Here is a 72,089-nt window from a genome sequence, read left to right as displayed (position 1 = left end):
TAAATATAGCAATTATTTTAGCAGCAAAATTTTTAAAGTTTTAAACTTTTCAGTAAGATGCGTAAAGAAAGCGGGTACTCTAGCCTCCAAATATTAGCCTTTAGTATAGAATCCGATTGCATCTCCAACAATTCCATTTGTAAACCTTTATCTTCATTGGAAGCACCGAAAGCGAACGGTGCTTTAAATAATGAAAATTCCTGTTCAAAAGACCAAATATTTCTATGCTGTATTTATATTACTGCATCTCAAGAAATTACAGTTATCTGGTCTTTTCGATTTTCTTATCAAACCAGTTCAAGGTGAGTAATTTTGGTTTCTAAATATTTCGGGACATCTGAGATCATTTTCTTGGAGTGTCCATTGATAATTCGTTTATTTCAATCAAAAAAGATTTTTCTTAATCAGCAATCTCTCTCACAAGAATCCAATTTGGAAAGTCGAAGAAACTTTGAAATGTTGTAAAAGAATTGTATTTATGTTTTACCTTTTTAACGCATCTAGAACTCATTTATGATTAATCTTCCTTGTTTCTAATTGTGTTGCTAAAGATCCAATCATGTATAAATTCATCTGAATAAATAAAATGCAATAAAATATTCAGTGTATTTTTGCGTCCTGAAGAAGTTCAAAGAAAAATCAATAAAATTCAGCCTGTGTACAAAAATGATGACATAATGAAATTGTTACATACGGTTCAGTCAGTTGGTATAAAGACAGACAGTCGTGTTAAAATAAAAGTAGACATGGCGTTGCAAACTGATAGTCAAGTTACAAACAACAAGCCAGATATTTTTGTGTTTAATAAAACACAAAATGAGATCTGGGTTACATCAAGTCGAATTAGAGAAATTCCACAAGTATGATTTACTTACTTTAGAAATGGCATAGATCCACAAGGCAAAAGTCACGATAGTCCCTGTCTTATTGCCATGGGAAGGAGAAGTGACAAAGTTCTAACAAATGTCTCAAATAAGGTGTAAATTTAATCAGTGACAATCAAAAAAACGCTGGAAAGCATTATCGCTGAATATAGACATGTCACAAAGGTTGACAACCACCAAGTTGCGAAGGAAATGAATAGTCATATCGCCAGAGAAGAACTGGGAGTGTCAGTTGACCTTACAGAGGAGTCAGCTTTCTTACTACAATACGAAAACGAGAAGTGTCGTGTTGTGACCGGTCAACGGAATAGCTGTTTAAAAGGAGGAAAAGCTAAATTAACGATAATTATAATCCTTTTATGTGATCTATAACAAATTTTCGAAATATTTGATAATGATTTTATTAGTTTTCATAAATTGTTAGTTTATTTCTTTGCGGCCTTTTTCCCTTTTTTCTTTCCGACATTTGCAAGCCCGTGTCTTGCGATTACTCCTCTGAACCAAGCTTGAATCTATGAAAGTGACACACAAATTTTCCAACAGTTTCTGCAGCATCATTAAGATTCATTTCAGTATTTCTCTCGTATTCAGCCTTTTCTGTTTCGTAATTGTGGGAAGCAATGATATGTCGATAATCATAGCACTATTTTATTCATAAATAAATTTAAACGAGGATCTTGAGCCGTTCAAGTTGCTTTCGATTGGCCGCTTTGAGGTTTTTGAGATCTTCGAGTTCTCGCTGTTTGTCTTCAATGTCCACGTCGTAATTTTGATTCCATTCATCGATTTTTAGATTAAGTTTCTGTTTTATGGTAAATAAAAGCTACATCGATTTGTCTTTGAATGAAATTTATCATTTCTGAACTGCTCCTCTCTTCACTTTCATTCTGATTTGAAATTTGCTAAATAATAAGTACTAATTCCAAAATAAGAACTATGATTTCGTCTTTTAGATTTTTTTCGCTTGTTAAACTTTTCGCACGTTCTTTACCAACTTCTACATTACTGAGCTTATCAATATATTTCTGTTCCATTGAAGTTTTGGCTTTAAGCTCTTGTATTTTGTCTTTTAAATGAGCAATAATTTCATTTTTCTTCTGAACTTCCATTTCTCTTTCTTTTTTGAACTCGCAAATAATTTTTGTCAGCCTCTTTATCTCAGATTTATTAATTGATTGTCTAATACTAAAATAAACCATTTTACTCGTCTAAGGTGTCTCTGATTTTTTGTTTTTCATGAATTTCTTTATCCACAACAGCCTGTAAAGCTGAAAACGTCTGAGAAGTAGTCAACTCATTTTTTAGATTTGTCAAAAGAGTTTCAACCGAAATTCTAATTCAGATATAAATCAAACAAAACCGGTCTTGATTTGCTTTTCTGAGATTTTCTACTGCCTCAATGCAATAGCGAAGTTCGAATTCAAAGTTGTTCAAATGAACTTTAACTTTGCCTTAGCATAATTTACTCATTTTCACTTTTATTTTCTTGAATTATGTCTTTATATTTGTCAAATAAATCTTGATGGTTTGTTAATATATTGTTTATGTCGTTACTAATTTGCTGTAATTAATTTTTTTATTTTTCACCTTTGATAAATATTTGTTTGTATTTAGTTTAAAGAACTCACTGGCTCCTAATATTTTTAGTTTGTTTATAGCATCCTCAAGTGCTGTACACACATAAATATGGGAGTAATCGTTATCCATCTACTACTATGGAAACAAATACTTTTATTTTGTATACGTTATTTAATCAAATTATCAATTTTATAAATTACAATTATTTAGCGGAATGGATAGCACAACAAACAAAATAATTGCATTTCATTAAAAAGATATCAAAATAACAAACAATTAATAATATTTCTTAGCAGCAAATAATATCAAAGTGACCATAATAATGCACTGAATAAAAACTATGTATACTTTTTATTTAAAAACATAATTTATTTACAATAAAATTAACTCTTGCGACAACGTGATCTCCTGATATATGAAGATAAGGAAACAATTCAAGAATTTTGTCCAAAAAGGGTCTCTGCAGTTGACGAATTAGATACTTTTTCTTAAAATTTCCAGGTTCATTGCACCAAAATTCCAAAACCCGATCAAATAAAATTCTACTTTCTTTCCGTTTAAGTATTTTTGGCTTTGATTGAGAAGTACTTTCGGTTCCAGTGTATGGCATAAATGCAGAGATTAATCCTATTCTATAATTAGCAATATTTGTATCGTTATTCAGAAATACATCCTGTACTTCACGATTCAAATCTTTGGCCCATGAGTCAGACTCAAAAAACACCTCATCTAAAAAAAATTTTCACATAAATTATAAACCAAAAAAGTTCGACATTGGCAAAAAACTTAGTCCGACAAAAATTATCGCCAAAGCCCTTAGTTCATAACAAGGTGATCGGAATATGTCAGGTTCTCCGACATGTGGACACAAATTTCTCAATAAACTGTTCATGTCCCCTGGCAATCCCAACTTCCGGACAAACAACGGACACAACCATGACATTGAAATTGGTACCAAATTCACAAGACGACAAATATTTGCCACAGTGGTTATTTTTTTACAGAAAAACGAATAAGATATTCCGAGAGAGTTTGGAACATGTGAAGGTGATTTATAAAATTTTTGACACTTACGAGACATTTTTATGAGCTCATCCTTTTTATTACTTTCCACAAGCCTTAGAATAGCCGTTGGAGTTAAATTAGACTTTGTTATGAGAGACCCAAGATAGCAGAGGCACAAAATATGTATCATTTCAATATTTTTCTTTTTTATAGGTTCGGAGGATTCAGGGACTTCTATATTGGAGAGATATCTGACACTTAGATTGTATACGACATTCTAAAAATATTAAAACGGACAAACTCTTAGTTTATGTGAACAACCAATTTTTATTAAATCATTAGTGATTAATTTTAATAAAAAATTAAATTCTTGAATCAATTCTTGAAAAACTGTCACTTGTGGTGTTTCTGGAACATATTTTAAAGAAAATGTTTTTATAATGTTCCCCCTTTGAGTTTCGTTTCCTTCATGACAAGATTCATTCAAGCGGACTTTCTTGTTTATAAAATAAACTCATATACCTGTGACTGCGAATTACAGTTGCTACAATATAAAAGTCCATCCAGATCCTGAAACTCTGCAGAACCACAAACTGTACATTCCATATCAAATTTTATTTTTATTTAAAATATTCTATTAAATAATTTATTTAAGTATAGTCATAAGCTGTTTATAAATTCAAAATAATAAAAAATAAACATATCAGACTATCCTCGGACTTACCTTTGACCAAACTGTGTCCTTCAACAAACATGTCTCGAACATTTTTGCCAGAAACCACTCTTCAGACAAGTCTAAAAAATACATCCGCCCCGTACTATATTATGCGAGTCCTACCTGGACTCCCTGCCTATCTACATGCTCCACTGTGGAACTTCAATCGGTACAAAACAAGACTATTTAGTAAATTTTTACCAGATGTTTACTCCGAAATTTTTTTTGACTGTTCCGCTCAGATTAGTTTTGCTCGTTTCCGATCTGGCTATCATCATTCACTAAATCACTACGCTCACAAAATGGACGATTTCTCCTTTTTATAATCTTTGCTGTGTTGACGACCATTCAACTGATCACCTCTCCCGCAGAGATTCTGTGGGAGCAACCCTAGAAGCCGCTGTTATCTCTACTAGCTGCTGGTCTCATATCCTGATGTGTGACTGGGTTTATGCAATAACAAATGTTAGTGTTAGGTTATAGAGAAAATTATAGAGAAGTATCATAAACAGATTTCTATATTATAACATTGGACTTACCTCAACTTTTGCTCTAAATCTTGATACCATTATTACTATTGTGAGTAAACTTGAGATAAATATTGCATTAAATATTGCAAAAAATATTACAATCTGATTCAGTCTACTTTTCTAATAAATCCTTTTAAAATAAATCATACAACTGTAATGTTTCTTTTTTTCTTAGTTGTAAGGTTTATTTTTTTAATAATTTTGCTAAAATTTACTGTTTTGCGTGCTGTAGAAGTGTTTGTATTTTGCTTTATAATATATATTGTGGACTCTGTTGAATTATGTTCATTGCTAAAATTCGTAGTTTCAATTTGATCTAAAATGTTAACAAACATCACAAGCCTTTTTTACATATCAAAAAATATTTATCAAATACACTAATTGAAACCCATTTTCCGTCACATGAAGAAATTTTCGCATATCTTTTAAACAATTCGTCCGAAGGTTCACCTTCAGACCAATTTGAATAGTTCTGAGTACAATGTAAGGGTTCAAATACTAAATACCATATTGTTTTTCGCTTCAAACGACATAGGACTAATTATATAATTTATTAATAGTTATACACTTTAATCACTGTGTCGTGGTATATGTTCTCTACCAAAATTTAAGTTGATAATTACTTTACCAAAAATAACGTTGTTTTCATCTTCGGTGGTTATTTCCGTGGGATATGCACCGAGCCTAGCACATGTGTTCTCCATATTATTGCTCTGAATATATTTATTGATTAAAATATATTCATGGCCTTTGTAATTGAATTTATAGTTATCTCCTTCTTTTGTATGAGAAAGTCGATTTTTTGGTTTAGTTTTTTTTGAAATTTCATAAGTCGGCATGCTGTTATCAATTTCATCTAAATGATTGCTCAAAGTAATACTTTTTTCGCAAACAATTTTGTTCTTCTCAAAAAATCCTATATCAAACCATTTTCTGGAGCAATGGTCTAATTTTGCCATTCTAGGATTGTTGGAGATAAATTTTGTAAACATCCAATTTGTATAAGTCTAAATATGTTATATATTATGCAATAAAAACAAACCAAATTAGTTTCATCATGGATATTGTGAACTGTCAAGTCAAATAAACTTATTTCTATTCCTAGTAAAATGTCTTCACCGCTAGCATCTAATCCATTTGTTTGCACATAAATATATATACCTGCAAGAAATTCGTTTTCTTCGAGAGAATCCACTATAATAGGATAAGCGCCATAATTCATGCATTTATACTTATAATTAAAAATATCAGCTTTTTCGTTTAAAAAAATGTATGCATGGTTATTAAAATTCATTTGTTTGACTACATTAGTTAGAAGTAAAACTACTGTCGTTTTGCAAGCAATAAACAATGAGACTAAGTAAAGTGACTTTAGACATCATTAAATGCTAAAATTGACAATAAAATCTATATTCCGGCTTCTATATATAGACATTCTATGCCGGTGAATTGAGGTTAATAGCCAAATATTTGGATTTAAAATTCTTGGAAGTATGAATTTAAGAAATCCACGAAATTGAAAACTCATTCTGTTCAATCAGTGGTTGCGAATAACTCCGTGGAGATTCGTGTTGATAAAACAATAAATACGGATCTGGGGGTCGAGAATAAGAAGCCGAACATCTTCGTACTCAACAAAATAAGGAACAAAATCACGCTTATTGAGATTGAAATCACCTCCCTAAAAAACCTAAAACAAGTTGAGGTGGAAAAGCTCCATAAGTACGATTTGTTTGCCAGTGAACTAGGAGTAACCCACAACGTAAAGGATAGTATCACTGGTACTAACGTGGGACGGTGTTGTCAACAAACATCACTGGGACTCAATTGGTCTCAAAGGACCTACACAAGCTTACATAAAGTCTGTAGTCATTCGGAAAACATTGGAGAGCATGCGTACAGAATATAAGCTTGGGGTGTACCCACCAGAAAATCTTCAAATGACCCGGTTTGCAAAGGCAACGACAGAGGAAGCTTCCCCAAGTGAGAGCATAGAATCGGATTCGAGAACAACCACAACCACAAAAGTGACTTGCTCTGTAAAATTGATAAGTGTGCCCGTCGAAGACAGTGGCTTAGATTTGAAAAGGAGGAGAATCGACTGCAAGCAGACGCACTAACTAGTTTTTTGAAAAACCAGACTTTATTTAGAATAGGTAATATTTTTGGTACAAGAATTAGATTTTAAGCGATTCTAACGAAATAATTACTTTTACAGTAAGTCAATTTTTGATATTTCCAAAATAGTTAGCTCATATTTGATGTTTTTTTACATTTGTTCCAAATCCTTTTGGTTAGGTTCCTGGCCGACGGTTTTTACACGCCAAACGTTTTAAAGACCAAATGGACAAGGTTTGTTTATCACCAACATAAGTTGACTTCTTAATTTTATATTTTGCAGGACTTTTAAAAGATGTTCAAGATTCAAAAAGATGAACTGAGGTTAATGATCTTGATATTTATCTTAGTTTTTCTACATTCAGTAAATGGTTCTACAACAAAAATAAGTCAATTAAAACTATTTAGCTACCTTGCAACATAAGGAATTTAATTCCCCATAAAACTATATCAGTTTCGGGTTGATTCTGGGTTCTTATGTTCAACGTGAAGTCTTGATATGAAATCGAGATATTTGTGCGCAATGCGTCCCAGATCAAACATTTTTCTTTTTAGGTTCAAAAATGGCCATTCCATCCGGTACCCTTCCTTTATCACTAAAAATCCCAGCCGGCTTTAACTAACAATGGAAGTCTGTTTGTTGTTTGTAGAGATCGCCAGATGATCTGATTTATGGCTTCGTAATGTGATCAATCATTAGCTCCTGCTAGGCATAATAGAGAATGGTAACCAAATTGATTCGCTAAGGATTTACAAAGACACGGCTGACAGAGGAAATCTAACCCCATATGCGAAATTTAAAATGGTAACCAGCCCAATCTCATCCAGAGACGTAAGGAGAGAAGTCTGTTTTCATGATATATCATCGAATCAGATTTTTTAAAGTTTTCGTGAATGATTTCATAGTATTTTGGAGTCTGTAGAATGTAGTTAGGTTTGGATTTGTCTATTTTCTAGCAAAAAACGACGCAATTTATGGTTAGTGAACTAACATCCGCAAATCTATTTGGGATGACTGGTTCAATACAACATAGAGAAACCAGATTTTGAGTAGATAAACAGCCTAGTAAAGCACATAGGATGTTTTTTTCCATAATTAAAAAAGAATGAAATTAAAATTTACGCATTCCGCGTAGTTCAAAATATATAATTTTTTTCTTTTAAATTAATTTATAGTTTAGATAAATTTAAGAAAGGTTAACATTTTTATATAATAAAGTTTTGAATAAATTATCGGTTAATTAATTTTCGGTAATTGTTTATGCATGACATACTAAATTAATATAAATTATTTACCTGGCTAAACTGGCTTGTGGCTAAACATCAAATAGATCATTAGTAAAATTCCAAAAATGAAGAAAACTGATTCGAAGATAAGAAATAAACATTTTAATCGACAAGTATCTTATTTAGAAGATTCTACCCGGGATTTAAGTTTGAAAAGTTGGTTATCACTTAAAAAATTATAGTCTCTGACTGTATTTCTAAGCTCGAAGCAGGAATAAAAATCTACAAAATTGACGAATCTGGGAAATATGTGTCGCGAATTTTATCTGTGGATCTTAGTAGTTATCAAATTCAGATTTTCTCGAACAGATCACAGTATATTGGATCAAGTAATTATTTTATACCATATATAGTTACGCTGGATTCTATAAAAAAGATCCTGCCATATTTTGTGGAGGACGACACTCATGAAAAATCTTTTCGAATTATCCATGCAGTCTATCCGGCCATTGCAATCTCATATCAAGACTTCACGTTGAACATAAGAACCCAGAATCAAAGCGAAACTGATATAGTTTTATGCGGAATTAAATTCCTTATGTTGCAAGGTAGCTAAATAGGTCTAATTGACCCATTTTTGATGTAGAACCATTTACTGAACGTGGAAAAACTAAGATAAATATCAAAAACCTAAAATACGAACGACCTGATATGTTTTTTTACATGAACAGGTCAATTAAAGTTCTTATTTACTAAAAGGAACTGCTCTAAATTCGGAGAGATATATCTTTCTGAAATTATAAATCTTCTTCCGCGATCTTTAAATGTATTTTGTCGTCAAACTTTTTTTTCAGGTCACATCCTTAATAGAAAAATATCGATCTTCGAAAGATGAAATTGTTTCTTTAACATTTGATGGTTAGAGTTTACTTATGTACGAACAATCAGATTAGAATTCGAGCAAATATCCTCTGATGGTTTTTTACAATTGCAAATGCCTTCTATTATCTCTGAAGACATGTCCCGACACATTAGTAACTACATTGTCTACTCCGCCTCGAATGGGTTTAGTAGTCTAATATTTATGCTTAGTGGAGTTTTTAGACCTGATCTGTGCCCTTTAGACTCTTTCAAAGAACTACTCCTCGACGGATGTAGAGCTCTCGAAAGTTTTATTTTGTGGGAGATTTTCTAGTTATGCTGATAATTCCGACAAAAGATGAGATTTACATTTTAGTAAGCAAGAACGAAGAAGAGACCGAACACCTTAGTTTAAGACAGTTCTTGTTAATGCTTCGGACCATGGCATTCCAGACTTCTGAGTACTACAATGTTTCCTATAGTTGCAGATACTCCTTATTCCTTATGCTCAGATTCTCAATGCCACATAAAAGTGAAGAATATGACTTAATATATTCCATATTTGTCGAGGAATTAAAAACAAAATTGTACATTCCTGTGGAGACCGACTTTGTTTCTCCAATCTTGTTAGCTAACAAATTTGTTTTAGTGGTTAATATTATAATTTGATTTAATTAGGTTGATGAAAAAAGATTTGACTTAATCAATTCACACCTTAACGACATAACTCTTTGCCTTGACGTGCAGAGTAAAAGTATTGGAACTTTGACCTTCTTACACATAGTTAATAATAACGTGTCCTTTCCTATCATCTTGGAGTGGACACATCAGGAAGTTTTCCAAAATAAAAAAATCGAAGATGAAACATGTCTCTTAACCATTTTTCCTAGAATGTCCTCAACGAAAGTATCAAAGAAATCATGTTGGGCTGCATGGAGAAAAGGAGTGCAATTCTGTTAGAAATACTGCTCATATTTCATAGATTTTTGGGATTTTCAAATTATAGGACCTTCCACAGATTTGTATCGAGCATTTTTTAAGCACTCGAAAACTGGTTTCGTGAAGAAATCTCAGGATTCTCGCAATAAACAAAATTTTCCTCTATCTTTTGGCACTACCAAAGAATCATTGAAAATAACTTTGACGGTAAAAATGCATTAACTTACAGACAGATTATCTCAGCCTCGTTTCTTCCAATTCCCGCTACAACTCATTCTTTTTCTAATACAATCGATCCCTATTGTACAATCGAAATAGTGGAACTCAGCAGAGACGTAGTCAGGATGTCTACAAAAGTTCAGGAAAAAACTAGTCGATATTTATTATTTTTTAATAGGAAATCCAACTTTTTTAGAAACATTTTTAATTGAAATTGAAGAACCCAGTAAAGCCCTGTTACGACTTGCCCTATATGATGATGACTACATCGATAAAGCTTTTATTGGGCACTATATACTTCCTGTTAGAGAAATTCAACCAGGTTAGGGATATAAATAGTTTATTTAAATAGGTTTCCAGTGGTATCCGATCTACGAAAGAGAAGGTGTTACATTCGAGCAAGCTAAGATACACGTTGACATTCAAATTCAAGAACCTAAACAAGTTCGTCTTCAATTCCAAGTTTTTTAGAAAACAGGCAAACTCCGATCATTGGTAAATTATTTAATACAAAACAATTCAATGGTAATTTTATCCTAATTGACTATGAAGAATGACGATACATGTTCTGCTAAGTTGCAAAAAACTATCGAATCTTTACAAAAATGTACTAATGCGGTGTCAAACACATTGGCCCTTTGCAATAACTGCATTTCTTCTCTACTGGACAGTCTGGATGATATAATTTCAAATTCTGTGATCATTAGACCGTTTATAATTGACCCAAAATCAGTATTTGATTTATAAACTAGTTTAAAGTACCACCAAACAAAATGTGAACAAATTGGAATATATTTTTCTAAAGTTTTATTTTTTGACTGAATTTAGTTTATATGTGAATTCACTGCTTATACCCAAACCGCCACTTCAAAAAACGTCCCTAATGTAATTTTGTTTAATATTTGAAGGCCAAATTGTCATCATCTATATCAAATCCTTCATTTTTTTATTCAACTACTCGGAGAAAGTCGCTTTCTCTTAAACGCACAAAATCCGTGGTCAATTTAAAAAATGTGTTAGCCCAAGAATTGAAAAACTTGAAATATTCATTACTGACTGCGGAAGAAATTAACGAATGAAAAATAATATTTACTAAAAACAAAAAAATTTTACTTACCTTTTGAACTAAGCATTATAAACTTTGAATTGAAGATAAAACAATTCAAAAACTCATTTATTGTCAACCTTTCATTGAAATGAGCCGAAAAATCTTTTGGATAGGTTTATCGCTAATTAGTTTTCTTGTTCAGAACAAATAGATTGATTATCTTGATGAAGCGTGACGCGAATTTTATAATGAAATATTATCTACATCAGGGGTTTCCATCCTTTTTAGAGCTCGCACCCCTCAATATTTTTTTTACAAACTCTCGAATCCCAAGAACATTTTCTATCTATATTATTACACAATATAGTTTAAATTAACAAAGGTATACAGTAACACAAGAAAGAGAACAAAAGTAAACAATTAATGACTTCTTTGTTCTTTTTTATTTTGAATGATTTCGTCAAATCTTGAAATTTTGTTGCTACTCGCAATACGAATGTCATGTTCAGGATTAAGGCAATTTCTGTATTTAGTTTTAATTGCCAAAAGAGAGGTGAATCCTGAATCGCATAAGTACAAATTGAATTTTATACAAAGTCTTTTGAGATAATTCTGAATACATGTTCACTACTGAAATCCAAAACACCTCTAATTTACAACTGTAAAACTCTGTTTTGGGTCCATTGTTTGTTTGATGATCAATCAGACCTTTTTTAAGTTCAGAATCATCTGACATAATTTTCGGATTATACGAAAATGGACTCCAAATCCATTTAATTTTGTCCATAAGCGACTTAATCAGCTTTGCATTGATGTGGTCTGGTCCAACGGGCTGACAGTTCTTAAGTCTGTTAGCAACTCGGAGACTTCCTCCACTGTGATGGGCTAGTCGAAATGTACGGATGTGTCTGTAAAAGGTGGAATGTCCTTGATGGTTAGCTTGAATTGATTTTCGAAATGATTATCAATTTAATTCGACTTGAATAGTGGGGTCGCGAATAATTTTTCCCATGCCATCGAAGATTTTGAGTTTACTGTGTGTTCTTCTATTAAGTAGTTGCATGGCCTAGAACATTTGTGCGCCGTCCTTGAGTTCTTCGATTTCCCTTACAAAAGACTCCATGGTATACAGACCGTGCTGGCGGTTCAATTTCTTGATGCGTCGTTGTATTCTGACACGTTTGTTCTTTAGTGCAGATTTTTTGCTACGGTCGTACTTATTTTCGATTCTGAGTTTGAGATCTTTTTCTCACCGGAAAGTCCATAGACGTCTTTCCCCCTGGGATTTATTTGTATGCTTTCCGATGTGTTACAAAGAGGACAGAAGGCCGTGTTACAAAGAAATAGAGAGAAGGTCTCGCAGAAATGGGCCAGGAGTGCCGGGATAATTCCTGTACTCGCGACCATATGCACTGATGAACTGTTCGATCCCGGAGCGGATATTTGCTTTGGCGTTCCAGTCTCCTGCGATAATTAATTTGGACGAGTCTTCCAGACTGATGAGTGTCCTAGCTAGTTCATCGTAGAAGAAGTAAAGTTCGTTAGTGTTCTTGGCGATCCTGCCGCTGTGAGGGGCATAGACATTCATGATGGAAAGCGTTCTGACCCGTCGCCTATTTGCTGTACTGATATTCGGTCGGTGACCCTCCAGGATCGGTGAAAACGCAAGGAAAGAGACTTGTGTCACGAATCCTTGCCTGTAGTGTCTGCATTCAGGAGGTAGTAGAATTAGGCGATAATCACCATAGGCTTGGTCAATGTCAAGCGTCACTGAAAAGAAAGAAAGAAAAAAGTAAGCAATTGGGTGGCTAAGGGAATTGTCGAGAGCCTGAGGGTCAGCTCAACGATGCCGCGCTGCGTATTGAGTGGCAGCGTCACTTTGGTTTCTTGCAGACAGCCAACCGAAATTCTGTATCTCATCATGTCATAGCATAATGTTTGCTGTTTCCAGGTCGGTTTGAGGCCTCTTACATTAAAGGACATGATTGGCAGATTATCTGTATGCTCTGCTTGTATTTTAGACATAGTGCAATTGAGATACGTTATTCGAAATATTTAGATCTGTTACAATATATTTCACAAAAGATGTAGGCAATACTTCTAAATGAGACATAATTTCTTTACAAAGAGTAAGATTCATTGAATTGTCGACCACCTTTACTTAGATTAAAAAAGTCGTGAGATTTTATGTTTCTATTCGCCGACGCTGAAGAGATGATTTATTTTTGAATGCAGCCAGTTGAGTATGTTAACATCTGTATCTTGAAAAGATTAACTCAAATTATTCATGTGAATAAAAATGTCGGTCAAATAAGCCAGCATCTGTATAAATTTATGTGATTTCAAATATTGTGAAAATCATGATTATATTCATGAAGAAGTAATTTTACTTCTTTTAATTCAAAGGCTTTACCTCGTGAGAGTCAGCGAATTTCGATATGAAATTGCCAATCAAAAAAGTTTTTCTAAATTTTCTTTCTTGATATGTGGAGAAATTCGAACATCTTTCTAAACAACAAAAAATGTATAGATACGTAAAACTAGCTTAGCCTAAATTAATTCTGATTGGTCAATTTATTAGACGAAACTCAATTTCAAATTAAAAACAAATAAAAAAAGAAATAGTTAAACATTGCAAAAGTAAATGAACAAAAAATATTAGCTAATAAAAGCATCACTCGGAATTAAATTATCGGCCTAAAATAAGGCATCCAAAAACCAACCTTAAGTTGATTAAAATCATACAATGCACGTGTCACATCCCACTTATTCCCAATCAGACAACTACCGATTACTCACAAACTCGTACTCAAGTGCATACCGAACAACCATTCCCGTATTCTTAGAGAAGGTAGTAACCATTTCCAATTCACTTCTCGACAAATTCTGTAAATCTCGAGATACATTGGGTGTCGTGGAAGGCTACTCACTAAAACCACATCACGCCAAACCACGTTCTTCACAACTTTCTTTTGCGGCGCCTTACAAATACTTATCTGCTCGTTTATAATGAAGAATCTGGCACTATCAACACGTCAATCAACCCGTTATTGACCATATTAGGCACAACACAGTACGTCCGAATGAACAGAAATGATACCTCCGAGGCAACTAGAAGTAATAAAAGAGGGACATACTATCATAAACATCACCAGAAACAGTGAAGAGTGCAAACCCAGTCTAATGTTTATGACGGAAGCAATAAACCGATTCCAAGTTCAGGTCAAATGTGACAGCATTGTGCTTAGAAATTGGAAGTTTCTGAAGAAAATTTCCAATTTCAGATCTTCCGACGAACGTGACTTTGTCTTTACGGCCTTAAAGCTCTTAAAATATGACAATACGATCGTCGGCAGAAAAGAATTTCATATTCCGACTATTCGATATATATACATCCGGCATCAAACTAACATAATCACCCAAACCAACAAAACCCATGGCAACGGTAAGAATTGGCAGAAAAAGTAAGTATTGCGTCACTATGATATGCCTCTCTCAACGCTGTGATATTTCCAGCATCAAAAAACGAGAAATATCTAACAAGTTAACAAAATTCGAGCGACTGATTAATGAAATTCCCGACAGACTTCGCCAATTCTGTATTACTACAGCATGTGAACTGGAAATGACTATAATCAGCAAACTCGTGATTCGGGCAAAGGCCTCGTAACTTTGACTTCAAGACTCCTCTCTACGGGCAATTCGGAGTTATCCTAAAATTACATACAACTTAAAAACCAGTATTTTCAATGTTGGAAAAATTCGTCGGAGAACTCTACGATTCGGGAAAAAGTACCAACCCGACGTAGTTGTCTCTGATCAACTCCGAGAGTGGGTTATTCCTCAACAGTAACTCATCCAACTTGAGGAATGACAATCTCCTCACTTGAGACACGTTGTCGATCTAAAATAATTAATTTAATCACAAAAAAGCCCCCAAACCACCCTAATATCAAAATAATTATTTCTCGAGTTTAAATAAGACTATTTTAAAGCAAACGCCTGCATTTCAGGTGTAACTACAAACACAACACGGCATTTCCGTGTCCAAAATGAATTCTTACATTGTTGTCTGCAAGGTTGAGCTTGGTCAAGTTCTTGAATCTTCGTAAAAAATGGGATATTGGGCCAAGATTGTTGATGACATTTCCACTTAGACTTAAGATTGTAGGCTAAATAGAATTTTGGTCATGATTAGTCCATACATCCTTTACGACTTGCATTACTACTTTGAAAATTGCTCCAACGTCGCCCTGTAGTGATATGTTTACTGTCAGTTGGGCATTTGTGAGATCTGACTTCATTCAGAAGAATTAATAACCGGGATCAGATGATAAGTGTGATAAATCCAAATAATTTGAAGTTGGGTTGTATCGTTTGGTTATCAAGTTTGTTACAACTTGCTTCCAGTGGGGATCTTCGAGGCGACGTTTCTCCGCATTTTCGAAGTTTGATCTGAACTCACTGAGTCCAAACGTCGATTCGTTGTTCCGGAATCCTCCTATTTTGAATAAAAAGAATTGACTGAATTACCTCTGCTATTTTTGTTGCTTCTTCCACGTTGATTCCTGTAAGGATGATTGTGAAGGGACTGTTTTTACTTGTTGAATGCATGAGGGAAGGGGTTGTTGGTTGTACGCAGTGTTGATGTTCTCATATCGATATCTCCATTTGCTGCATACAATTAATTCAAAAGTTTACAGTTTGTTCGATTTTTTCGTAATCTTTGCAGAGGATTTGTAAAACTCTGAGGCATCTTGTAGGACAACAAAAAAATGTTTGATAGAATTGATTGAAAAAATATTATTTATAAAAATAAATTATTCTATTATAATAAAAATAAATATTTCTTTTATTCCTTGTAAAAGCTATCAATATTAATATAATATACATATTTTGAATGATATTAATAGAATAGCAATTTGACTTTTAAATGATTATTTTTTGAGATGACTCTATTAGAATTAAGCCAATAAATCGAATTTTTAAGGTCCTCCTCAAGAACATTCTAACTGAACTTGCCTCAGAACCTGCTGATGTCCGCCTCCGCTCCTGGATCTATTGTCACAACCGCGGAATGCAAAAAGATGCGGAAGTACTCCTCACTTACGGAGAAGTTCCAATTCCTTCCATTCGCGGTTGAGACTTCCGGTTCCTTGGGCAGTAAGGCAATCAGCTTCGTTCAGGAGATCGGGTCCCGCATGTCTGCTATCACAGGCGACGCCCGCGAATCGAGATGGTTTTTCGAGCGGATATCCCTTGCGATAGTACGCTCTAATTCTTTCTCGATCGCGTCGGCTTCCCGCCCATGAAGCTTTTAATTAATTAACTTGTAGTTATTATCAAATAGTACAATTATCTAAGATTGAATTCAAGGACATATTGGCGGATCGAACAAATCAGATCGCAATCCGAAATGAGAAATATTGACGTATATTGAGGTGAGATGACAACAGAAAAAGACCATTCGCACAAATAAGTTAAGAATTGGAAAAGTTGGCTTAAAAAAGAAGGCAAAAAACACTCAGCATCTGAATAAAATCTACCTAGGTTTTCAACGTTAATAGGAAGGCAAACATCAATGAATTTTAAAACAATCAAATTATTAAAAATAGTTAAATCTAAAATAATGAACCGAAATGACAATTTTAAATTTATATAAAGATAATTAGAAGGTGACACCTAATTTCTCATTTTAATAATTTTTTGAACATTCTTATCAGAATTCCCTGAATCAATAAAATTCCCAACAAAATCGGGGCAAAAAAATACATAGAGCTCCACACAGTAAGAATATGGTGATATTCAAGTAAACTAAAGGCGACTGACATGAAACTAAATTGGCAAATCCGATTAATCCAAAGTAAACTAAATACAAAAAACAGCACAACAAACCAATAGACCACCCAATTTAACGATTTGGGCACGATTTCCAGAAGCAGAGGGACAGTAAAAATCTCCACCAAAACACATAGTGGGGAATAAAGCATCGACAAATAATAACCAGAATGAACTCCATGCCAAAAACAGCTGACAAGTGCAGTCAAAAAACGCCGTTGACTGGCAATAGAACATTAAAAAATACAATTTAACACGAGAATACACAACATACACCAGCCACCACTGAACTGTCTTATTCCAAACAACCAATGCTTCCTTAACTGTGGAGACTGTCTCACATTTCCAAATATCCAGGCTCTCTATAGTCTCGAAATTGATCGGTCCCTCCGTCTCATCAAACTTAGTGGGACCATGACCATTCCTGGGGACACTCCTCGTCGGATAAGCTCCAAGGCCACACATTACACATGCCAGTTCAGCAATAGTCCATCCTATGTAAAATTGTAATCGAAAACATGTGAAAACTAGGTTTATATACACAAATTTATAAGCAAAAGAAGATTCTAGAAAATTTTGACTGACCATAAACTAAAATTACAATTTTAACGTTTACCTGCTGAGGGAATATGTGGTTTAGAATTATATAAAGTAGTATACTAATACAGACTGTCTTCACTCTGGGATAAAAATGTGTTTTTAAGGATATTTGAGAGTAGTCAACTCGGTGAATCATATGACAGAAACACCGGTAGGTATAAAACGGTCCTTTAATACATAAAGTGATAAAACATACCACTGAATAACCCAATTAGTGAAAATGTGTAGCTCAAAAGTTTCCAAAAATCCAACGAAACAAAATTCTGGCTAAATCTGTTAGGTTCGAGAACATCCAAACAGTCGATTTTCATGTCAGACTTTCGCTGTATTCGCCAATACTGAGATTGCGATTTTTTACCGACAAGTTTAGCCAAGTCAGAAATTTCAAAGGCAGAGGAAATGACCTAGAAAGTAAAGACCATTCTCTACACGAAGAGTAGTCAACAGGAGGGCCACATTCCCAAACTCAGAGTACTCGCACAGACCGAGGGCAATGGCAAATCTAAGCACACCCACCACAGAGAACGACCACAGAAAACTTGCTAATGTTAAATATCTGAATATATATTACTAATAGTACTTTTGTTTGGCTCTCTTTAGAATGAGATAATTACCAATAAACATAGTGCTTATTACAAAGAAATAGATTTGAGATGATGCTATTATTCCAAGCCCTCCTAATATTCCATAAAATGCAAATCTTGGCGTTCCAGCGGGGACAAATCTTCCAAAATAACCGCATAATATGCAGATGCCGAAAATGAGCAAATAATTTGCTTCTTTTATAGTTATCAACGAAAACATTTATGAGACCTAATCGTTATACTTTTATTCATTCCAAAAAATTTTTATAATGCAAATTACTAAAAATATAAATTATTAAAAGTTTATTCATTTTTAGCACGTCATTAAAATGAATATGGAATCTTAATTAACTTTTTGATTCCGCGAGATTGCTTTAATAATTAAAATGAATATAGATACCCTCGCGCACAAAGCTTTATGGGGTAACCAACGATAAAATTGCAAGTTGTAATAAGGACTATAAAATCATTTAAAAGGAATCTTAAAGATGGAGAGAGGATCTCGAAATGTTAACCGACGCGGCTTGGAATCGAACAAAATGGAGCAAAATGTCCAGAGTTCTGACCTATTGTGTTGCACATTCTTTTTCATGACGGCGTAGTGCTAGTAATAATTTTTGACTTTGATTAATATATCATATTGGTTGTGCTGTCACCTTAGTAAGGAATCAGTTTTTTGATATAGGAAATATATTCATCAAAATTTACTCATAATCTATTTGTTTAAACAGTCGTAAAAGTAATCCAAAAAATAATTGTTCTAAAATAGCCTTGTTGGTTTAGTGCCTATAAGTGTATATGATGTTTGCCATCTTTCGCCATATTGACAATATTTGATGATTTAAATGTTCCTGATACACTTATTTTCTTCCCCATCTGCCTCTCACCTATTTACTTTGCTCATTCCCGTGTTTCCGGAAACCCGACTTGTTTTACCTGGATTCTATCATTTAGAAGTCTTTCGAGAAATTACCAATGTTGACTTCTTTCGAAACAAACTTACTCGTGCAATGTTACCTGTACGATTCAATGGTATTGTCCGCTCGTGGATTGACATCTTTCTGCCCCTCTACCTATCTTACCTATCGACATCCAGAAATTTTATTAATTCTGTTTTTTTCTCTCAGAAACATTTCAAACTGACTGAATTTTTTTGCCTTCAAAGTTTGGACTGCATCTGGTCTTGCCATTCACGATCATTTTCAAATTTCAAAAATGTTTGGGTTCCATTCGGTGTAGAGAAATCGTGGAATTTTTGAAAACAAGCTCCGATCAAATTGAAATAAACGCACCCGCCCAACCACACTCAGGGACTTGTTAAATTCCATCCAACTATCCTCTACCGATTTACTCTTGTATAATGAATCAGTTCGACTCGGAACCTGTCCACAACTCGGAATCCCACTTTGCCACTCTACCCTCTTTTCTGCCGGTTGAGCGCTGGACGTACCCCAAGACACTCAGTTTGAACAACGTCGTCAAATGGAGCTTTAATGCTTCGGTTTTGAAGGTCTTGATGGCGGAGATGGCAAGCGTCCGGACGAAATGACAATCTTCCCATTCAGCGAGGGGAAGTTTCTCTTATAAGATGAAATCTGTGCGGACACCTTTGCACCGGTGACCGTTACTCAGTCTGCTTTGCGTCTCGCCGTGCCAAGGAAAACAAACGGAGGAAATACACGTTGGTTCCTGACGCGTACCACTTCGTCCCAATCGCCGTGAAGACGAGGGACGTGATTGGGCCCGAGGAAATGAGGATTCTTTCGTCAATCGGGAAGCTCATTGGAAAGAAGACAAATGACTCCAGGGAAACCAGCTGGCTGTACCAGAGGGTATCGATAGCAATCCTGCGAGGTAACTCGCTTGCTATCCGCGGTGTGACGACTGGCGAATCTTAATTTCCATTTTTTATCAACTAACACGTTTCTTTTGTATACTACAAATTTTATTCCTTATTTTCTTCTATTGATTATTAGTATGAGCACTTGCGCATAGCCGAGGCACGCAAGTGCCTAAACTACGCATGTGTAAGCCACATAGTTAGTAGTTAAGGTTTTTTTCTTTGAAGTTTTCAGTTTTTTAAGTTTACATAACAAAGCGTGAAAGTATGCGGATGGTAGGACTTACTAGACCAGCTGTTTTCAACCGTGATCCCAAAAAATTTTTTAGTGGGTCCTAGGAATTTGGAAAAAATAAAAATATATTAAGATTAAAACTAATTGTGTAATTAAGTATAAACAAAAACATTAAAATTAACCTGATTTGGTTAGTCTGGCTTATCATTCTACTTATGTTTGACAAAATTGTCGTCTTTTGTCGGATTCTTACGTTGAATTTGGATTCACTAAAATCATTGCAATAAATGATGAAATAAAGGCGAAAATTTCATTTCCTAAAAGTAAGAATCTTATATTTTATGAAACTAGGTGATGATGGAAGTTAAGAGAAGCCAATAAAAGATACGTCTTTACACAAGGGCAACATGCTGTACTTTATAGGCGCTATGACCTATCAAAATTTATAATTATGAAAGAACAGAAAAAGTTTTAAAAAATTAGAATTTCCCCATAAGGCGGTTAAAATTCTATTTTGTATGATTAAGATACAAATTTGTTTTCGGAATTCCCAAGCCGAAGAACGGCGACAAATGCGTAGTATACCTAATTTTGTAATGACAATATACATTGGTGAATTTTAAAAAATTTCACAAATTTACTATTTTACGTAAGAAATGAAAGTAGTTACGTTCTCCTATTTTCTATAATTTGATTATTTTTGTATAATATTACACCGTATTTCTATAAATTACTAAATAAATAATTTTCTAAACTAATTCTTGATAAATGACTAAATTTAGAACCAAATTATGTTTTGGTTATTATTTTTACTCATATTGTCTGCAATCAACTTTTCACTAAAAAATTAATGCACTATCCCCCACTGCGCACAAATTTATAGATTTTTATGTTAATTTATTGATTAGAATGAAAAAAGTGCTATTACTTATTTTCTTAATATTGGGACTACTTTGTGCCATAAAGCTGTAATTGTAATTAATTTGTTTTCATTTGGAATAATAAAATACAACTAGGAAAAAAAATTGTAATTATCAGAAAATATTTTTCCAATTGTGTAATTGTCCTGTCGATATAAATACTTAATCAGAAAATGAAGCTATTTCATGTAAGATGTCATAAAATAAATTTTACCAGAATTCCGTTTTACCAGAAATATTTGTAAATTTTCGCAACTTCTAAACTTTAATCAATTTGTACAATTTAAAATGATTTTTTTATACAAAAATTAAATTTTAATGAGATTTTTTTCTGAAAAATAATGAATGATTATTTGAATTTAAACTTACCTTTGTGGTCCTCCACTACATAAAAATGCACGGTTTTAAAAGAAAACTTGAACAAGACTAGTACTAAATTTATTATCATTATTAATACAGTCATAACAACCAAAAACGCCCTGCTTGTTTTGCCAGTCCCGACATATTTCCCATTTCAGAAAAACGGCCTTATAACGGAATAAATCAAAAGTCATTTCTACTTATAATTCTTAGCGGCCATCACAACAAACGAAAGATAAGAGAGACCGCCTCTCAAACAAGGATCAATGAGATCAAAGAAGCACTCCAAAACGGCGGAAGGGTCTTTGTGAGTCCTCAAGTGGAGGAGGCAATCAGCATTACAAACCTACTGCGAACTCCCCCCGTGTACAAATATATATTAGATATGTATAAAGAGAACAATTTATAAACAAAATGAATGTCATTTTCTTTTTAAGTATTGCATGTGAAGATCGTGGAGAAATTTATTTATTTCATAATAAGGACCTTTATTTGGTGCAATATAAGTAATTTCGGGAATAGAAAAGTCTTCGGGAGTAGCGACTCTCTTGGCTGGGCTTTCAAATTTCTCATCACATTGGCGTTTGAGTCTCCCATTCATACTTAGAGTACCTATTGTAAGTTAGGGAAAACAACAACGAAATGTTTTGAATAAATTTATTTGGAATATCTAGTTCAATGATATGATAAATAAAATAGATATTTTAAATGATATTTTTCAAATTATGCTAGCGGCTCACTAATCTTCTATATTTAAATTCTAATAAAATCTATGATATTGACTATCACTAATACTATTAGACTGCGCCAACTCTAGAAAGCATGGTAGTTGAACACAGACATGGAGTGAGAGTATCTGTCGAAGAATACACCTCTGCTGTTTGCCAGCTTTCAGAAGTGGCATGCTGACGTGACACGCCTGAGAAAGCTATGAGACAAATAGAAAATTTATCTGACGGGGAGATGGCTCCTAAAAGGAGGAGAGAGATTTCCAATAATCGGGACTGAGAATCTAAATTAAATAGTCTAGCTTAAGTTAAATTTTACGTTTGTTTATTTCTGTTTAGACTGCGTTATGCAATTTTATATTTCCAAAACTTTTCTTATTTAATTTTTTGCAGCAATTAATATCCTCTATAAAATAATTCAGTGTCTTATTGAAGAATATGGTCTGTGTATCCATCAATGTTCCAGTTCACTTTATTACTACAAACAGGAGATCTAAAAAAAGATTCAAATTATTTATTGCGAACGTTCCCATTTCACATACCCATACCTAAACATTTTTGTACTAAAATTTTTGGCTATTTAATGAAGTTCTCCAGTCATATAGAGGAGTACTAATTAGACAAGAAAACCGATTTTCTTGACGGAAAAATCGCACAGGGTCACTGCCGAGACGGGTATAGATCCGATATCCTTTTTTATATTTCCTTTTTAAAATACTCCGCTTCTTGCAAACATTCGGAACAAGTGGGGTTCCAGACAAGATATAATAAGTCATTTTTGCCACCAGAAAATTCATACTTTGAGGGAAGCAGATGTTTAGTCCAGTGCACAAACACACGCCAACTCGAAAGTATCGACGTATACCAGTCATTGCATTTTTCTATCTCTGCTTCCTGGCTGAATGTTTGATTTAGTAAATTATAATTTAGCTTTCAAACATCAATTTCAAGGTTTTTAATTAATTTAATCACGATTACTAGATTTAGACGTGTTTTTTATTTTTTAATAAAGACTAACAATTTTTAATCAAATTCTCATTAACTTTACCGATAAAACAATTCGATAGCAAAATATGTGTTAAAAATAAATCTAAAAATGAATCATACTGTTTTTAGTTATTTTAGCACGGTACGATATACTAAATAATAACGAATCTATTATATATTAAAAATATTAAACTAAATATAACTTCTCAAGTGGTTGTAAATGTATAATTAAGTACCTTAGTGTTCAAGGTAAAATACTATGATTAGAGGATATATGCCATGAAATCAATTCGAAAGAGCAGCTACTTAACATGACTCTGAAATTTTCATTTTCAAATTAATATAAGTTAAAAAAACTGTGCGTCGATTTGAATCTGATATATTAATGAACGAATTATGTTTATTATGACATAATAGTATATTTTCAGTTAAAATTAGCTCTCTCCTCTAAATATGTTGCAGAAATTTTTCTTTGATAATAATAAAGTAAACATCTGGTGTACATTGATGTTAGAAATTTGAGAATATTCACAAATTTGTATCAAACAAAGGTAGTTCTAATCAAAATAAAACATTTTGCTAAAATCAATTACGCACGGTAACCCTACAATATTTAAACGAAGTGCGCTACAAAATAATATAATCATGGATTCTTGCCACTGTATGACTACGGAAAAATATATTAAAATTATTAAAAGAATGAATATCCACCCTACTAGGGATATCACGTGGGCACCTATCAAACTAAAGCCACCATTGTGTGAGTATTGCTTGAATCAGATCTCTATGGAATTTTCAGATGATTCTGAAATATCTGTATATGTCTTATTTGATTTTTTTAGAATGAGATTCAAATAATAGATTCGGAATAATACTGATAACACCTAACTTGACTATGATTCTTTATGTTTATGAATAAAAATAATTTAAATTTCTTTAAATCGGGTGGTAAAAACTAGAAATTTCAGATAATCGTTGATTTTGTATGTTTAATTAGTTAACATATCCAATTTTATAATGAAATATTTTAATAATACTTACTAATTTTGGTTCTAAAAATCATTACATTTAAATATATTTTATTAACTGTATTATAAAAAAAGACAATTCTAATTTAAATTCTATACAATGCCGATTATGATAATTTCCTGTATTGTTAATTAATGTACCTCTGTTTATTTTTACATTATATTGTGTAACACAAAATATTAATTAAAACTCATTTTACAAGGAAACAATTTATTGAAATTATAATAATTATCACGTTAAAATTGTTATTAACTTTCACACGTGAAAAAATTATTGATTTATCGACAAAACTGTGTCTAGCTGGATTTTCACCAGGTTTTAGTCTTCAACCGACAATTTGGAAACGGCTCACGTTTTAAGTCTTTTCAGATTTGAGTTACAACAAAGGTATGTATTAAATACGACTTTTTCTATTCTTGATATGAAACAAATATAATTTTTTTAATTTTTGAGTTTCATATAATTTTAAATTATTTTTAAGTCATGTTGTCCACAGATGAGGCCATTATGTATATTTCGAAACTAGACGATTCAGTATTTGTTCAATTAATGGAAATACTGTCTCAAATTATAGTTCAAAAAGATGTGACTTGTGACATGGGTATATAGATATTCCGATTTGATAATATAGAAAATAAACTCGACAACTATTGCTCTGTTTTACTCAATTTACTTGTTGATTTTTATCGCTTCAACGTTATTATGTTTTTTTAGTTTAGACTGATAAAAACAAAATTGAATTACTTTTGGGAAACTTTGGACTTCAGAGTGAAAGAATTGACAACATTGTCAGTTTTTTGGATAGAAATAAACGGAATTTTGAAGTCTATCTCAAATCTTTTGAACCAAAAACTTTAGAATTTAATTCTCTAAAATGGAGATTTAATGTTGAGGTTAATAAGTAGTTAACAATGGAATAGATTGCTAGTCGTAGTTTGAGGGACAACTTTCGTCCGACGTGTCTTCTTGACTTCTTTTTAACCAATTCTGACAATTCTCCAAACGTCGTTGAGTCTTTAGAAATAGATTTTGGTACTCTTTCCAAAATTACAAAATCTTTGGAAGAAGCTAATGAATTATTACAGAATAAAAGATCTTAGTTAACAAAGCTTTTTCAGTTCAATAACTAATCTTTCGCTTCTTTATGAAATTTATTTTACTCTTTCTGTGGAGTTGAGTAATTAATAAATTGTTCGGAAGTTGGCACGTTTTGTTTGAAAGTGACGTTTTAAATTATACTGGTTTAACACAACAATGTTTCATAGCGAGTCACACTACAGTCCAACTTTTGGCTGCGGTACCAAGTACTCCAATACAGGGGTTTTGTAAAACAGAGATTTTTAAATATAAAAAATTAATTTGGTTTTTCAACAATCAGGTCTTTCTCCCATTGGTTCCCTTATTTCTTTTTTTACAATCAAAAGTATCATTGTTTATTTTAACAAACCACTTCCGTGGAATTTTGTGTGTATAGTGCAAAAATATCGTCTTCCATGACCAGTAGCCCCTAGGAATAACATAAAATACCACTTTCGCAAAGCCATGGATCTCGAAAAAGCTTGTACCAGCCACACAATTTTAAGATCCAAAGAAGACACGAAATTAATCCCGAGGTAGGAAGTTCATTAGTTAGTCTTTTCTATAGTTTTTTATTGTAGTTCGGCTGTTTTAGACGGTAGGAAGCTCAACTTTATTATAACTTTAAATTTAAAATACCGTAGTTGAGATTTAAAATTAAACTAAACTGTTGTAAAATTCGTTGTAAATCCGTACATAGGTGTTGTCGTTTTAATGCGAATATAAGTCCTCTTAAGTTAAACCATCCCATAGAAAACAGGGAAAAATGAGTGAATGAATAAAATATGTGTCCAATAGTAATGACCGTATTTCGTGAGGATGTTTCGAATAAGGCAGAATTTGTGAAAATCAAAAAAAATACTAAACTCTCTTGGAACATTATTTTTTTGTCCCGATCAATCGAAACCTTTGTAGTCGTAAGAAATCTCACTACCGCCTATATTTATGACATCGGGAGATGTATTCCTCGTTGTAGAAGTGGCTGCGAGTATCAACATGGCTTTGACAAAAAAATTTAATTGCAATTTTTCACGAAAACAGTCAATAAATCTTTATAAAGAATCTTCTCTTATTATTAAGACACTGTACGTAGGAACATAATCAAAGTTATAATCTCACAAGTGTAACAAGCGATGCGATCTTCTGAACCATCCTAGTCTAGCTCTCTTGTTGTGGGTGAGAGCCCGTAGGGAATCCAGGTCGTCTTCGTTTTTTAATTTCTTACCGGTGCTGAGTCCTTTCACAAAACCCCGGAAGGGTAGATCTCGGTATTTTACGATATTTTTCGCCATACTCCATAAAGTATTTGTGCATTGCAAGATTAGCAGGAGTGGTTGGGCTCAGTCTCAAGATGCGCCCGATTAGTTTCCAGCGACATGTCACAATTTCTGCAAACAGCGGTGTAGCGTTGTAGTGTTTGTAGAGTTACTGTTTGTTGATTTTAGATGGCCAGTGAAGTTTGTGTAGAAAGCGCAGCTGCTTGCGGTGAAAGGAGTCTATAGTTTTCAGTTCAGTATTCGAGATTCCTCATGTAGAGGAATTGTAAAGTAGGAAAGATTTCACAAAGGCGTTGTAAAGCCTTGACCTGAGTTGCCAATTGGCAGGCCGGATTTGAAGTCATTTTTTGCGTATTCTACTTAGTGCCATGGTGGGCAGTAACTTTCTACAAGTAATGTCTTTACTGTCTCCGAGCAGAGAGCGTAGTTTCTTCACATTCCTCCAAGTTTTACCAACTTTAGTGTCCATGCGTTTGATCTCAGTGAATTCGGTTTTAGAAGTATTGACTATGAGGAACCATTTGTTAAGTGTCATTTGGGAATTGTTTAGAAGATCGATTCAAGCATCTTTGTTGTCCGAAGCAAAGTCAACATTGTCAGCATAAACACTTTCGGTAATAGAGTTATTGTAGAAAGTTCTAAGATTTTTTAGGGCGGCTTTCAGGTAGATGAAAAACAGTGGAGACAAGAGAGAATCTCTTTTGGAAGTGTCAAAATTCGTTTCTAACCGCCTTGAGAACGACGATCCAACAAGAACCGATAATTCCGTCCTAGCAAGGAGTACCTGTATCATTCTGACTTGGTCCTCAGCCAGGAAACTTTTTAGGAAGTCGATGAGTAAATCACGGAGGGGACAGTCATCTTCTCTTATTTTTTAAATTTTTTCAAATAATAATAATCGAACAATTCTTTGGAATTATTAATATTAATAATTAATTATTATCGTCAGACTGATCCAGTTCTATTATAAGATTATTCTGCAAATTAATTTATTTGTTTGAAAAGTTTACTTTTTTTGAAACACTTTCTGTAGGATTTTCAAAAAGAGAAATTAAATCTTCATCTTCATCATTTGCACACGCATTTAAAACAAGCTGTTAAATAGTAAATACAAAAATAACTTTCATATCTGTATCCATAACTTGTGGAAAATTTTCTGTAAAAATCAATTAACAAAAAAGACCAAAAATTCCTTTTGTTTTTGACTTTGGTTCTTTTGAAATAAAAAGTTCTTCAATTTTTTCACTATTTTTTGAACCTGAAAATACATTTTTCCAAATATAAAAGATACCTTGTGACCCATTTGAATCAATCAAGTCTACAATATTTAACTAATAATTAAAATAACCCTCATTTAATAATTCCGATTGATCCTGAAACTGATTTGTGTCACTATTTTCGTCAATTTCTCTTTCTTGTTCATTTACTTTATTGTCAATATTTAACTCATTATCTATTATATTTTATTTAACAATATTGCAGTCAAATACTTGTTTCAAATTTGAATAAAAGATGGTCTTCGCTCACAACGTCGGATAGACAATTTTCATTTAAATTGGAGATATTTTTATTTTCTTTTTAAATATGATTTAATATATCTAACCTTCTGAATCAAATTTATTTTGAGGATTACTTCTAGATTCACGCATTCCTTCATCTTCTGTACTCTGATCATTTGGATTCTCATCATATTTGTATTTTGCTAGACAATAAAATTAAATTATATACATATATTCATTTCAGTTTGATTTATCAATTTATATTCTCCGCTTAACCAGCAAACCGAATCTACATCAACAACAGGATATTCTCCAGTCCTTCCTTCCCTGTCGTGCTCCTCCCGAAGTTTTTTCTCAATCTTAATTGCTGTCGACTTTTTTCTTAATTGTCCAAGAGCTGAAAATAATTATTATTTAAACCATCAACGCTTTCTTTGATCCTTCTGTTTTCTTTATTAATCCATTCTTCTCTTTCTTTGGTTTCTGCTTCCACTCCTCCTGCAAACCTATTTAATAATTATTTGGGATAAAAATAGTAATAATGTAATGAATACTACCATGCTTCAGTACATGCCCTTTCTCTCGGAAAAACAGGCCTATCGTCGAGATATGTGAGGTTTTTCTTTAAAAATAAATAAATAATAATACAATATTATAAATCATCTGTTTCCTGTAATATTTAAGTTTTTTAGTTATTGGATTTCCCGTCAAATATAGGACTTTCTAATTTATCAAGTCATGATTTATTTACCAAAGATTTCATAGCGGATAATATGTCAGTAATGTCTTCCTCAATGTAATTATTAGAAAGATCGAGGACGGATATATGAGCGCAGTCTTTTAATCCAACTAGGCCTTCTCTTTCCTCCAGTTTGTTGTTAGATATCTGAAGTGTCTCGAGTTTAGGAAGAGTTTCTACAAATGATTACATGATTCACCCAAATTTTCTATTTTGCTGATCATGTTGTTGGATAAGTTTAGTTGTGATAAGTTTACAAGATGAGACAAGTTCTCGATTTGTTTAATCAAATTTTGATGAATAAATAAACAGCGCAATTCTATTTGATTTGTTAAATTCTCAATTTTTTGAATTCCGTTAGATTCTAGCCAAAGACATCTTAGACCTGTATATTCGTCCAAATTTTCTATTTGAGAAAATCCTGAATATTTATTTTGTTGTTCTAATACCTTTGTAATGGAGATAAAGTACGTCGTTTAAGTATGGAGTTGTATACAGCTTCATATCTCTGCAATGCCTACGTAAATATTCTTTTGACATTCTAGTATAAGTTTTTTTATATAATATTTACCGGGGATATTTTAATTCTTCTTTCTTAAAAAACTCGTCCATGGTATCTGAAATTCGATTTAATAAGAAATACTTTTTGTTTCTGTTTCAAAGACATTGTTAGTGCTTTCTGTTTGGTTTTCTAAAGGGACAATTATCTCACTGTTTTCTATTTTTAAGAGCATTTTTGACACTTGCCTTTATTTTGAAGATTGCATGTAAGTAAATTATCGTTAGCAAGTGTTTCCATATGTATTTTGACAAAATGGTTTCTCAGCAACAATTATATATTTTATTAAATAAATATACTTATTTATTTACTAAAAAATAAATTTAATATTAAAAATAGTAGTCACTATATGAAAAATAAATTATTTGGCCACACCCTTTTATAAAACCACAAAAAATATAAACATGGTATTGCCTGTAACATAACATTGTTTTTAGATTCAGTCTTTTGCTAAATGTTTGGAAATTTTTCTAAAACGGACATCAACTTATGTTAGCACTCCCAAGTTTTATCACCCAAATGAGGTATCAAAAATTCCGACTTATCGTGTCCTTGACAATGACGGAAATATTGAAGATACAAATCAAATTCCTAAAGTGAAATACATTTTTAACAATGATTAAGATATCTTACGAGAAAATGACAAATTGGTTTAAAAACATGCTTTTGCTCAATATAATTGACGACATTCTTTTGGAATCTCAAAGACAAGGAAGACTCACGTTTTGTGTGACACATTATGGAGAAGAAGCCTTTGTGTCGATATCAGATGCAATAAGTTCAAAAGATCTGATATCTGCACAGTATAGAGAACTAGGAATATTTTTAAAGGCTTATTTAATTAGGAGTATTGATTCAACGAGGATATACTCTTGAAGAAATTATGAACTTGACGGCATCAAATATAAAAGATCACGCTATTGGACGACAGCAAAACCCAATGTATTATTCTAAAAAACTCAAAATCTTTAATAACTCTCCACCATTAGGAACACAAATTCCTCAAGGTTTATACTATTTAAATATTATTAAACTCATTTTAGCTGTAGGACAAGCTTATGTTAAAAAAATTTTCGAAGAACAAGATTCGTGTGTTGTCGTTTTTTTTGGAGAAGGAGCAGCCTCAGAAGGGGACGCATTCACAGGATTAAATTTTGCTGCAACACTCAAATCACCTGTTGTTTTTATATGGTTTATTATCATTTTTTGACACAAATATAGTCGTAACAACGAATACGCTATTTCAACTCACAGTGATGAACAGTACTCTGGAGATGGGATCGGTATTTTAAATACTTTTGAATTTTTAGCTGGAAGAGCTGTGGGAATAGGAATCCCTGCAATTCGTGTGGATGGGAATGATGTGTTCGCTATATATAATGCAGTAAAATCTGCACGAACGATGTGTGTTGAAGAACAGAGTCCAGTTTTGATAGAAGCAATGACTTATAGGTTTTTTAACAAAAATTATATAATAGATTGAGCGATCACAGTACATCAGACGATAGTACAGCATATCGGAAGGACACGGAGATGGAAGAGTGGAAAACGATAAAATCTCCGTTTCGACGTTTTAGAAATTATTTGGTCAAAGAAGGTTTCTGGAATTTAGAAACAGAAAATGATTATAAAAAATATTGTTTTAAAAACGTAAAACAAGTTATTATTGGAAAATTAGGTTGTTGACCAGCTTAAAAAAAGTGAAAAAATTCAAAAACCGGGTCCCGAAACAATTTATGAACAACTTTATTCCGAACTTCCGGCTTCATTTTTAAAACAGAAAAACCAACTAAATGATCACATAATGAGATACAAAAGCTTTTACCAAAATTAATCACATTTAACCTAACTTAACCACAAAATAATAACACACCTATTAATCAATTGTTTTGATAATCTGATATTTTTATATTTAACAAGAACAACAACAAGAAAACCGCAAATCCAGAGGCTCTTAGGTTCCTAAGGCTTCACTCGTGCCAGCCACACAATTTTTCCAGAGCAAAAAAAACAAGTAAGTTAATTATTCTAATTAAGTCCGAAATGAGACGAAAATTAGTTACTGTTGTTCTATAAGTTTTATTTTTATTAAAGTGCGGGTGTTCCACGCTAGAAAGCTCATGAAATTCAATACGGAAATCCATTCATATTTGGAGTCCGTATGAGATGTTCATGACGGCGTAACGTGTCAAACCCAATCGGAGTAACTCGTCAAATTTTATATTAGATATTTGAATAATACTCAATCTAGTTTCAAAAACTTGTTTTGCTAATAATTATATTTTGAATAGTTTAATATATTTTAAATAATAAAATGATTTTGAAACTAATTTATCTTGTTGTTTAGTTTCTATTAGAATGTCAGAAATACCTCTAAAACAGTATTTAGAAAAATATATGAGTAAATCTGATACCAAAATACCTAAAAAAAGAAAAGTGAACACAAAAAGACAAAAGTACATGATAATTCATTCATATAACAGGCTAACTATACATGACGATGATGAGATAGTACCACCTGCATTTCAAAATGAAATATTTCAACAAAGTGACGACGATGAACCCCAAATTGTCGAAATACCCGACAATTTTCCATCTAATCATTCAAATCCAAACAAATGGAAATCCTTAAAACTGGATTCCGAAATGTTTGCCCCATTAAACATCCCTCCCGATACAAAAGTCGAGAACAGCGAAATTACAGACTCTAATACCGAAAAAAAGAAAAAACGGCGATTTGAAGACGACAATGATATGTCCCCTGTCAGGAGAGTCAAGGAAGAGATCAACGAAGACCCACCAACCCACGTTATTTTTAGAGATAGGAAAACTTTGAAAAAACGAGACCAAGCAGTTGAGAATGCAAAGAACGTCGAAAAGCAAAAACGTGAAGAAGAAATAAAGGCGAAATATTCTTTATGGGAACTCGGGTAACTTGTATTGATTGTTATGACAGATTAAAGCAAGTATCTGATCGATTAAACGAGAATATTGTGAATAAGAAAGAAGTGAAGAAACCTTTGGCGAGATCTCGGGACGATGCGGACCTAAATGCAGAATTAATGCAAAAATTACATGAGGAAGATCCAATTTTTAAATTTCCTCGCTCGGCCGAATGTAAAAAAGAAAGTGTGGTTGTGGTCGAGAAAAGACAGATTTGTGAGAATAGATATGGATTATATGCTGGTGTGAGGTGGGATGGAGTTGATCGGTCGAATGGCTATGAGAGGAGGTTTCTTCAGAATATGGCTGATAAGGAGGCTATAAAGGCTGTGGCTTACCGTATGCGAACGGATGATATGTGACTTATTGAGTTTTGCATATAATATTGACTTGTAAAAAATTAAATGAAGTAATTTATTTAATGTAAAAAATAGTTTTTTTACTGCCAAGTTAATATCCTGGTTTTAAAATTGAATTTTTTTAGGAAATATGATTAATACGTTAGAGATTACTTGTTAGTTAGTTAATTACTATTAGTAAACAATCTTAGATGAGTGAGCGACGATAACAATCAATAACCACAGGCAACATATGGCAGTTAAACCGTAGTAGTAACCGTAGTCCTCAAATGTATTCTATAAATATCATTTTAATATTTTTAATACAATATTTGTACTATACGTGGTCCATGTATGTTTTATTTGCATTCCTATTGAACTGAGTGACAGAAAAAAGCAGTCGGTCATAATTGTCGAAACCTGAACTTATTTTTACAATTAAAACTTGTGTGTAATCGCACTGTGACTGTTGTAATCCGATTAGAACAAATTGTGCAAACAAACACTATAATATGTATATTCAAATCTTACAGATATTCCCATTGCAATAAAAACTTCATTTGAATTAATTAATACGACTGTCAAAGAAAATAGAATTCCCCATCTTGTAAAAAAATACCTCACATTTCTCACTCGTTTTATCAACTCTTTCTTGATACTGTAGTATATAAAAATTGATAATATAACATTAATTGATCAAGAAACTGGAATATTGTTAATAGAAGTAGATGAAATGTCGCGACCACATTGAATGCTGACATGGGCTAAAATAAACAAAAATATTCATACGCTGTCAAAAATTTCAACTCTCCAGGGAGAAGAGATGACTATGGCAGAAGGAAACATGTGCAAACTTAACAAAAAAGAAAGAAAGGAAAGAGTAATTTTCTAAAAATATTCAATTTCTGTTAATACCTTTGCTTTAATTGCATTAAACCAGACAAGCATTGAAATCAAAGAGTTAAAGACTGCCTTAAAAATTAATTATAATCATTATACCACAAAGCAACTTGGAAACGACAGACTCCAATTGTCACTTTTTACAAAGAAAATATAAATTTCGATCGCGCTTAGGGTGAATGTAACAAAAGTCAAGAAAATTCCGAAAAACCAGCTAAACAAATTCTTAGTTACATTCGTACTAAAAAGTTACATAATCTCTTATAGACCATACCGAATTTTATTTAGATACATGTTATTTTCAAAAAACATGTTTGCCTTGACAGAAATTTTCCTCGTTGACTTTTTCTTCGTTGTTTTCTTCATTGATCCATGTGCTGTCCTTTTTTTGGAAACTGCTGGCGATTTTATTTCATCGGAAATTAGTCCGGATTGTTCGTTAATCTCGGAATCTTGAGAATAAGTTGTATTAGATATGCCAGATGTTTTTGGATATGTTTCATCAGGTGAATCTTCTTGTTCTACAAAATGTCTAATATTAAATTTAACCACTTTCTGAATTTTCATTTTCATCGTAATTTGAAAATATTGCCGTAATTTTATCAGAAATATAATTTTTCAATAAATAAAAAGGGTTTTCTTTTGATTTTTGTTCATCGCCCAAATCGATTCTTCAAAATAAAGTTGAAAAATTACGTTTTAGATTTATAACTGGCTTTTTTGGAAGTTCTAAAAAAGGAAAGTAAAACAGAATAATCATTTTAAGTTTTTTAACAAAAGAATATCATGTAATAAAAAATATGTACGAAATACCCAAAATTCATTGTTTTAATCTAATTTACGTTACAAAATACTCTTATAATAGAATTCCGGATATCTGATTATTATATTTACGCTAAACAATAATACTAATTCCACCAGTAAATGTTTCCATCCTTTAACAGAGCAAATCCACAGGCCCGTAGGTGCCTAAGGTTTCGCTTATACCAGCCACAAAATAGAGAACACATTAGTTAATGATTCTAATTAATTCTGATAATGCGTAATAAATGACAGAATGAGCCACTGTATGATTATTTTAACACATTTATAAAAATATCCCATTTTTGAATTGTAGTTTAATAACCGATTGGTCGTTAAATTTACTTTTGAATGTCAATGCTTTAATCAAGTCATTTCAAATTCATTGAGACAATATAAAATTTCATAATAAAAATAATTTCTAATTAGCAAAAACTTGGAACCTTCGAATTCGAATGAAAAGTTTTTTAACATCATTAAAAAAACTTGTTCTAAATCGATTATATCGATATTATTTAAAAAGGTAATATTTTCCATATACAAGTACAGTAAAAACTCTCTTTTTTGCCATTTTTGAAAAAATAACTAAAAAATCATTAATAGTTATTTTATTTGATTCATGAAAGATTTTGTTTATATGACTTTTAATGGCATGGATGTGTATCTAAATTTTTATTTTGATAGGCATTTATAATGTTTTTTAATGTTTCTTTTAATTTTGCAAGATAATTTTTTGAGAGTTTGTAATTCTCATCCTCAATAGTGAGAGATTCAGAATTAGTATTAAAGTCTCTTCCAAGGCCAATAAATTCGTTATTTATGAATTGATTTGTATCAACTGGATTCAATTTTGTAAAATACTGATTATTTTATAATTATCAATTTGGACATCGATAGGCTTTTTTCTCCTCCATATAGGCAATGATACAAAGTTTTTCACTAACAGAAATCTAGTAAACTTGCGCATGCTAACTCCGGGCTAGTAATAGAAAATTTTGTTAAAAATAGTTTAACCAGAAAATATTTTCTTGAAAGAAAATTTGAGCAAAAGAAAATATCAAACGTTTCTAGAAAAAATGATTTTTTGCTAAAATTATGGCGAGTAGCAGAGGTTTTACTGCATAAAGAAAAAAAATTGGATAACTTACGTCATTTTTCATAACCTTTGATATCGAGGTCAACATAAAATAATAAATATCTCTAGTCTTTAAATTAATATGTCATAGTAAACAAATATTTAAAAACTGTAGTTCGATAGTTGGCTCTTTAAAAACTTATTAGCTAATTATTATCAGTTATAACGAAAACAATGGCACATCCGCGTTGCCATAAGCACGTAAGCCTGAGGTTTTGCTTGTGTCAGCCACAAAATTTGTTTTCAAAAATAAGTTAAAGTTTTTGAAGAGAAATTAAGTAAAAATAAAAAATTTATTTAAGAAAATAGTATCTAAAGTACGTTCTCTGAAATTAAATTCGTGAACGTAGAGCGTACCTAGGACTATAACTTTGTTATTTCCATACAGAATACATATCGAAGAATGGATAACTAAAATAAAAAAACAAATGGTTAAATTATCGTAATGTATCGAGCATTTAATTACAAAAATTAATCTAGAAAAACTAAATAAGCAAACAATTTTTAACATTTACATAGAATTTATTGTCAGTTTTGACTAAATTTAATGTTAGTAACAAAATACAATTAAATTTTTACATAAATTCTACCATTTTTAAGTTGGTTGAAAAGAAAGGACAGTTATAGTACTTAATAAACGCCAAGAACATATTTTTTAAAACAAACCATTTGACCGTGAAGAATTGTTAATTGACTAAAAAAGTGCTATAGACCTTGTTATTATATTGTAGAACTCGAATGAAATAATTCTAAAAAAATTTCTTTATTAAATAGAAAAATACTAAATTTAATTATTTATGATTTGTTTAATTTAATATATAAGTAATAATTTCAAAGAAGCCGTAGTAAATATCTGGTCTTGTGGTTTTGTAATTTTTATGGAAATTAAATTTGTAAACCCTAAAACAAAGTACGATTTGATATCAAAAATCGGATCAGGAACGTATGGAGACGTTTATAAGGCTTTTCCATTCAAATATTACGTAATTAGGCGAGTCATCTCCTGACTGGAAAAATATACGCATTAAAGTCAATAAAGATTGAAAAAGATGACGATTTTGAGCAAATGCGAAGTGAAATCGACATTATAAACCAGTGCCGACACATAAATATTGTTAATATATACGAAGCATTCCTTTGGTAATAATATTCACATATTTCAGCCGATCTCGTCTATGGATGTGCATGGAGTTGTGCGAAGGAGGTTCGTTACAAGAAGTGGTTGCAGTGCTGGGGCCTCTGCCAGAACTGATGTTGGCTTACGTCATCAGAGAGGCCCTCAGAGGACTGGAATATATGCACTCGTGTGATCAAATACACAGAGATATTAAAGGCGGGAATATTCTCCTGAGGAGTAGTGGGGAGATTAAGTTGGGTTAGTAATATTGAGTTATCTCTTCAGCCGATTTTGGTATTTCCGTTAAAGTTTCCAAAGCAGCAGCAAAAAGGAAAACTGTGTTAGGGACTCCGTACTGGTTGGTTGTTATTTATACAACAGGATGGCTCCCGAAGTGGTGACTGCTCAAAGAACAGGTGGATATGGAAAATCTTGTGATATTTGGAGTATTGGGATCACTGTGATAGAACTGGCAGACACTGAGCCTCCCTTGTATGAGCTACATCCAGTAGCTGCACTGCACATGATTGGAAAAAATTCTTACAAGCCTCCATCTGTACGTGACCCCTCGAAGTGGTAGGACTGGGATGGCATTGTAGGTCCATCGATATGATCTCCTTCATAAAGAAAACTCTCAACAAAAACGTTCGGTGGAGACCCTCAGCCACGGAATGTCTGAATGTGATTTTATAAATTTGTATTTAAAGCATATTTTTGTGAAAAATCCGAATCTCAGTCAACAGTATGGACATGCGCTATATCAAGCTAAACTGCAGAAGGAGAAGAGAAATAGTAATGTTAGTCGATTTATATTCATATTGTAGTATTTGTCAGAACTAGACGACAGGTCGGGTAAATTGTGTTTTTTCATTTTGTAGGCGACACATCCGACCACGTATATCTCGCTTTTATTACTAGAAGACTCTTCTATGTATTTCTTTGTTTATATTCTTGTAGACGACTTGGCTGCAAAATTGAATAGATCAGATACTATTGTTGGGGATACTCCTGTACTCCCAAGTCACCAATTCGTAGGCAAATGATCTCAAACTCGGGGACGAGCCCACTGGTCAATCAGTGTTCTATGATACATCGGATGAGGATTACAATCTGAGACAGGATAGTGGACTGTGTTATGTGTGGGACTGGCGAAAGCAGATTAAAGTAGTATATCATGTTGAATCGACAGCAAATGGACTCGATCGGTCTGTCTAGGACACCTTATGTGTTGATGGGGGCCGGGTTGAATAAAATATACGAGGAGTGTGAATTAGAGATAGTTTGCACAGAATTGTGGATAAATAGTGTCACTACTGGTGAAATGTTCATGATTTATGTCGTAGAACAGAACATGCTCTTGGGTACTTTGGAAGGGCTATATTTAGCCAATTTAGGAGTCCTGGGAGAGTTTGTGCCTATAAAAGTCCAATAATTAATAATATTGTAGATTTTTGCCAAGTCATGTGTGTGGGTTCATCTGAATGTATATGAAATTCTTCTAGTGCTTGTGCTACATGGTTAGTTTTCTGGGTTACTGGCAGGGAACAGTTCTCATTTGTATAGCATTGATATGATCGAACTGAGCAAAACATTCCAGGAACCATCCAAATCATTTAAATTTACCGAAATATTCAGTTTTAAGAGCAGAAGAGGGAGTCCCATATTCAAAGTTGACGAGACAAAAGACATTGAAAAATGTGTGGCTTTCCGAAGTCCGGTCAGCTGTGATGACTTTTTGTTGTGCACTCTCCCAGACGAAGTAGTCCTCATGCAATGGTACTTGCCTTACCGAAAATACATGCTCATTAAAGTTGAGTATAGTTTTCTATTCTGTAGAGAATTTCAGTTTCCATTCCGCGGATGGATTTTTGTAACAGCGAGCCTCTGATGGCACTCAACAATACTTATCCTTATCTATGCTTTGGAGTTAGTTATGACCAGAATAAGTGCTCACTGAGAGATAACGTTTTTAGTCTCCACGATAAGTCGTCTGTCGAGTTTGATTATATTGATCTAAACCTGCATACTGGCTGGGGGGCATTTCAGAATAGTTCTGATAGATCAGAGGGTAGTTTTTGTTAATAAATTAAGTGACTTGTAATACTATGAAGACTATATTTATTGGGCAACTGACTGATGAAACTGTCGTTGTTGGTTTTAAAAGTTCATTTTTATGTTAAATTGTGTCTAGACTGGGCTGGTGTGTATGACTTGGATGGAAATCTTGTTGGGTCTCGATTGATTGACTTTGACGTGGATGTGGACCAATATGGTAGTAGAGTAGGATAATATGCAGTCATCATTTCTAATGGTCTACTCGCAATTCATAACCACGGAGTTATAGTCAAAAACTATGAAAATCAAGTTTACACTTGGGGACTAAATATTTTAGATCATTCAGAATATTTTCGACCCATCCCGCCTATTTACTCTTCTTGGAAGCAAAGGGTTTGTCTTTTATTTGATGTAGCAGGTTTGTTGTATTACGAACAGTGGATGAGAGGAACAACAGAGATCTACATGTGTTGACTGGTCATGAGGCATTGTATTAACTCTATTTTTATTGACTCAAATTAAAATTACTTTTTTATGTGTTTTGAAAAAGTCGATAATTATTATGTCGCGAGCGCAGCGCGCGACCGAGCGCTAGACGCGACTTTGACAGCTAACAAGCCTATCATCACAAATATATTTATTAAATTATTTAAAATTTTAACATGATTTAAAATTGAAATAACTTAAGTTTTCCATTGAATCCCATAAAATAATTTATAAGTAGACCTTAATAGAAAAAGTAAAATCAATGAATACTGAACGCTAATTTGGTTTAGGTTGTGAGGGGGGTAATAATTTGACAGATCTCATTGCTATTTTTTCGTTTTAATCTCTAAAATTAGGTCTTCTAATCAAAAATGAACTGTGCTGACAGGCTTGCTCCTTCAGAAATTCTTGTTTTGACATTTAATAAATTATGAAGCATTTAGATTTTTTCTCATTATTCTAAAAAATCAATTATAATTTTAAAATATTATTTTTATTTATGAAATCGTTTTAAAAGCTCATTCTGCTCAAAATCTTCTGTGTCTCAAGAGCTTGAACGCAAGATGAAATCCGTATCAAAGATGAGGAGGGGTCACACTCCTCTCAAGTCTCTTTGAACAATCCAACTGTACTGAGTCTCTCTCTTGTCCTCTCGCTGCAGATAAAAAATTATGCGATTGGACGAATAAAGTCCTTTAATATTCTAACCAAATCCGAGACTGCACAGAAGGCCCGAATTACTGCCAGGAAGTCTGGGGACTTTACCCTCGAATTCTCAAATTCTAGTGATAGGGACTCGTTTGTGAATGACTTCGAGTATAACAAACCATTTGGCCAGGACGGCCATTATATTTCTGCGTGCAGTCTGCAACCATCGACCGTAGTCTTGAAGGGAATACCATCTTGGGTCTCCGAGGAAGACCTGGATCTTTACCTCAAAGAAATTCTCAACCCCGGTTTTACTTTCCAACGGTTCTACAAAAATGGACGGAGTATACCTGTTGGAAAGTTGAGTCTGAATTCGAGGGCAGAAGCCACTTCGCTTGTAAGGATGGGAATCGAAGTGGGATTTCAAAAAATACGATGCGAATGGTTTAAAAACCCAGCAACAAGATGCTTTCGCTGCCAACAATTTGGTCACATTGCTAACTTCTGCAAAGAAGTGGAAAGATGTCTTTTCTGTGGTGGTGATCATAATATGAAAATGTGCCCGATTAAAGGAAAAACTGAGAAAAAATGTATAAACTGCGGTCTGAGTGGGCATTTGGCTTGCTACGGTGGCTGCTCTTCAGCTAAGGCAGCCACTGAACAACTAAAAACAGCTCAGTGCCAGGGACAGACTGGCCAAAGCAGAACACTCAAAAACTGTATGGTCAAAAGCGGAGGCCGTTGAATCTGTATGGCGAAAACCCACAATTTCCCGCTGTTTTGACTCCTCAACGCAAACAGATGTTAGTGAAGACGCAACTTTGCCTCCCAATACACAACACACAGAGCCTCCAACCCGCTTTAAGAGGAAAGCACCAACTATCGACGTTGAGCTTACCTCTATGATTCGCAAAATAATCGCTATATGCGATGAAAAAGGCCTCGATATCAACAATCTGTTGTCCCTTTCTCTTGGAAGGGAAAGGATTGATCAGGCGTGAGCCCCTTTCTGTCTATTATCGCTGTGAACGCACGTTCTCTAAAGAGAAGGCGTTCAGAGATTGAGGATATGTTATCCCATAACCCCGTGGACCTTTTGATCGTAAACGAAACAAAAATCAAAAAACATGATGATTACTACTTGGATGGCTATCGTTCCCTTGATATTAAGTGGAAGCCGGGCTCGATCGCTGGAACAGGCACTTCTATCTACTACAAATCAACTCTAAGGGTGAAAAATCTAAAAATTGTGTCCGAGGAATTGTGTGAATTCCTCACAATCGACGTCCTTCTGGAAAAAGGGTGGGTAACAATCGGAGGGATGTACTCAAAATCCCTTTCCAATTATTCATCGCTTATCAAGGACTTTTTTGCCGATAAACACAATCATTTGTCAATACTCCTCGGGGATCTAAATGCCAAATGCACATCTTTTGGCTGTCTGAGAACCAACAGGATGGCATCATTCTTAAGCTTTCAGAATCTCTCAGTTTCTCGGTCATCACATCAAAAACCCCAAATCATTACTCACCAGGAGGGTGGGACTATTTGGGCGTAGCATTGGTCTCTATGTCTACTCTTCAATTTATGGAACAACCGTACACCTTAAATGATATTGGAAGTGACCATCTACCAATTTTATACAAACTCAACCTTGGACCTTTAAAGGGTAAACCAACTTTTATACGATATAACCTCTCGACTATAAACTGGGAACACTACCGAAAATGTTTTACACTTTATCTGAGCAATTTCGCTCCTAAACTTGACGAAAATTCTTCATCTGAGGACCTCGAGAAGTCTAGCAATTCCCTTATTGGATACATAAAGTCTTATCTGGAAACATATTCTACAAAAATCGTCTCAAACAATAGGAAAACTCACATGCCAAACATGAATGTTGAAATCCTACTAAGGAAAAAACAATGTCTAAGGAACAAACTCCGGCGCTGCGCAGATTTTCGTGACCGGTCCGTTTTGGAAAGTGAAATCTTCACCATTACGGAAGAAGAATAAGAAAATCGGCGAAGGTGGCGAAGGATAAAAAATGGAATACTGAGTGCAAAAAGCTACATAAAGGAAGTCCAAATTTTTGGAAGGTCTACTCGAAATTAACCTCGACGTCTGAGAAAACTATACCTAAACTGCTAAAACAAGATGGATCCCCTGCATCTCATGAAGAAATCCCGAACATATTTGCTGATAGTCTCAAAAGAATACAAGAAGTCAATCCGGATACAAATCTATCTGATTCAGCTTTGTTTGATATGGAAAAAGAGTTGGAAGACAATCTTAGCTCATTACCAATGTGCTCGGAATCTATAACGTGCAAAGACGTGGAAAATGCAGTTAGATACTCCAAAAATAACGCTCCGGGAAAGGACAAGATAACCATGCGCATGTTCAAAGAAGCTCCCAAGCAACTTTACGAATATTTGGGATGTCTCTTCTCCCGCAGTGTGAGCTTGGGATACGTCCCTTCTTCATGGAAACTGACGGAGGTAAGGATGATACGGAAGCCTGGAAAACCTGGTTACTTGGCGACAAGTTATAGGCCTATAAGCCTAATTCCTACCATCAGTCGAATAATGGAAAGGGTAATGTTTGAACGACTCTCTGAACACGTCGAGAGAAATGGTTATCTCAAAGACGTGCAGTGGGGCTTTCGGAGGGGTCGTTCCTGTGCTGACTGTCTTTATACACTCAATTCGTCGATTGTAAAGGCTCTGGATTTCAAAGAGTGTCTGACAATTGTGTCTCTAGACATCTCAAAAGCCTTTGATATGGTTTGGCACCTCGGTCTCCTTAGACATCTGGCGAAGTGTCACATAGACAAAGGACTATTCCTATGGCTAAAAGACTTCCTCCGCGACAGGCGCTCTGTGATAAGCTTTCTGAACTATGACTCGGATGAACTGAAACTTAAAAGAGGCGTCCCTCAAGGATCAGTCCTCAGTCCTCTATTATTCAACATTGTGATGAGCAATCTGCCGTCTCCTGTCAACACACGGACGGAAATTTTGATATACGCCGATGATGTTGTAATCCTTGACATTTCATCGAAACCTGCCTTATCCGAACAAAGGATTATATCATATATGAATACAGTGGAGCAATGGTGCGATGAAAATATGTTCATTATTGCGCGTGAGAAGTCCGCATTACTGAGAATCACAGAAAGCAGAAATTTAATAAATTTACCGTGCCTGATCAAGAACATACCTCGACAAAACTCAATTAAATATCTTGGCTTGTTCATCGATGAAAAGGGAAACTATCTCGAAAACGCAAAATTAAGTAAAAGGAAAGCAACTAATGCTCTGTTCTGCCTGAGGAAGTTAAATTTGGAGCCTGATACTTTCCTCTACGTTTTCAATACGGTGATCCTACCGGGACTACTATACGGAAAAGAGGGATGGTACTTCTCTAAAAAGAAGGACACCATCTTAACTAAATTTGAAAAGTCTCGCAGGCTCGCTTTGAAGCTTGCTTACCACCAAAAAGTTGAAGATCCAATCCCCCTGTGGCTTGAAAGTAAATCCTCCATGGTCGGTGAAACTGTCGAAAAAGCTATAAGTGGTTATAAATCCAACTCAATTGTCACTGGGACGTACCTGCAGAGGTAGAAAAGAAAAAAAAAAAAAAAAAAAAAAAATTTACTTGAGGGGGTCTCTTTTTTTTTCTGGGAAGAAGTCGATAGGGTAGTCCTATTGTTTCATTATACAAACTCCCCCCTAACCTTTAACCCTTCTCTGTTTCCAATAAAACTTCCTATTCCTGGGTATTTGTCAATTTATAGATTTTTGATTGATCGGATCTAGAAATTGAGTGTCGCTCTCTTGCGCTCGCGACATATTAACTTATTTAAAAATTGGATTAATCATAACAAGTAATTAATTAGCTAAAAATGCCTCATAGGTACTTAACTCGTTTTTTCAATTATCAGTGACATAAGATTGGGAAGGACTTCAGTCGACTTAAAGCTGAGCAATGTGTCCGTTCCCTTCTAGAGGAGTCAGACGGTCTTAGGAGTAACCCTCGACATGCACCTATGCTTCTCCCCGCACGCAGATGACCTCCTTCGCAAATGTAAAAAAATGAACATCCTCAGAACCTTATCAGATGATGGAAAAACAGGTCACAACCGTTACTGACGAATATCTACCGCCAATACTTCGAACCGTCAATTGCCTACGCCTGCGGATCATGGGGTCCGCGGTTATCGTGGAGGTTAACCCAAAATTGACGACTAAGAGAATTTGGCGAGTAAGAGAAATAATCAACATCCTATCTTCTATCGAAAAAATTTTTCTATAATTTTTAACTACACTAGGTGCAAAAAAAAACCGTTTTTTTAAATACGGCATATTTTGCAAAGATAACCGTGATTTTTCTTTGTCGATATCGAAAGGGATCATTAAATTAACCCTAAATCAATTTTGTTATATTTTTTTTGTATTGTGTTATATGTCTAAATTAAAAATTTTAATTACACGAGCGCAATAAAAAACCGTTTATTCTGGTGAGTGTGACATTTTTTACTTTTTTTAGAATTTTAACCCTCGATAAAATTACGAATGCTTGATGTAATAACAAAAGGAAAGACTCTAAGCTTGAATGCGTTAAATTGGACCACTAAAAAAATATCTGACGAGCTTAATATCCCGCGATCAACTATCGCTGACTTCATCCGAAAATTCATTAAATATGGTACGACTGAAAGAATGAAAGGTTCGGGGAGACCAAAAATTCTTAATAAGGAAAATATCCTTATTTTACTCAACCTGGTTAAAGAGGACCCCCCAAAAAAAGCTGATTGCTTAAGGAATGATCTCCGTAAAATAACCGGAAAAACAGTCGGTAAAAGATCCATCGCAAATTATTTAAGAAGGGAGCAAATATATGCTCGTGTATGTAGAAAAAAACCATTATTGAACAAAATAAATAGTGAAAAACGCTATAACATGGCAAAGCATTTCATTACTGTGCCAAACACTGAATGGATGAGGACAATTTTTAGTGACGAATGCAGTTTCGAAGTTTTTAATATTAAAAAACGGCAATATTGTTATCGGAAAAACAATACAGGCCTTCAAAAAAGCAACCTTTCGCCTACTGTAAAATTTGGTGGGGGGAAAGTTATGGTCTGGGGCTGTTTTTCCTATTACGGAATGGGCTCGCTTGCTTTTATACACGGGAATATGAATTCCGCACTTTATATCAACACACTATGTAACCATTTATGGGAATCTGCAAAAAAATGGAGCTTAGTGACTTTATTTTCCAACAAGACATGGCACCATGTCATACTTCCAAGATGACTATGCGATTTTTTCAAGAAAAGAAAGTAAACCTTTTACCATGGGCACCTCAATCACCGGATTTAAATCCGATCGAACATATATGGGCTCATATGAAGAGGGAATTAAACACCTTTCATCCAAAGAATGTTTCGGAATTGAAAGAAAAAATCGAAAATATTTGGAACGAAATACCGATTGGTTTTATAAAAAAAATTAATCGAAAGCATGCCGAATAGAGCACAAAATCTTTTTAAGGCAAAAGGGGACCATATTGAATACTAACTTTAAATAATCAAAAATAAAACGGTTTTTTATTGCGTTTGATTTTTTGTTAGTTATAATTTGTTAAGTAAAAAATGATTACAAGTTCAAATATAAAAATAAAACTAGTGTTAAAAAATGATAAATTATTCAATTCTTTAATAAAAACAATATAGTTGCATAGTAAATTTTTGATATTTCGAAAAAACGGTTTTTTTGCACCTAGTGTACATATTTGAGTGATTCTAAACATTTAAATAAATATCTGAAACATTTATTAAAAAACCGAGATTTTAAGTAAAGTAGTCATTAATAGTTTTTTTGTTTTTTGCATTTTTATTAAACAAGATAAGAAAATAAGACTCCATCTTTCAGCGTTAATTTTTTATAGCATTCAATATTTGCTTCACCGTTATTTATTTTTTCAATTATATGTTTAAATTTAAATTTGTTGAAATGCGATTTGAATGATCTAATGATTCCTTGATCTATCGGTTGAAGCACAGTAGTCGTTTTTTGGCAAATATAAAACTTCTATCATACTTAATTCGATTGTTATTTGATGAGAAAGACAATGGTCTACAACCAAAAGTATCTTTCTATGTTTTCGTTTGAAAGTTTTACTCCAATTATACAACCATTCAGTAAATATTTCCAAGTTCATCCAAGTTTTTGAAGAATTGTAGTATTGTAAATACTCATCAACGTTCAAGTTTTTGGAATACCTTGGTTTCTTCAACTTTCCGATCATCCATGAGGTTTTTTTATCAGATCCAGTCATATTTGCGCAAAGCATTAATCAAAATCTGAAAATTTGCTAAAAAATGTTAAACCTATCTTTAAGTAATTTTTCTCCTAGCCGGTGTTTCCTGCAGAAACTTTTTGATGGAATAATCTTGTAAAATACGCCTGTATCGTCGGCATTATAAACATTTTCAGAACCATATTCATTTATTTTTGGAGAAATAATTTTTTTTTAATCTTCACTTTTGTCTTTGAACTTATCCGTAGTATATCTCAATTCACTATGAAAAATTCTTAGTTTTACATTGTGCCTTTTTTGAACTTTTTAAGCCATCCTTTACTGGATTTAAATTTGGAGAAAGACCGTTTAACATAGCAAATTCAGCTGCTTTGGATAAAATTATCTCATCATTGAGGCAAACTCCAATAGATTCCATGTAATCTATCCAGGTAATGATTTCAGAATCAATTGATGAATATCTGAGCTTCGAAAAACTAGAACTCCCATAAATTAGATTAATTCCAAGAATCTTCTGTTTGTTCAACTTAAGATTGTTAATTGCACGTCTGAATAATTTTTTGACCATCTAATTAAGAAAGATGGAAAGGGCTTCTTAGCCATCCAACAGGACCAACTGTCAAAAGACCATCATATGTCAATTATCAATCAGAAGCACATCACCCCGATTCAATTCCTCTCGAAAACTGGTACCCGTCCGTTCCGCACTTGTGTTGGGTCCAGAGTCCAACATTGGAGAAAGACCTTCAGGATTGTTGGAATCACCTAATTAATTACTCTAATTAACTGTTGGTGATTCTTGGGTTAAATAAATAAAAAAATAATTGCACGTCTAGAAATTGATTTTTTAAACGCGACAAAAAAATTTCTGAAACACGACTTAAACTCAGAGAAGTTATCAATAAGATAATTTACAATTTCTCATTTTTGATCATAAGATAATCTAGAACACTTCCTCATGTTACACAAAAAGAAAAATATTTGAAAAATTATTTTTTAATAATAAATTTTGATTTTTCAATACTAAAACGTGGCGAGGAATGGAATTTCCTTAGTAAAAATGGCATTTTTTAAAAAAAGTGGCGATTTATAGAAATGGCGAGCCATAGAAAGTAAACTGTACTTTTTATTATTTGGTTTTGATTTATAATTTTACTAAAAAGAGTATTTTACCGCATTTCAAATATTTTTTAGTCATTAGCTAAGAACCTTAGCACAATGAAATCGTGTTCCATACTTGTTTAATATATCAGCGTTTCATCAAAAATTAAAATGATTAACGAGTGTTATCAGTAATTAAAGGAAAATAAAACCCACGAGTTAAGGTAGTAATCCTTCCCACATTCCAAATAACAACATTACCACGAAAACAAACATGGGTAATCCATTACTTTCAATTCCTCTTGTTCCCAACGACTCTACTTCCACGAGAGAATAGAACGACACCAAAAAATAATATATTTCAACCTCGTTCTCACTTCCGTCTTTAAAGTAGCAAGAAGGACAATCAGAATGTGACGGAAACTGAATTTTCTTATGCATTGGATCTTCTGAAAGAGACCCTTTGATTCGACTATTAACAGAATTGTGTGCTACGTGAAGAAATAGCACTGCGTCGGTTGGAGAATTTACACTTTGTTCGATTTGAGGAACAAAACTTTGAAAATGTTCAGCACACTTGCGACATGTAAAAATATACTTCACAAACTCCGCAATTCTAATAATAGGCAGTTTTGGGGATTCTACAAATCAAATTAGACTCAACTGACCCATCACTGGACTGCGAGAACATTGGACTGTGATGTAATGGAAGAGAAGCCATAGACCACAAGGATATCCCCGATATTGTGGTCTGCTTCCTTGACAGTGCCTCCAGTGCTGAGGAATTGCCTTGAGACTGTCATTTAAAGCAAAATACCATGCAGTTTTGAAGGAGTTTGAAATTATTTGTTAAGACAGATGAAGCATTGTCCAATAAATGATTCATCTCTTCAAAACACTTTTCAAGTCCATCATCAAAGTGGATAGTCTTAGTCATGAGTATAAACATATTTCGGAATGCTATCAGAGAATTTCCTTCTAGTTTTTGTTGAAGAGACGCATCCTTATAGATTATCAAGTATATTGCGGCCAACAAATCATCTTTGGTGGGTCGACTTCAATATAATTTATTACTAAATTACATATAACTAGTTTGTCTAGCATATTTAGTGACAAGGTCGGACGAATTGCTTGTAACCATTGCTATATTCTTTAGTGGGAAAATAGAATTAAGCGATTTCCAATATTCTAAAAATGAACTTTCATTTCTAATTTTAGAACACAAATTCGATACTTTGAAACTACTAATGTTTTGGTTCCATTTTTAAAAAGAAGAACATTTGGCGAATTATACTTTGCAGGTACTTCGTTACTTATTAAGTGAGAAAATGTTAGTTGATGATATGAAGATAATCGTAGCCAAAACTAGAATTATTTTGTATGATTACTTTTATTGAAAGTAGGTCATATTCTATGGAACTGGCATAGATAACTTGTGGGATTGGTAGTGTCGGAATTTCAGTAAAGGAAGAATATTTATTCATTGGAGATATTACAAATGGATATTTATATGAGATATTAATCATCTCGGCATGAAATTGTTTCAGGGTATTGAAAGTTGCTAATTTCGTTTTATATTTCGGAGAATATGAGAACTAGTGATTACGTAATAATTTAATACAATTATAGTTGGGAAACTCTTAATTCCATTGTTTCGGCAAATTTTAAAATTTATTTTACATTCAATTTTGTGAAATGATATAATCGGAGGAGAATATTCTAATAAAGTAAATAAAAAAATCTGCCTGAAGCTACATCCACGAATTCTTCCCACTTTGGCATAAAATTTATACAATGCCCACATTGTGAATCATAATATAAAGCAACACTGATTTTGGAGGAAATAGAATTAATGTTATTTAATGTTAATAAAAATAAAAACAAAGAAAGTAACATGATGAGAACAATTGATTAAATGTTTTAATTTTATTATAAGAAATAATCATTTTAAAATCAACATTTTAAAATAATAAAAATTCAAATAATGTACCTTTCTTTTATAATCCAAAATTGACCTAAAAAATCGGCCTTGAATTATACACTTAGTCATCAAATTAATCTCCTAAAATGAAAATAAATACAATGTACTCGAAATAGTGGCAATATTTTGAAGTCTTGTTAACCATTATTTTATACATCGGGAAATACAGTAATTAAAATTTTAAGATTTTGAGAATTTAACAAAAATTCATTAAAAAAATAGGTTCAGTGAAACAATATTGGAAACAGCAGGGACTATGTAATGAAATGAAAAAATATGCTACACACACGTAACAGGCTGACTAGAAAAAAAACATAAATTTATTGGATGTGTCGATGTGGTGGAATGGTGAATGTGAAAGGTCTGCACCCTCTCTCATGCCGCCGGAGCGCAGGCCGCTCGCCCCGTCATGGGCCACTCAATGAAGTCATCTCGCGAGAATTCAATACTGCCGGTTTCTCGAATGTACTTGAATCAGTCGGTTTAAACAGGGGTACGACAAATGACCGAATGGGATGACAACATTCTTATTCCGCAATAGCAAATGTCTCATGTTGGAGGATATGTGTATGAACATTTGGTCCCCTTCAGCATTTCTCCTGGATAGCCTGCGGCTTTGGCGTGAGCGCACAAACCGAAATGTAAAAACAACTTGCGATCAACTGGATTTTTTTCTTTCTTATTTAATTAAATTATAAAAGAAAAAAATATGGAGGTAAAGATAATGATATTTTAGAGCCAGATTTCGAAAGAAAATTTATAATTACTTTTTATTATTTAGTTTAGATTAATAAATTTACTGAAAAAAATAAACTTTACCGCATTTAAAATATTTTTTAGTGGTTCTTGTTATGAATGTAAATTCAAATAAAGAATTTAGTAACCATGATGAATTGTAATAATTTTATATTTAATTCATAAAGATTAATTTGTATTAATGAAAGAGACGAGTTCAAAAGGGAATTAGAATTACGAGATTTCGAACTTAACGAACTTATCATAGCCAAATCATGCTCAGAAATATCTCCATTATATAAAAAGAATATTAAAGTATTTCTCTCACTCACATATAGCTACTTAATAAAAATCTATCAGAACTAAAAGCTCTAAATTATATAAATCGTCGCAGTATATCGACTTTACTTGATAATTTCAAACAAGAATATTCCAAATTGAGCGAATCAGTACTAAAAATACAACACAACCACATCGAACGCTATAAAAAATTAATAAATTCAAAAAACACTGCAACTGAGTGTCCATCGCCTACCCACTGTCCCATGTTTGATACATTGTCAGACGGGGATAACAGTAATCAAAAAACTAGTCTTGAAAATGGAGATGGAATTATGGATGGGTCAAATATTCCCAATGTTCAGTTTGATGTGAATCGACTTTTGGATGATGAATCTCAAATGACATCAGTTTATGTTCCGCTGATTGGATTGGAGGATATTCAGCAGAGTTGTCGGGAGTCTGTTGACAAGGGTCGATATAATGATGGGTCACAGGAGATTGGAGACAGTCCTCTGAAGCGTCGTCTGAGTTCACTTTCTTTTACTGGGAAGTTATCGTGTCAGTTGGATGAGTTGGAATCTAGTTACCTTGCACTCTTCAATACCAGTACGAGTCTTAATCTCCGAGTTGTGGATATCGAAAAGAAAATGGAGTTGATTAGAGAATTCTTTAATGGAAATGGGTCTAAAATCTGCTTGTAGTGTCTTTTTTATTTGTTACATTTATTAATTTTATAATTTGTTAATGGTGACTTGATGGATTCATGTTTTGAAATAAGATAAATTAAACAAATAATTTAATTTTGGGCAATTACCGTCAAATTTTTATTGTTCGCTACATTTTTCAAAAATTTAAAATTTTTAAAGAAATTCCTATTGCTCGCCAAGTTATTGTTCATTATTAAATAAATTTTCGGGTAAACTAACTTTTAATATAAAATAAATTTACTATAGCGATGATAACAAGCATATGACGTATAGCCACTGTTTTTACTTCAATTTCACAAAATCCAATCAATGATCTTGGGCTTAAGAAACAAAAAGCACTTAATAGTGATCTTCTTTTCTCAAACAAAAAACGCCTACTCAGTCTAACATATGCAACTATTGATACAGAAATTCAACTTGCTTTAAGTTGTCTTGGGATATGACTTCGATTTCATTTTTTGTTTTATCGAACACAAATATATCTGGCCTGTTGTTTATAAATTGATTCGAAATAAGATATTAACATTATTTGGTTTTTTATAATTATTTGGATTATAGTTAATTGGTCTAAATTTATTTGAAGAGCTAAGATGGTTCCATAAAAATAGGCCACACTGTTTGGTTTCAAGCTATATTGATCTCGCAGTCTGTTTTGAGGACTTGTAATATTTACGTGCTTCTTTTAAAATCCCAGCTATAATCATCTGTTTGAAAGGAAACTACTCCATTAAAACATCTTTTCAAAAATGAAAAAATCTGTTATATACTTGTATACACAATCATTCGCTGTATTAACAAATATCAAATAAATCCATATTTCTTCAGCACGGAACGAATAAAAACCTCATCATTCTGATTTTTGTTATACTCGTAGTAGTCAAGAATCAGTCTAATAACAGGAATAATCTAAAACTACACTCCATCCAATATACCTTGCCAATATCCACTCCCAACTCCGCAACAAAATTCCTGACATCATTTCCCCTTCCACATCCCGCAATACACAAGGCCGCTGTCAGTGCAATCAACATGACAAACCCAGGGCTATAAAATAGGGAGGAAAGATGACAGAAGCCTCAGTCCTGAGACTATCATTTATGACGGACCATGCAATCTCAATAAGGGAAGAATCTTTCAACTCTTTTGCAAATGTGGAGAGTGAACGATATGGGAGGAAAACAATCATAGAACAGTCGAGATGTTCCACTAAATGAAACTCATATGCAAGAATGTTTGAAATGGAGAATTTGTAGTCCCGAGATATCAAAGGAGAGTTTTGACCTGACAATCATGCCATTAAACATCACATATTTGATCGAGGGCGTTTTTTAGTTTATGCGCCGAAATCTGTCCACATTCCTTATCTTAAATAAGGTAGAACTCACCATCGTCTTGGAGGCTAAGCATAGACATGTTGGTGACATTAGAAATGGATTGTAGTCGATTAGCGAGTTTCTGAAATGTATTTATTTCATTTTTTACTTTATGTAAAAACGTCGGAAATAAACTGAGGCAGTGGCTATCACTTGTTGTCTGAGTTGTAACATTTCTCCAATTTGGTGGATAACTTGGAATTTAAGTGAATTGATAACAATTTGTGAAAAATATAATAATTGAGGTGAACTCTTCGGGTGTTACTGATTTAAGTGACATTGATTGATAAAAGACGATTTCTTGTTTGTTGAGAATCCAGTTTTTGCTTTAAAATTTAGCCGATACAGTTACTAATGGGAGCTCTTCCAAAAGTTCCCACTCATTCCACAACAATAGATTCTTGTTAAAACATTTTATTTTTTAAATAAATTATAATAATTAAAAGAAATTTTCAACATTTTTTCAACAAATAAAAAAAACAATTTGTGTTATTTTTTGAAACAAGGAGACAATTACTTTAACTCCGTAAGATACTCTAAATTAAAAGTTCTTGAAAAAAGAATTTCAACATGCAGTATTTTTGCTTTCAATAATGCAATTTTGTAGTGTTTTTGAACATCTCATAAAACAGTTGAAACTCATTGAAATATTTGTTTAATTGTGATTTCACATTGATGACTGTTTGTTTCTTTGCTGAGAATTTAATAAATAACGTCAATGAAGTCTGTTAAATTCTGAAATTGTATCAGCACCTCAATTGTGTCCTTAGTCATAAATTTATATAGCAATAAAAAAGTGACGACAGTACATAAAAATTTGTTTTACGAATAATTTTCTGTCCGTGATAAACTAATTAGTCACTTTAAACGCAGAGATAAATAACTAACGCATTGAAACAATATTTAATCTATTTAAATAATACAAGTTGCACTGCTCTACACCACAAAAAATTAAACAGTGATTTAATTCCACTAATTTTGCTGGATTCAATTAATTCCAAAAACTCTCTTTAATGTCCTTGTTTTTGATCCTTCATAATAGACAAAAACAAATATTTTTTTTCAAACGCGCCTTTTCGGATTCTTGACATAAAGTTAAATTTATTCCCATAATTAGAATCCTCAAAATATCGAATTATATTATTTTCCATAAGCCAACAATCAATTAACCATAAGTTAATATCAATAAATCACTACAGATGGCATTCAAATTATTTTTCAGGTATTCAGATAACAAATAATCTTTGTTAAATATATAAACTAGATATGTTTATCACGAAGAATATTAGATCCATGAGTTTTATAATCCTCATTCGTTACCCAAAGACGCCTAAACGTTTCAAGAGACGCCAAAATAGAGCCACTAAAGATTGATATGAGTCAGTCTAACCCAATCCAGGCGGAATAAATCCTTTCTTTCGGTGCAGATATTTTGATTCGAATATCTTTTGGGGCAGATTTTTTAATTTCGTTTATCAATCGATCTCCAAAGCCTACAATTCAACCTCAAAACAAAAACCGCGAATGAGCGTACTTCCGCCAGAAAGAACAATGTTTGAATAAAGCAAAGAACGAAGATCCATATCTGACCTCTTTATAGACTTAGCCACTAGTTCGTGGATTGGCTCCCATTCACATCCAATGAGAGTTGGACTGAAAAGCACCTCTGGAGCTCTGTGGCAAGTAGTATCCAGATCAATAGGCGAACCATCGGGCAATATGTACTGGAAAGGTATTTTTTGAGAGTCCTGGGGATTGTTCAAAAGAAAACAAGCTTTCTAAAATATTTAATCAAAAAATACTTCTTTCATAGAATTCACAACTTCAAATTCGGAGGAAGTATGGAAAACGTGACCTTCCTTTCTTAGGAGTAGTTTGAGATATTCTGTAACGTCTCTTCCCGCCAAATCATTCCTAAAATGGACAAAATTGCTATAAACCTCAAAATCGAGTGCCGAAGTACAAATCCTTGACAGACACCCATCGAATAAGTGACCCCGTCCCCGGAATCGAGAACAACTCCACTTACCCTCCCAGAGGCATATCTAAAACATTTTTCGAGTTTTTTTTACAATGAAAGAATTGCTTGAGGCGACAAATAAAGGGCGGGTACTCCAAAAGTCTCAAATAATATTTCCGCCATTTTTTCTCTGTTTTTTATACAATTGAGAGGGGATTCCGTCATTAGAACGGGATGCTGAAATATCTAATGACCAAAGGAACCTCTTTAGAAGACGTGTTTAGACAGTTAACTGAATAAATGTGATTCCACACCATTTCCATGTCATTCCAATTCCGTACGATCCCATTTTTCATCGGATAGCTTAGAGAAACCAATCCTCTATTCTCTTGAGCCTCAAGTCCGATGAGAATGTCACTGTCAAGTCCCCCAGTCATCATTCTCACGTGTTTAGTTCTGCCAACGCTGTCATTTTTAATATTTGAAATACTAGTTTGGAAAGGCACTTTTGGGATAAGAATCTCCAGCAAATCCGTATTTGATTATTCCTGAACCCTTGAGATGTATTAAAATATCAGCACGTTATCTAGTACAATTGGTTGGTTAAGAATAAGATCCATCCACTTATAACTGCCGACTGTTTGAACAAAGTTTTAAAATTATTTTTATTTTTAATTTTTAATATCACCTTTTTATATAACAATATATTTTTATTTTCAAGTATTTATTGAATTTATTACTTATTTTCTTAGTTTTAAGAAGGAAAAACTACAAAAATTTTCATCTAGTTTTATTTTTTTAACTAAGACTCCAGAGCTAAAAAATTTTTTGGAATCACTTGGGTGTAATTAATTATGGTAGCGACAAATATATGGTCCGAGCTATGCTGTTGTTGGACTTTAAGCGAGAGGATAGAAACTATTTTTTACTTTTTTAGCAATATTACTTTTGGATACTGAAATCTAAAATTACAGATCTTAGTAAAAAAGCAGATTTCTTTAGACTCACTAATTGCGGCGTCATCAAGATATTAGATTTTTTTATTCTTGACAACACAGTGAACCATGTTGAAATATATAACAGCTGAGAGAATTGTGGTATTGATAAATCGTAAACATTAAATCGTTATTGTTAATAATTAAGTTTAAATTAGATATTCTCGAAAATATCTTCAATGATGTCAAAAACTTTTACGAAATATTCATATGTCTATATAAATATATTTCAACAAACTGTTCTGTAAATCATTTGACTTGACATTTCAGAAAAATAAGTTTCACTTTGATTACCAAACATGTTTATATTGTCATCTGTTGGGAGAATAATTCCAACGTTACTTTTGGTCTATAAATAGTTTAAATTTTGTAACTTTGGATAATTTTTTCAATACGTTGGTTCCCGATACTTGTTTTTCTTCTATCATAGTAAATAATTTTAATAAAACCAAAAATCCTTTTGACAAATTTGGAACTTTTTTCAATATTTTGTGAGGTTGTTGTCATTGTATTAATAGTGTTCAATATTAATATATACCTAAGTAAATATATTTTTAAAAAGTTTACATTATATTCGATTTTAATATTTTTGAAGAGAACTTTGGAGATTTTTTCAGTTTGTGTAAATACTCGTGAAAATACGTGCAGTATGTATGTTTTTCACCTTTTAGAGACGAGTTTAAAATAGTCTGTTTTTAAATTTAAATTATTTATACATCGTGAAGATCTAACAGCGAATAATTCCATTCTGTGTTTATTGTTCTATCTTTGCAGTTATTGTAAAAATAATTGAATTTTTGAAATATTTCATCATTGAAAAAATACTGGGGAATTATAATGAATATTAACATTTTCGTTTTCTCTTTCGAATTTAATTTTGTCATTGAGAGTCCCCTCAAGTGGGGTGGGTGGTCGAACTGGAGTCTTTACATCATCAATGATGTCATATATTATTTTTTGTAAATATTTATTGCGCTTATATTCATATTCATGTTTCTATGTTATAATGAATTATTTAAAACGTCGTGTTGATTTTGAATTTTCTGATATATGTCATTCTGCACTGAAATTCCGTGTAATATCACAAATATTTTTGATCCCCCGTTCAGCTTCGGAACTGTTTTTAGAAGCCACTTTTCCTGATAAATTCCATCTTTAATTGATTTAAATGTGAAAGGAAAGCTTATCTTTTGACCAGGAACGAGTACACCTGCAAGTCATTATTTTAAAAATAACCATCGCTTTGGTCAAAGTAAAAAGTCTGAACTCCACTGTTAGTGAGAGGAATTCCAAATATATTTTTATTGTTTATTGACTATTTCCAATCATTTTATTAATTACCTCCCAACTATAATAAACAGAAGCTGTTCCATTATTTTCTATTTCTAGATATGAAACCGCAGTTTGTTTTTGAAAACATTCAAATAATATTCTAGCTTCAAGAAATGTGTCCTTTTTTGTAATAGACGTATCATCATTTTTTTCCCACGTTAGACATGTATTTGCAATTATTAAAGAAAGACTAATTTAAATATATTAAAAAAATGCCATTGTTGATCATTTTTTGTTTCTTCAATATTATTTTCCATCGATTCATGTATAGAATGAGCTCTACTTTTACATAAATTTGAATTTTCTTTTTGAAAGGGTTCATGTGTAATTGAACTTCCTCGAACTTCAAGTGTTTCAAATTCCTATTTTTATGTTAATTTAAATTCAAACGGGATAATGGACTTCGATCTGATGTAATAAATTTGTATAATCATTAATAGTTTTATAAAATTGTTTTCTCTCTTCATTTCTTTTGTCCATTAGGTTTGGATTAAAGTTTAATTCTGTGCAAATGTTTTTTGAGTATCCAATTCTTTCCATTGGTTCGTCAACTTCACATTCTGTCTTTGTCAATGTTCTACTGTAAATTGTTTTTAAATAATTTTAATCGATACAACGTAATATAGTTCTTTTTTTCGCAAATTGCTTCAGGAAGTTTGAAAAATCCTCGCACTAGACAAGTAAACTTTACTTTATTACATGTTGGTGTTAATTTAATCTGATAAAGAATTTTATCTAAAATTTCACAGAACTCATTTTTAATCCGAGTTTCGTTTCTAGTTAAAATTGACTGGCTCTTGCTTCGCCTAATTTTTTCTGTGAAATTAGTCAGTGTTTATACGAGAAATAAATTCATTTTGATTTCTAATTGCATTACTGTGTTCATTCCATTTTGACAAAATGTTTTGGCTATGAAATACTCTTTTGTTTAAATCCGATTTATAAATTTTTTCTGATGAAATACAAAAATTATCTGGAATAATATTTTCCAAACTATTCCAATTCTTAAAGCTATCTTTTTCATCAATTATACTATTCTTACTATTTCCAGCACACAAATTAGAAATATCCTCAATTTCTTTGGAAATTTTAGTTTTTCTTGAATATAAATGAATTAACAATACTCTATATTATTTATTTTGGGTTGAGATTTTTCAGACAAATTTTTAGGAACTAAAAAGAATTGTTTTTTGTTTGAAATTTTTGGAAGCCGAAACTTTTCAATCTAAGCAAAAAATCAAGACCATTATAATTTACTTCTTTTAAAGAATCGAAATCCATTTTAAATTGTTGAATATCAATTTTTTGTTGACTTAAATTTGGAGACATTGATCTATGTTCAGAAGATAGTGGAGTCATACTGTTTCTATTCGATACATGAAGTTGACGCTTTGTTCTATTTTGTACTAGAATAAAAAAATAAATATTCACCTTGAATTTCTTTTTTAAATTTTTTCATTCACAAACAAAATTTCTATGACAATTTCATACACTAAGATATTAAAATATTATAACAATTTAAAAAATCAAAATTTTTAAGTATAAAAAATTAATTATTTTTGTTTTCAATAGTCTGTCGACTTAAAAATTTGATCTTAAATTTATATTTTATTTAAAATAGAGAAATTGTTATTTGATGATAAATTTCTAATTTTAATAAAAAAATTAATCTACACTAAACATTGAGACTCTTTAATTTTTCAGTGGGTAAATTTTACGAGGGACAGATTGTATAGTCTTAAGATGACATAAAAAGTTGAATGGAATATGAATTTATGGTGTCCAAATGTCGGCAATTTGAAATTTAATTGTGTACCCAAAATTCAAGCAGATTTCTTAATAAATTACCGTTTATCAAATTTTAAACTGGAGAGTGATTATTTAACTTTAGATTAAATCACTAATACTAAAGAAATGACGTGTTTGACTTTCTTTAATGTAAAAAAGTGCAATAATTATAGGTTATAGAATACTTAACTATAGTCAACCCTCTTAATCGAAAAAATTCAAATCAACTTTCCCTTCGGATTTCGGATTATGAAGGAATTTAAAATTTATATAAATGTTAGATTGAATAATTCTAACTTTTTTGAAACAATTACTGATAGTTTCTTACTTCAACCTTGCCCAAGCTTCGTGAAGTAACAATATTGCGTGTCTAAGATTAACAAAAAAGTTCAATGATTGATCAAGCAACTTTATATAATCAACCACTAATTATGTTTTAGATTTTTTATTATTCTTGCATCCATTTGTTGAAGATGAGCAGTTGAGTTCTTTGTAAGCTTTATAACTTCAATGTTCGTGTTTTCGTTGGAGGGATCTAAATTCATTTTCTTCGATAACAGAAATTAAATTTAAAATAGTATTTGATTGTATTTAAAAGGAACCTATTGACTTGTATTGTTCATTTCTCAATATTTAACATCAAATTTATATAAATTATAGTAAATTGAAAGTGTAATAAGAATTTAGTAACTGAATAGATTACATAAAATTTGATACTTTTAAATGGTCCATAATGATTATATGAACTATCGACGAATTGAATATGTAGAATTTGAACAAAAAAGTTTAAATTCCTGAGAACAAGCAAAGGACAAAACAAACAAATGACAAAAGAATTCCCGCTGCAGATATCTGGATGAAATTAAAATGATAAAATGTTCATTTTTTACAAAAAATTTCAAAAATTCAACTGAAATAAAAACAATGCAGTTATTAACAAACATTTTTATTTATGACTCGTTGAGAAACGATTTTGGAAATAATAATTTGAATATATTTTATTCAAATATTAAAATAATATTTCTCTTATAATACTTATTCTTTAATAAACTAATGTGTCAAATTAGCATAAAAGTTTTAACCTAAATGTCTAGGTGAGCTATTAATTGTTCAATATTTTTAAAAGAATTATCACATATGAAGACATTGTAATTATGAGTGATTATATCACCAGCAAAATGATTGTCAAGCCAAAAATTGGAATAGTCTGTGGAACTGGTCTCGGAGATATAAACACCATGATTACTAACCCTCTTATTATAAAATTCCAAAATATCCCAAAACTACCAAGAACCACGGGTAAAGAAAAAAGTTTTAAAATAGTCGATTCCCATGCCGGACAATTCGTCATAGGAAACCTGGCTTGTGGCACGCCAGTTATCTGTCAGCAGGGAAGATATCATCTTTACGAAGGCCATGACCAATCCACTGTATTAACAAATTAATAACCCAGATTGTTGCCCCAATTCGACTTATGAAATTCTTGGGTGTCGAAATTGTCATTTTAACGAATGCTGCGGGCGGGATCAATCAATCTTATTGTTGTGGAGATATAATGGTGATAAAGGACCATCTCTACTTTCCCGGTTTGGTTGGAAACAGTCCTCTAATTGGACCAAATGATGCTCGATTTGGGGATAGATTTCCATCCTTGTATAACTTGTACGACAGGGATCTGAGGAGCAAGTTATTGGATTGTGCTCGGGAGTTGAATTTTGACTTTGTTAGAGAAGGAATTTACGCGTCGGTCGCCGGACCGCACTTTGAGACGAATTTTGAGATGAGGTTTTTGATGAAAAATGGTTGTGATGCAGTTGGTATTGGTTTGTTATATAAAATGAAGGAATGAGCACTTCTGGTGAAGCCATTACTGCAGTCCATTGTGGAATGAAAGTTGTAGCCTTGTCTACAATTTCTGATGTGTATAAAGATAATGAGAATTTTCAAAATGTCGCGGATGTTAATGATATCACCGCTGTTCTTTCCAACAGTGTCGTTTTTGTTAGAAGGCTCATCGAGAAATTTGTTAGCAAGATTTAGAATCAATCTTTAATCATTTATTTGGTTTTTGATACTAATAATTCTTTACGATATTGATTCTTTCATTTTAAAATAGAAATTTAAAGCCTTGATTTTTTTAATTTTCTGACCTAATTAAGTATGGATCTATTTCCACTACCGCAAAATGCAAAAAGATGCGGAAGTACTCCTCACTTACGGAGAAGTTCCAATTCCTTCCATTCGCAGGTGAGACTTCCGGTTCCTTGGGCAGTAAGGCAATCAGCTTCGTTCAGGAGATCGGGTCCCTCATGTCTGCTATCACAGGCGACGCCCGCGAATCAAGATGGTTTTTCGAGCGGATATCCCTTGCGATAGTACGCTCTAATTCTTTCTCGATCGCGTCGGCTTCCCGTCCATGAAGCTTTCGAACACTTGACCGAATTCTTTTTTCGTAATAAAAAAAATTAAGTATGGAAAGTCGCTTGTTTGGAAGATGACATGGGCAAGCACTTCTGTGGCCACTTTACTGAACTTATACGCATCATCCAGATCAGAAGAGGCAAAAATTAAAAATAAGCTTCTGGAGTACTTCTTGCTTTTGAAACCAATGATGCCATCGGAAAAAGTGCACGTATACTTTTTGTGAAACTAGATCAAGATTGAGGATTGAAAAATCTTGACATCAGAATCTACTCAGAAATTGACTTGGTATTTGTTCTCTTTTAAAGGATTTTGGACGGCCTTCTGGATTGATTTTGCAAAAACTAGGTCTTCCTCAGTTTGTGTAGTGCGGTGTAAGTAAATGTCTTTCTTCTTGAATGTCTTCTGCGTTATCGGGGAGAGAGCTAAATTTCTTGGTTTGTACGCTAGAGTTCATAACCTTATCTTTTCTTCTAATTAGTTTTATGATTTCTCTTTTTTCTTCACTTTTAGTGACTTGCTTGCTATTTTGTCTGATATTTTCTGAATTAATGCTTAGAGCTCTTCTTTATTGTTGGAGATCAAGTCAATATTAACTTCACAAGCTTTTTAAATGTCGATCCTGAGAATAGTCATTGACATTCTGAAGGGTCCGCATTTCCATTTTTGATTCCACACAACGTCAAAGGTCAAACGAAGCCATATTTATACAGCGGAAGGTCTAGTCGAGTCTCCATTTTTTGAGAACAATGTTTGCTAATATTTTTTCAAGACCACAGGTCTAAAGTTTTTCAAGTTACACCTGAGTTTTTGTGATTTCTGAATAGGTATTAGGAGTGCCTTCCTAATGATAGGCCTAAAATCTTGTTATTTTTCAGTTTAGAGCTTAAGACTAGTACCTCCTCTGCGGTTATTTTATCGTGTAATTTGCGCATTTCTGAATTGGTTGTTAGTTTCTCTCAATTGTCCGATTTAATAGTACTTCGAAATGATCTGCTATTAGTTCAGCCACTTCTGTTGGTACAGAATAAAATAGGTTGATTTTCTCCTTTTTACTCAGCACAATTAAATGCCGTTGTGGGGGAACTGTTGACGAGTACGGTTTGCACCCCCTCGCTTGCCGACGGAGTGCCGGTCGTGCCCCCCGTCACAGTGAACTCAACTCAGTCATACAGAGAGCCCTCGCTTCAGCAGGCATCACGTCAATCCTTGAACCTGTTGGATTGGATAGAGGGGATGGCAAACGCCCTGACGGCATGTCCACCTTCTCCTACGAGCAGGGGAAATCCCTTATTTGGGATTCTACCTGTTCGGACACGTTCTCGCTGGGAAATCTCGCTCTGTCCGCCGCCAATCCTGGGCACGCTTCGAGGCAGGCCGAGGAGCGAAAGATTCTCAAGTACGGCCACCTCTCCAACTCGCTGTTATTTACTCTAATTGCCGTGGAGTCCTCCGGGATCTTCGGTCCCAAGACACTCCGCTTCCTTCGCTCGCTCGGTCGACGGATTTCAAGGACTAGTCACGATCCAAGAGAGTTTTCTTGGCTCCTGGAACGTCTGTCGATTGCTGTGATCCGAGGGAACGGCTTCGCCATTCGCGAGGCTGGCCGGGTGTCTCGTGAGGCCTTTAATTATCTTAGCTATCTTTAATTTCTTTCTTGTTTAAAAAAAAATTAACGTTTAAAAAAAAATTTAATGAAAATTGATGAAATTGTCTTCTAGAAATAGACTGAGCTATTCACAAGTAATTAAAGTAATCAAAGTTGCAAATATAACATACTTTCTATAGCAGTTTTTTCCGCCGTCAAAAAATTTGGTCTGATTAAAATTACACCCAAATTTTCTACCAATTTTGTTTGTAAAAAAATTTTTATGGTAAAATTGTAACAAATATATTTTAATAAAATCCATATTTTTGTTCAAAATAAAAAAATGTAATAAATTTAGTTTCAATGGCTTGTGATTTGAAGGTTAAATGTGGTATAATTCTTATTAGAAAACAATTGCACCAGTCTCAGAAGCATGGGACAAATATAAAGCATTTTCTTTATTTCCAATACCGATTTCTGCATCTCTAAATATCAACAACGAGTCTAAAAATTCTTTGGAAGTCACGTGTCTATATAGCTCTCGAGATTTCTACAAGTTTCAAGATATCTGTTCTGAGAATCGAATTTTGGTTGAGAGAAACACATTAGACACACAATATCAAACTCCATTTTATCCGGTCACATCAAAGTAAATCAACATTTTATTTTGAAAGACATCGAGTTGGCTCGCCATCTGGAAAATATATTGCCGAAATTTTTCAAGTTACAGAAAATGGGGATAAATTCGATTTTATTCAGGTGATTTAAAACCACAAATCTTAGATTAATTCAGGAAAAGAGAGAGTGCTAACCATAAATCTAACAGCCGCACAAAAACACGGTCAAGTAAAGGATTTTAGCTGTATTCCTAATTTTTGACTTTTCAGCAACATTTGGCGGGCTTGTTTGGTCTCACAACGAGGAATATTTGGCCTATATTGCGGAGGGAGATTTTGACTGTAAAGACAAAAAGGACGACTCTCGCAAAAAACCAAACCTTTCATTAAAAAACCCACAAAAAGTTGCTTTTACTTTTATATTTTAGGACGAAAAAAACCTTTACCGTCAATCGTGGGGAGAAAAATTGACTGAAACCATCCACACGGTCCTCTGTGTGCTAAATGTGTCAACCTGTTCTATCCACGTGGTTGATTGCTTAGGATATTCAGCCGCCTCGGTTTTTTGCGTTTTTAACTTCAAATAGCCGGTTTGGAGTCCGGACAGTTCGTCGGTCGCTATCGTCCAGTACAACGAGAATCCTTACAAATTAGGACTCACAAGTTGCCTGAACCGACCGTTTTTAATGGATTATATATTTTAGTTGTCGAATTGTCATTTCTAATGTATCTTGTGACGAACTTTCTATCCCCGAATTAGAAGAGAAGTTTATAATGAGTCTCGTGTTTTCGTTGGAGGGATCTAAGCTGTTTTATTTGTCTTCGGAGTCTCCTGGCCCACATTGCCAGGCTAAACAAATTCGATGTCTTGAATTGGAGTCGTGTCGTGATGAATGTATCGTCTCAGTCCCTCACAGTACGAGGGAAGATGGCTTTGTGGGGGTTTATACTCTTCACCCATTTCATCTTGTTTTTGGCGGGAACTGTGCTCTTTTTTCGTCCGATTGTGGCTTTCGAAGTGTTCTCTTTGTAGCAAATCTGACTTCTGGTGATGTCACAAAAGTGGAGAATTCATTTCCAGGTTGTAAAGGTTCAAGTTTTTACTGTATTTTTTCCAGATTGGCCATTTGCTAATATTTTGGCTGTGTTGGACGATATCGTGGTAGGAGTGATATCATCTCCCTCAGTTCCTCATTTTCTTGTCTTTTTTATTAAATATTTTAAGGCTGTAGGCAGACTTTGTGGAGATTCGAATAGTCCTTCAATATCGTGGAACATTTGTGCCAGTGATATTCAGAAAGATTTAAATTTTGATCGACAAATATCTTGCCACACAGTTTCAGGAATATTCTTTTTGATTTTTATATTTTCAGATTATTTGGCATTTGAAAGTTCTTTGATCAAACCCAACGGAGTCTGCCCGTTAGTTGTATTTGCTCATGGTATAAGCATTGCTTATTTTAAATTATAGGAGGTCCACATTCTTGTTATTCTTCTTCTTTCAACCCTCTTCATATGAGTTTGTGTTGTTGTGGATTTGCTGTTTTGACGGGTTTTTTATATTAAAAAATTTAAAGTGAACTATCGGGGATCGACTGGTTATGTGGACGGAATGTTGAGGTCATTGCTTGGTCGGATTGGACAGGATGACGTGAGTGATGTTCACGTATATTATATTAATAATTCTCCTTTTAGTTGGCTATTATGGATACGTTAAATAAATATAAGGATATTTCTGAGGATATATTTTACGTTGGTGGTTCTCATGGCGGCTTTATTGGAGCCCACCTGATCGGTCAATTTCCGGTTATTTATATTTTTTGATTTTTTATAGAAATTGTTTAAAAGTGTGTGTTTATTGAATCCAGTGATAAACCCTGCAAGTATATTTATATTTTTTATTACGAGCAATGTTTTCTGCTACTGACATACCCGACTGGTGCTGCTGGGAGTGTGGAACAGGCTTCGACTATAGGGTAGGACCGACAGATCAAGATTTGTCCATTTTAAATAAAGGATCTGCTTTGAACTATCTATCTCACGTAGGAACTAATCGTTTTTATTTTTACAAGATTTCTACTGATGTGTCGGTTTGTCTTCTTATTGGAGGAGACGACAGAAGAGTTCCTCCGTTTCAAGGATTGGAATTTTATAATAAACTGAAAGCGAATATGATAGATGCCAAGTTCCATGTTATTTTAATATTAGGCTCTATTATTATCCCAATGACGGACACTCCCTATTTACCGTACATACATCTGCTGATGTTTTCTGCAATATTTACTTAACTATTTACAATAAGTTATAATTTTTCACGATTTCTCCAATTAACCTTTTTGTTTTATTCTTGGTTTAACTATGATACCTACCTTGAGTCATTTATTCAACACTAATGTAAACCTATCGAGCGTGTTTGTTAAAGCTGTTTTTGCATAATTATATAAAGTGGTTAAATTCGTTTGAAATAGTTCTTTTGTTATCAACAAGCTGCATAACCAGTCTAATGGAGTAAAAAAGTGTCAAGAATTAAGCAATCCTTTTCGGTAATACCGAACTTTGGGGGAAAAACAAATCGAAAATGTTAAATTAGGAAGTCTACAAAGGGGAAGTCTTGATTTATATTAATACAGTCGTCTGAAGCACCAAAATTATCCAACACACAACCTGAAAATATATTACAAAGGTAAATGACTAAAATTGTAAATATAGCTTACTGGTAAATTTAAAAAAGAACAAGGAGACTAAATCACTGTTTGAAAACTCCATGGAAAGCCATCGAATAGATAGTCCTAAAAATTGAAATTAATTTATAACACTGACGTCAACACAACATACTTGAACCAAAGAAATGCTTTAAAGAAATGCCTCAAAAATGAAATGCACTGATCTATCAAAATAAACACTCATTGTTAGATGGACTTTGCGATCCGGTTACTCAGGTAAGAAAGGTGCTACTAGAGAGTACGAAATTAGATCACATCTCCAGCCTTCGATGGATTTTGGAAAAATCCCATGAATCCCAGAAGCCTCTTTTCATGTGTTTCATTGACTATCGCAAGGCTTTTGATTGCGTATCTCACGTGAAACTTTGGTCCGTCCTGGAAGAATTTGGAATTCCTCATCATCTTATATCAATAATAAAATCTCTTTATACTGACCAAGAAGGTTTTGTGCGGACTCCTTATGGAGACACAGACTGTTTCGGTATTGGGAGGGGCGTCCGACAAGGCTGTATTCTATCCCCGCTACTGTTTAATATTTACACGGAGAAAGTCATGGAGGAGTTAAATTGCAAAAATGATATCGGAATTACGAAATTCAAAAGTATAATATAAATAGTTTTCATACTATGTGGAAAAAACTAAAGAAGCCATTATAATTTTTCAAGATAAAATATGATTTTAGTAAATATGATTGACATTTTTCCAAATTTTAAAATCAATCACGTGCATTAATCGATTTACATGCTTGTTATAATAGAAATGTAAATTATAATAAAAAAATTATAGATACTTTAAAACTCTTACAAAAATCAATTAATAAATATTTTTTGTTAATATAGATACAAATTAAAATTTTTAAACTGATAGTTCAACCCTATAAATAAAAATAAATATTCGTGCTCTTATATTATCTTGTGTGTTTATTAACAATAAGAAATGTCAGCAACCCAGGATGTAGATTTCCCAAAGTTATTAGGAGGGAGTAAAAAACGAAATTTATCTTTCTTCCATGACGACGAACCAGATTACAGTATATAATTAATTCTATCAAATTAGGATGTAATCCTAATTTACCAATTCACAAGGAACTTCGCTATATAGAACATTATATAAATAATCTGGAGACATTTATTGTCATAAGTGACACTGGTAGTGGTAAAACAACCCAAATCCCAAAAGTTGATGAGTTTTATTCCACTTTAGATCGTCCACACTTTATTACAAGATAACGAACGGATTGTGTGTTGTGTTCAACCAAGAAGAATCGCTGCGATATCAGTGGCAGCCAGAGTGGCAGAGGAGACCAATAGTTCTCTGGGAGACATTGTCTGGCAGTATTTAAAATATTATTTAGGTTGGCTATAAAGTTAGATTTGACGAAAAAATGTCAAAATCTACCAAAATAATTTACATGACCGATGGAATGCTCCTCCGTGAAGCAATTCCGAGAAAAAACTTACCCGCGTACGATCAATTGGGTTATATTGAGCAGTTATAGCGCCATCATTCTCGACGAAGTACATGAAAGGTCGATTCAGGGCGATGCTTTGCTTGGAGTTGTAAAAATGGCCCAGGAAGAGCGTCGAGGAACAGACAATCCTCTAACAGTATCCCACAATAAGTCAAATCAGGTTATAATCATGTCTGCGACTATGAATGTTGACATTTTCCAAACATATTTCTCAAATTGTCCTGTTCTGGTTTGTGGGGGAAGACCTCATCCTTTAAAGGTATTTTTGGGAATTAATAAGTCAGATTTTTCACGTGAACCGGTCTTCCTTGCCGGGGTACGTCGATGCGTGTGTTGTGGCTACTTTGCAGTTGCATAGCGAAAAACCTGCCAGGTTTGTAGATTTTGTAGTCATCAGTGAGGGGATATTGGTATTTATGACGGGACAGGACGAGATTGAGAGGACGATTCGACTTGTTCGGAAAATTATCAAACAACATCCCAGAGGTTTGTAATTTCTAGTTTTATGACGAGATTTTCTGGTTCCCGCTTATATCAGGCCTCTTTACGGGGCTCTTCCGATTGAATTACAAAACGAGGCGTTTGTGAGTCCGAATAATGTATAATGCTTTGAAAGACTGTAGAATGTGAGGAAAATAATAATATCCACCAATATTGCAGAGACTTCTGTGACCATATCTGGAATAACTCATGTGGTGGACTCAGGGAGAGTAAAAATGAAGTATTTTTATTTTTAACGTTTTTAGGACCTACGACCCCGGGAAGATGATGGAGGTGATGACCATCGGAATGACTTCCCGAGCCCAGGCGGTTCAAAGGGCGGGACGAGCAGCTAGGGAAGGTCCTGGCTTTTGTTACAGAATGTATACTGATGAAGAATACACTCAAATGGAGAAGTTTACCCTCGCAGAAATACACAGGTTTGGGTAGCCAACTTATAAGTGAAAGAACGAGGTTGACCAACACAATTTTGGTCTTGCTGGGAGTTCGTGTGAAGGATATTGAAAATTTCGATTTTATCGAGAAACCCTCAAAGAAAGCAATCCGGGATTCAATTGATGAACTAAAGTCACTAAACGCGATTTTTTGTAATGAAAAGACTGGAGAAATTTCAGTTTGTTCTTTTTTAAATATTTTTGTAGATGACTAAATGCGGGAAACGGATTATTGCCCTTCCTGTTGACGTCAGACTTGGAAGAATACTCGTAGAGTCCATCAGCTTGAGGTGCAGCGAAGAAATATTGGCTATTGTCGTCATGATGTCGATTGATTCATACTTTTATATTCCCCACGATAAAGTTGAACTGTTTAAGTCATCATATTAGCGTGAAAAAGCGTGTAAGGTGACTGAACGGTTTGTGGATCAATACAGTGATCATATCACCTCACTTAATGTGTTCAGGGCATACATGAGTGCAAAAAATAAAAAGGTTCTTGACTTGTTAGTATTTAAAGGAATGGTGTGCGGCTAATTTTGTCAACTCGACTAATATGCATTTGGCTCTGAGTATTAGGTATCAGTTGAAGGATCTGTTTCGGCTTAACAAGACTGAGCTTGTGTCATGTGGAAGTGATTACGAGAATGTAAAAATGTGTCTTATTTCGGGTTTGATTCGAAATGTGGCCGAGAATAAGAGCGATGATGTTTATGAAACTGTACTTTCTTTTTATATGTTTAGATATCTCTCAGACAGAAAGTATATATTCATCCTTCTTCTATTCTATTTAAGACTCGGACACCTTTTGTTGTATTTCAGGAAATTGTTGAGAGTAATGGTAAATGCTATATTCGGTTTGAATATATGTATTATATTATAGTAATGTAACTGCAATTAAAAAGGAATGGGTATATAAATATCTTAGGGGAAGTTGATTCAAATATTTCTGTATGTTCTTGTATTTCTTTAATAAAATTTTTACTGTATTTGAGTCATAGTTACATATTTTCATTTGGATTCCTATAATATTACGATCGGATACAATTTCGAGAATTTGTCACAATTAATTCAAAAATATAATCTGATATATAAAAACAGTATTAGGCCTCCTTTTTCTAGAGATGTGTATTATAGAAATTTTTTTTTGGTTTAATCCAAATATCAACACAATGACTAAATAATATATAAATTAATAATTATTTAATTCAATTAAAATACTATTCATTTTTTCTTTTTTGTGGGATGAGTTTCATTCGTGAAACAATCTCAGATTTCACCATTATGACCTCAGAAAGTATTGAAATAGACAGCTTACCGAATCAAGGAGTGTCTTTAATATCTGATACAACTTTAAAACAGCTACAATTAATACTACAAGTAAAAAATATATAATTCAACTCATAGGAAGCAAGAAAAATATGTTTTTCAAGAAAAGGCACAAAACTAACATTTTTTGATATCAAAAATGCGTTTAAAAATACAGGATTTGAAGTAATATATTCCAAATAACATTTTTAGATTCCCAAAGGGACTCGAGAGAAATTTACAGAAAAAGTGGAATCGGGGACTTTCAACGGTAAGAAGTTTTATTTTTTCACTGAAAAATCCGGGAATAATTACAAATCTGCATTTCAGCCAACCACCGCAGTCCCACGTGAAGGAAGACTCCACGGTATTCCAGATTTCACCAAATGAAGGTCACTGGTTTGCTGTCAATGGAAAAACAGTCGACTTACCTGAAAATATTTTTCCAAAAAACCCAGAAACTTCAAAACCCCGTAAAGAACGCACTCAAAATTTCAGAAAATCAGAAACCACGCTTTGGGGAGGTCCACAGCTTCAAATGGTGAGCTTTCATCCAGTACTTCTAAGGTGCATCGAATATATTTAAAAGAAGTGACAGACAAATGTATTTCTGAGAACAGCCATCTCCAAAATGTATTGGCATGTGATTATTTGCCAGGATGCCTTAAAGTCTCTCTCCGAAGACAGCGGACTGCAACAAATTGTTTCATTTCTTTTAAATTTTGTTTCGGAAGGAGTTTATTTAGTGGATTTTGAGTTATAGATTCGTGCCAATTTGGGAATGCTTCATAACTATAAGACCATGGCATCCCTGTTGATGATGGTTAACCATTTGCTGTCCAATAATTCAGTCTGTCTCGAACCTTATGTAAATTCACGGAAACGTGGCATTTTAGATTGAAGGAGTTCTTCCTGAGCTTTTGAGTTGTGTTGTTTGTGCCCAAATTGGGACTTCGCTTGATCAACTGGAAGTACGTATTTTGGCGGGAAAGGTTGTGGCCCGAATTGCAAATTATTTTGATACTCCGTCAAATCGTCTATTCCGGAGAATAACATCGATATTGGCACACGTTGAGTGGACTAAACTAACACTGTTTTCCATATTTGGTATTATATCTGCGTTGGGGGAATTGGGATTGAATGTTGTGCGTGTTTTCCTTTTGCCTGTCCTCCCTGTGATTTCCACTGTTGTGGTGCAAGTCCAAGAAAGTGATTTGTTCTCTTTAGAAGATGAAAATTTGATTAAACGTGTGATTGATCAAATTAAGGTAATGTATGTGTACGTCTTCTAGGTTGTCGTAACTCCCCTTATTTACGAAGTAACGAAGGTCATGGAGGATGATGAAGCTCGAACGTATGTCAGTACTTCTTTTGGTGTATTTGGTTCTCATTTGTACGACGAATTGGGTTGTTTTATAAAGGCGGCTAAGGAGGTTAAAGTATCCCATGTTTCGATTCCAAAAGTATTTATGGATACTAAGGTAGTCGGGTTATTCGTTTACTCAAGGTTGTGCGGAATGAAGAACCACCTATTCAGCCGACACCTGGACGGATCAGGGCAGTTGTGCTGTCCAATGAAGATTTGGACTAATCAAATTAATTTTGCGTTTTTTATTTTGAAATTTAAAAATTGCATTTAAGTTTTTTGGTTCAGAAAGTTGCGAACACATCGAGTTCAATCGGTGTATGTGAACTTGAAGATGTACATCAAGGTGGATAACCCAGCAAGCACCACTCATGCTGTGAGCACAACAAACCGGACATTGTGATCACGATTGTTATTGTGGAAGTTGGCATTAAGTGCTTAGATCTATTTTCTCTGGTTTTCTGTAATAGAGCCGATTCTTTTAACCATTTTTATCAATGTTGCAGAATGCAAATATTATGTCTATAAAGATTTGTGAAATTTGTATCATTGAATTCAAACCTTTATGTTATTCTGTGTTTCATACAAAGAAAAAATGAAGTAGTTAAATTTGTATATCTGTATTTATATAGGTAGTATAGAATTATGAAAACCAGGAAGTTGAAAATTCACTCTGTTCAGTCAATGGATATGAATACTCTATGAAGATTACTGTTGATACGACAATAAGTACGGATACGAAAGTCCAAAACAAAAGAATCTTCTGGAAATCTTCGTACTCGTCAAAATGAGAATAGGATCACTTCACAAAAAGCCTTGGAGCAAGTCTTGAAAAACAGAAACGAGCTTACATTCAGTCGGTGGTTATCCAGAAAACAAAAGAATCCGTATTTCACCAGAGAAGCAAGAACGTGGCTCAAATCGTGAAAAATTGTTTTGAACTTTAAAATTAATTTGAAACAAAGCATTTTGAATAGAAAACTCCAAAAGATTGAAAATCACTCTGTTCAGATTATTATCTCAGATAGTTTTGCTACGATGCAGGTCGATACGACAATTCCAAGAAAAAATATAAATCTTAGAAGATCAAAAAACTATCCAGGCATATATTAGACAGTTGTTTTAAAGAAAATATTAAAGACCATGATTGTAGAATACAAGTATGGTGTCGACAACATGTCTCACCTTGCTATTACATTAAACAGGGAATGTAAATTAATGAGGATTATATAATTGATGAAACAACTTCGAGTAGGATTT

General features: G+C 33.3%; 1 protein-coding gene, 2 long non-coding RNA genes and 1 pseudogene across 3 annotated transcripts; 1 reads left to right on the top strand and 3 right to left on the bottom strand.

The window, feature by feature from the left end:
- Nucleotides 1–15,465: 15,465 nt before the first annotated feature.
- On the bottom strand, nucleotides 15,466–15,778 carry LOC115228767. The gene is made up of 3 exons (XR_003883253.2): nucleotides 15,726–15,778; nucleotides 15,658–15,692; nucleotides 15,466–15,625 (listed from the first exon to the last, which is right to left on the bottom strand). It is a non-coding gene; the product is annotated as an uncharacterized LOC115228767 (long non-coding RNA).
- Nucleotides 15,779–27,797: 12,019 nt separating this feature from the next.
- On the bottom strand, nucleotides 27,798–28,176 carry LOC115228759. The gene is made up of 4 exons (XR_004997240.1): nucleotides 28,090–28,176; nucleotides 27,948–28,052; nucleotides 27,891–27,917; nucleotides 27,798–27,857 (listed from the first exon to the last, which is right to left on the bottom strand). It is a non-coding gene; the product is annotated as an uncharacterized LOC115228759 (long non-coding RNA).
- Nucleotides 28,177–28,229: 53 nt separating this feature from the next.
- LOC118761241 lies at nucleotides 28,230–29,449 on the bottom strand (annotated as a pseudogene).
- Nucleotides 29,450–30,250: 801 nt separating this feature from the next.
- LOC115228734 lies at nucleotides 30,251–32,330 on the top strand. Its single transcript, XM_029799250.1, has 4 exons — nucleotides 30,251–30,403; nucleotides 30,440–30,587; nucleotides 30,618–30,679; nucleotides 31,744–32,330. The coding sequence occupies exons 1-4, from the start codon at nucleotides 30,280–30,282 to the stop codon at nucleotides 32,328–32,330; spliced, it is 921 nt and encodes a 306-aa protein (XP_029655110.1). The 5' UTR covers nucleotides 30,251–30,279.
- The last annotated feature ends 39,759 nt before the right edge of the window (nucleotides 32,331–72,089 follow it).

Source organism: Octopus sinensis, unplaced genomic scaffold, assembly GCF_006345805.1.
Source record: "Octopus sinensis unplaced genomic scaffold, ASM634580v1 Contig10964, whole genome shotgun sequence".
In the NCBI taxonomy this organism is placed as follows: domain Eukaryota; kingdom Metazoa; phylum Mollusca; class Cephalopoda; order Octopoda; family Octopodidae; genus Octopus; species Octopus sinensis.
Note: the sequence above shows the minus strand (reverse complement) of the source record. Positions and strands in the feature narration are given on the sequence as shown.

What these genes read in the sequence shown, in the direction of transcription:
- LOC115228734 (XM_029799250.1), top strand. Translation starts at nt 30,280, where the DNA reads ATGAACTTGACGGCATCAAATATAAAAGATCACGCTATTGGACGACAG. An exon ending in AGGAACACAAATTCCTCAAG is followed by an intron (nt 30,404 to 30,439) that starts GTTTATACTATT and finishes AACTCATTTTAG; the next exon opens with CTGTAGGACAAGCTTATGTT. An exon ending in TCACCTGTTGTTTTTATATG is followed by an intron (nt 30,588 to 30,617) that starts GTTTATTATCAT and finishes ACACAAATATAG; the next exon opens with TCGTAACAACGAATACGCTA.